Raw genomic sequence first — 72089 nt, forward strand, 5'->3', positions numbered from 1 at the left:
TCTTTTCCAATAATATAAGCTGCCTTACCTGTTGAAGAGCCATCAGTAAACACTAATACAGCCTCCTCCAAAGGTTTTTTTCTATACCATACTGGAAATATAACAGCATTATCTTTAAAAAACTGTAATAAATTATTCTTTGGCAAATGATACAATATTTGTCCTGTATAAGCCATTAAAGCAATTCCCAAATAATCTTCAAACGTTAACAAGGCTTCTAATTGTTCTTTATTATAGGGAACAATAATATTATCCACATCTTTCCCGAACAATTCTCTACTCCTTTTCCTTCCTTTTATGATAATTAAACTTACCATAAATGGGTATGAAGCAACAATTTTTTTAGGATTAGCTGCCAAGTGTATCCATTCTAATGGTCCATCTTGCCATAATAATCCTGTAGGAATAACTGGAGTCCTTAAAATAATTAAATCCCAAGGTTTGGTATAATCTAGTCTTTTAATAAAAACATTTTTTAAAGCTTTTTCTATTTTTTCTATGGCTTGTTTTCCTTCTGCAGTTAACTCTCTAGGGGATAAGGGGTTAGAATCTCCTTGTAATATCAAAAACAAAGGTTTTAATTCCACAGTAGTAATTTTTAATAAAGGCCTTATCCAATTTATATCTCCTAAAAACTTTTGAAAATCATTTAAAGTAACCAAATGATCGGTTCTTAGCTGAAAAGGTATATGCTGAATGGAAAATTCCTGTATTAATCTGCCCAAATAATTATAAGGAGGCTCAGTTTGAATTTTCTCTGGAGCAACTTTTAATCCATACTCCTGTAAAGCTTCCATCATATCCTGCAATACCTGATGTAAATAGGCCTTATCTTTATGGGCCAACAATATATCATCCATATAATGTATTAAATATATTTCTTTATATTTTTGTCTAATTGAACATATAGCTTGGTCAACATATTTCTGACATAAGGTGGGACTATTTTTCATCCCTTGAGGTAAAACCTTCCATTGATAACGTTGGTAATAATAGCAATTATAATATAATTATTATTATAATTATTTTATTATTATATTATATTTAATATATATATATATAATTATATAAACATATACATATTTTATATATATATTTTATTTATTTATTTATTTATTTTATTTATTTTATTATTATTTATTTATTATATATATATATATTACATATAAATACATATAATTATAATTATAATAATCATAATTACCATCATAATATAATAATAGCAATAATAATAGCAATAGCTATTCCTTGCATAAAGGAGGGTATTTATAAGGGTTTTTTTGACCCTCAGGCAGGGGAGCAATACTTTCTTTAATAAGGTTCCATAAAGTAAAAGTATCTATTGGAACCTTCTCAGGTCCAAAATGACTGTAATATACTTGCAAAGTTTGCCCCACCTTTTGCCAGGTTTCTATATTAATTGTTCCCTCTTCTGGAAACCAAGGACATTGTTCCTGTACGAACTGAAAAAACTGAGTTAATTGCTTATTAGTTACCTTAATTCTTCTTCCATTTATCATATGTTTAACTATATCAATAAATAAGAGCCTCTCTCTGGACTCAGCGTGTCCCATCTTGACACCGTCTTACTCACCTTCCTAACCAGTTCTCCTTTAACTGGGGGTCTGCAGCACCCTACGGTGAGACTCCTATCCGTCCGAAAAAAATAATACTTACCCCTTCAGGTCCCTGTTCGGGCGCCACTTGCCGAGGACCAGCCCCAGCTGAACAGGATTCACCCAAAGGGGAAGACGGAGTCGGCGTGGACAGAACTCAAGACACCTCTTCTTGGGTGCAAGGATCTGACAAATTTATTTTCAAGATTCCAAAAGCTTTTATACTATAAAGTGATCTCATTTTCAAATTCAACATCCTCATTCCCACGCCAAAAACTTCCCATATAGGCCACAAAACAAAGGTAATTTACATCAGCAGATTGATTAAAACAGGTTAGGTAATTTTCCCATCGCCCAGAGTCTCTTTCATCTCCTGTGATTAGGTACATGTTGGTCACATCTACGTCAGGAACACAGTCTGCGGTTTCATCGTCTTCCTTAGAAAATTAGATATTCTTGTACCTGTATGTTCTTGTTCAATCAGCCAACTATTCAAAGCACAAACTCAAGCACATTATTCTTTTAACAATTGTAAATATTTATAGACTATTTTCTTCTACCTATATGATCAAAACAAGGCACTAAATTATACAAAAAACAATTCTACTTATAAAAAGCTACCAAGTAGCCTACTCTATCTAATTTGTTATATACCCACTGTAGCATAAAACCTTCCCACCACCATACCCAAAAATTTCCTAACCTACCTCTACCTCCCCAGGAAGGCCATAACTCATTCAACTTGTTTTCTAAAGTAGGCTTTTGCCACATAAATGCTTCTATTGTATTTCCTTGAACCTAACGCCTCAACCTGGGAGTGAAAATTTCAGGCATAATCATTAAGGGAGCCGGAGTAATCACAATCCCGCTTAATTTTACCCTAGGTAGGGGTCTTTCTCTAAATCCTCTATCAAAGCCGGGAATATTTATCACCTTAAACAAAAGCAGGGGGGGGGGGGGCAAGGGGAACCATACAGAGGAGAGTTTTGCTTCTCCATATTTGTACCTGGCAGTACCAGCTTTGCTTGGCACTATGGGTCTCGTCCGTGCTGAAACTCAAAGGCTCGTCCGTGCTGAGACTCAAAGGCACTTCCTATACGGCTCCCGGCACACAGTCATAGAAACAGCATTTCCACATCAGCTCCTTTGATCTCCTAAAAACCAGCTATCGTAATACAAGCAGATGTTTGAATGGGTAGAAATAAATCCAGGTGGCTCCAGCCTACCCCATGGGGCCTCATACGACTCCATTGGCTCATTCAGGTTTGCCATTCTTCTGATCTTAGTGGGCACAGTTATCACATTTCAAGTAGGCCTGAGTTCCAACCACAAAATTAATACAAACAAACAAAAAAACCCTTTCTACTAGAATGGTAAGGGGTCAGTGTTAGAGTTGGGGAAAAAAAAAAGCAAGGAGAATCAGTTTCTTCAACTGAAAAAATCAAGAAGAGCAGTCTCTGTCATGGATTATTAGCAGCTCTGGAGCAAAAGATGTGCTTGACTTTAGTTTAAACCTGGTGCCAGTGTCAAAATACAGATGGCAGCAAATTGTAAATACTTAGCAGGTTACCAAATCTGTTTGAAGCAACTTGGAAGTGGAAATAATTCAGGAGGGAGCCAGAATCAGAAAAGTCTCCACAAAGGAGACATATTCCTGGAGAAAAAGAGCATTTGAGCAGAGGAGAATGCATATGAGAAAAAGAAAACAGACAAAAGCATGACATGTTCTGGAAGTTGTGATAAGAGTGTATGCTAGACCACATATTGTGTGAGGTGGGGGTGGATAAGGAAGGGGTAAAGTAAACCAATAGGGAATGTTTGGAGTCAGATTGAGGAATTGATGAGGAACTTAAATAAAGATGCCAGTAAAGTTGCAAATAACAGGAGTGAAGCCTTTGGTATCTATGTGAAGGGTAGGATCAGTAGAGTTGCAGGTAACTATTAAAACTCTAGTTACTGAGTGAAACATAGGACTAAAAATACAGGAGAAAAATGTGATTGGGTGAAAAGTTAAGGTTTGTGTGTACTGCATCAGTTACGCACATAGGACTTCTATATGGAATACTTAGGCTGGAAATACAGGTCTGAATGTGAGGAGAGAGAGAAGAGATGAAAATCTGATGACAAGAGAAGTATAGGGACTGGAACTTTAAATTTGTATGAAGTTGGGAAGTTTCAAGGAGGAGTGTGATCAGTGTGGTAGGAAATGAGCAATCATAAATGAAGGCGATTGGGTGGTTTGTTTTTTTGATATTGAGCTGCATGAGCTGCCTGTATATTTTGGAGATTAATCCTTTGTCAGTTGCTTCATTTACAAATACGTTTTCCCATTCTGAGGGTTGTCTTTTCGTCTTCAGTACAAAAATGGGCAGAAGACCTAAATAGACATTTCTCCAAAGAAGATATACAGATTGCCAACAAACACATGACAGAATGCTCAGCATCACTAATCATTAGAGAAATGCAAATCAAAACTACAATGAGGTATCACCTCACACCAGTCAGAATGGCCATCATCAAAAAATCTACAAACAATAAATGCTGGAGAGGGTGTGTAGAAAAGGGAACCTTCTTGCACTGTTGGTGGGAATGTAAGTTGATACAGCCACTATAGAGAACAGTAGGGAGGTTTCTTGTAAAACTAAAAATTGAACTACCATACGACCCAGCAATCCCATTACTGGGCATATATCCTGAGAAAACCATAATTCAAAAAGAGTCATGTACCACAATGTTCATTGCAGCTCTATTTACAGTAGCCAGGACAGGGAAGCAACCTAAGTGTCCATCAACAGATGAATGGATAAAGAAGATGTGGCACATATATACAATGGAATATTACTCAGCCATAAAAAGAAACGAAATTGAGTTATTTGTAGTGAGGTGGATGGACCTAGAGTCTGTCATACAGAGTGAAGTAAGTCAGAAAGAGAAAACCAGATACCGTATGCCAACACATATATATAGAATCTAAAAAAAAAAAAATGTTTCTGAAGAACCTAGGGTCAGGACAGGAATAAAGACACAGACATAGAGAATGGACTTGAGGACACGGGGAGGGGGAATGGTAAGCTGGGACGAAGCGAGAGAGTGGTATGGACTTATATACCCTACCTATGTGCCTATAGGCCACATGGGCGAATCAGTCTATTAAGATGTTGGAGTAACTAAAGAAAAAAAAAGGAAAAATTATTAAAAAGTAGTAATTATTCTATACATTAGCTACTTAAAAAAATACTTATTGCCCTGGCATTGGTGAGGGTATTTTGTCCATTTATCATCATGTGGTCCTAATTGGCCTTAGTGGGGAATTCTCATCTGTTTGGTCTTTAGGTAGCATCACTGCCCTTGCTGTGTCCACCATGGCTGTCATATCTCACACCTTCTCTGTGGACTTTAGTACAAACTCTAGGCTTCCAAACTCTTCAGTCTTCCAACTCTGGCTCGTAAAGTCCAGATGTTTGAGAACCAAAATCTTCTTGGTCTCTATAGTCAAAAACCATGGATCTTTATGCAATTTTCTCTACTTGGAGTTAAAATAAGGCTGTTTGGAAGAATTATGCAATATTTTTCTTTTAATATAGGTTCTATTCTCATCTTCCTAAAAGGATCAAGAGCTGTGGGACAACAGAAGTGATCAGGAGGAAACTCATTCAAAATATTGTTATATTACTCAGGAATCCCACATAGAGATGGGCAATTTAGGGAATTTTCAGGGTAATTTTGACTATATAAGCTAGCTATAGATCCTAACTGCGCAATAGAATGCTATCCCTCTGAATGTGTTAGAAACATCCTCCTGTCAATACGTATTATAGTTTCCTGAGGCACTCTTTATTTTCTTTCATAGCACTTACCAAATATATATTTAAGTATATTTTAATGTATGCCATTATTAATGACTTTTCTTCTCTCTAGTTTTTAAACTCTGTGAGGGTAAGGACTATGCTTGTTTTGCTCATCACTGGATTGATTCCGAGTGCCCTGAGTCTAATACTTAGAAATTGCTCATAAAAATTTGTGGAATGAATAAATAAGTGAATGGATTAACCAAGGAATATCAAATAGTGGAGTACTAATAGAAAGGGGCTCTGGTGTTCTTAGGTAAAAGTTGACCAAAGTATGAAGTTATCTTTATTGTTATTGGTACCCATGCAAAAACCTTTGATTTTTTGGAGGTGGGTTGATATCCAGCCAGAATATATCAGCATGGTGTCTCTTGATTGGCTGATTCCTGTGCTATGCCAGCTCATATGTATTTTGTACGTCATCTCTGTTGAAAATTTTTTCATTCTGAAATGATCACACTAATAGTCAATTGTTTAATTAATTAGAGGGAAATGGGCATTTAAGATAAATAAATTATCACTTTATTATTAATTTGTTATCACTGTACTTCATGAAAGGATGAAGGAAGTCAATATATCTTCAAAGATACTTCAGAAGAATAAAATGTACACATATCTTGAAAATGAACGTGGTAAATTATTTTAAAAAGCTTTTAGAGTGACTTAGTTCAATCTGTCAGTACCCCAAAAACTAAGGTGCTAGAATAAATATTCTAAACTAAACACTGTAGATCATTTAAATGCTGTAGATTACTTGAGAAAACCCTCAACAGAAAGACAGGTGAGAAATGTGGGGAAAGGGAAATAAATGAGCACTCACTTTGTGTCAGAAAAAATTGGAGTAGGTTTTAGTCTTAGAAACAACCTATAGCATTCATAATTCCTCATAGTATACATCAATATCTTTAGAGTCATAAAATTTCTGAATGTTTTCTTGACGACTAAACCTGTTTCCTTCTCTGTTTGAGGCATTATTCTGAAAGTACACGGTGTGTTTTATTCTTTGTTTAGCAAGACAAGGACATTCTATGTTAAAGAATGTGTATGTACATAATAATGGATATTTCCGATGAAAGTTTTATATTTTCATTTTCGTTTTAGTGTATATTTGCCTCTAATGTCCCAGTGCAAACACAGAAATAAAGAACATAGAGCTTCAGTCTAGACACCCGATCAAAAAACAGATTTCTTCATTAAATAGTCATTGTCTCCAGCATGGTAAAACTGGTCATTTTGGAGGGTGAGCTAATACGTCCTTTTTCTAGAGGCAAGACCATGTAACACCGTGACACTTGACTGAGCAAGACAGCTGCCTACCTGTACGACTTCAGTGCCTTTTTGCCCCAGATCTTACCTGGGTCCTATTAGTTCCTTTGAAGGCTGAAGTAGGGCTTTATTCTTTTAACTTAAATTCTGATCACTATTAAAATACGTACATTTCTTCTCCTCCCCTTCCCTGGGAACTCTTGAAACTATTTGCAGTCATTTAAAGCTTAATGAACTGTTTCTGAACTCTTCTGAGAAGCAGGCTTGGGTGGGTCATACAGAAGCACCAGGAAAGAGGTTAAGCCCCCTGTAGGGGACAGCAAGTCTGTGCAGAGTAGCAGGTCAGTAAATGCACAGGAGGGCTGAGAATGAGAGGATTAGGGTGATCACTGAGGCCGAAGAGCCCGTTCCATATTTTTGCGAATCTGTATGATTAAACAATTTGCTTTAGTTTACTAAAAAAATGCATGTCTTAGATTGACAATTAAATATTTGAAGAAATGATTTTTGGTTTGAATTTTCTATTTTTCTTCCCAACTAGAAGAGTATCATAGACAGTAGCCCATATGAAGGTAATAAAATTAAAGAAATATGAAATTTTGATGAATTGTTTCTGCAAAAGTTATTTCTCGAAAGTAGGTAAAAGCACTTATGAACAGATTCACTTTTTCTCATGTCACAGGGATGCTGTTTAATAAATTACTTTTCTTGGGTACTAAGAGCCAACTTTATTCATCTGAAAGGTTAATGCATCTGTTCAAAGTGTCCAAGTTATTCCCAGAGAATAATTTATGCACTGAAAATCTGTTTTATTTGGGAAATGCCTAAAGAGAAAAAAAAGAAGTGCGGTACAAATTAAACACAGGTAGATGTGGTAGTTCATAAATGAAGTTGTTTTTCTTCCCCCGAGCTTTATTTATATGGACTGATTTATATCCCTGACCATTTAAAATTTCAAAACTCCCTCTCCTCCGCCCCAGAATTTCCTATCATTCCTTTTACTTTTTCTCCATAGCACTAATTGTAAATATACTCTGTATTCCACTTATAGATTTCATTTTCTTCTGACTTCCTTCACTAGAATGTAAGTTCTATGCAAATAATTCTTTCTGATTGCATTACCTCAGCTCCCCTGGACACTACCAGGCACGTGTAAGCATTCAATAATATTTGATAAATGAATGTAGGAATAAATCAATATTGATTAAATTTACCAAGTAATCACCAAATTTCCATTTGAGGTACTGTTGTAAGGGTCATTTTCTGGAAGGCAATGCCATATAATAGTTGAGGGTAGTTTCTGGAGTCATTGTGCGTTGAATCTTTTTTTAAAATTTTTATTGGCGTATAGTTGCTTTACAATGTTGTGTTAGTTTCTGCTGTACTGCAAAGTGAATCAGCCATATGTATACTTATATGCCCTCTTTTTTGGATTTCCTTCCCATTTAGGTCACCACAAAGCATTGAGTAGAGTTCCCTGTGCTATACAGTAGGTTCTCATTAGTTATTTATTTTATACATAGTATTGTATATATGTCAATTCCACTCTCCCAATTCACCCGCCTTTCCCCCCTTGGTGTCCATACACTTGTTCTCTATGGCTGTGTCTCTACTTCTGCTTTGCAAATAGGTTCATCTGTAGCATTTTTCTAGATTCCACATATATGTATTAATATACAATATTTGTTTTTCTCTTTCTGACTTAATGCTGTATGACAGTCTCTAGGTCCATCCATGTCTCTGCAAATGGCACAATTTTGTTCCTTCTTATGGCTGAGTAATATTCCATTGTATATATGTACCACATCTTCTTTATCCATTCCTCTGTTGATGGACATTTAGGTTGCTTCCATGACCTGGCTATTGTACATGGTGCTGCAATGAACACTGGGGTGCATGTATCTCTTTGAATTATGGTTTTCTCTGGGTATATGCCCAGGAGTGGGATTTCTGGATCATATGGTGTGTACATTGAATCTTGATTCTCATACTGGTCATCTGTTTAACCTTGGGCAAATTCCCTAACATTTCTGTGCCTCAGTTTTTTCATCTCAGAATAAGGAGAATAATTTACCTGTATCGTGGTTAGAAAATATACTTAGAAAATATGGTTAGAAAAGTGCTTAAAAAAACATTCTGGTGCATAATCAGCCCTTAACAGTCACTGGCAGTATCATTAAATCAATTTGTGAAAATAATAATATTTTATGCACTCTGAATAATTGAAATAAAGTCATGACAAGCATGTAGATATTAAAAATATTTTGCCTCAGTCATCTGAAGCACTTAGCTCAAAGCATATTTTAAGAATTCATTATTAATATAATTTACTTTCTGAAAATTAACAAGACATTAATTTGATTTATTTGACAAACTCCAATTAAGTCGAACAGAGTATTACAATAATTCCAAAGATCAAGCTTAGTTTTGAATTCTTCCCTGTCATTTACTAGGTCTGTGACCCTGGGCAAGTCAATTAAAAACCTTGACTTCAGTTTCCACATTAGTAACATGGGTGAAAATTAAATCTATGTTAGTAGTTGAATATTAAATGTAGCACAGAATCTGGCACTTAACAGATCTTAATAAAAGGAGGGTCAAAAAAAGATTATTAAATGTATAAAATCTAGAGAACAGTGTGACAGAACTATCTCAATTTATATAACACTGAGTGAGAATTAAAAGTGAAATTATGTTTTTCTGACTCCAAGTTCAATCTTAAGCAAATAAATTAGAAATTCATATTTTAGAAGAAGTTATTTTAAAATGAGAACTTAATATGAGAAATATTGACATTTGATAGCAAGTCACTCAGCATATGACTTCCTTTGTATTGCTAAGTATAAAACACAGAGCCTCAATACCAGTTTAAGAGATGCAAGTGTCTCTTTAAAATCAACACTTCTGAATTCCTTAAAATTCAATGTTATACGTACAATCCTCTCCCTCCCCTATCGCAATCAATTTAAATTTATGGAGGTACTGAGTTAAGAAAGATGTACAAAAACCTTGTGATACATGTCTTCAAGGTCATTGTTATCTAAGAATGTGTTACTAATGTTTTGTAATATTGACCACGTCAGACAGTCTTGTACAACACTGTTAAGCACCGAAGTAGGGTCATTGGATGCTGCACTTAGTGATGGTGGAGAAGATGGGAAATGCTTCGGCTCAGGTTCTCTAATCAGAGTTTGCTGGAGCCACAATGGGACAGCAAGCATTTCAGGTCATCCCAGGGTAAACCACAGACACTGGGTTCTACCTTGTGACATGAAGCTCAACTAAGATTTTTAAGCCAGATCGAGACTGGAGTACACATGTCTAGAATTGCACATGCCCAGGAGCTGGGGAGTCTGAGCAAACAAGACATTATGCTTTAATGAGTGTAAAGAATCTCAACACAGTCTCCAAACCCCAAGCACTCCCATTTCAGAAAAAAATTCTAGAAACTGTGGCAAGTAACATCTCCAAGCTTGCTACTACTGTGAGTTGATAGTCAAGTTTTCTATGTACAGAGCAAATGATGGAGATAGGATTGAGGATGGGGAGTGTACAAGAAAATAGTTCATTAACTCCCAAAGTCTTGAAAATGCCATGAGCACTGCCAATGTTATAGGGATCAGAATGTGGATACTGCCTATACAAAAGTTGTGGTGTCCTTCAAAATTCCCCTGCTTAATGTACCATAATATTAAAACACAGACCAATACAAATAACATTATAAATATAATAATGTGATGCAACTAATCAGGGCTGTTACTAGCCCATGGGACACCTTTGTATTGTGCAGTCTAGCTCCAGAGCATGTGGCTTAGTCAAAGGAGCACAGACCCTGTCACCATCCCTCTCCATGGGATTGAGAGTGCCTTATGTCCAGACTGTGCTATGTTCTTTACGTGTTTGTAGTTTATAAAGTCTTATGATCATCATCTTGGTTTTCAAATGCTAAATCTAGAGAACGCCTGAGGGGGAATTTGAATCTGTATCTGCTGATATCAAAATCAGTGGATTTTCTGTTAAAGCAAGCTGCCTTCTACCTCTACCTTCTTCTTGTCAAAAAATATTTATTAAGAGTTTTAATCTCTATGACAGAGCTCTAAGTCTTATTCAAAGTGTAGAGATATGTCTTTTGGACAACCTCAGATCTGATCTAATGTTGTAAAGCAAAGACTTTACTACTGCTATTAGTGGTCCATTTCAAGTAGCACGTGTTTCTTAACCATTTTTGCTAAACATAGATGTGTCCAGTTTAGTCTGTAGTAATAATTCTCACTGTTTCCACAATCAGGACCTCCTTTCCCTTTTTAAAAAATAATTTTCTTCCTCACAATGCCCATATTATTCAATACATCTATTAAACAAATTGCATTCACTATGTAAGAATTTGTTTATTTTTATATGAAAAGATCTAATAAAGGGTACACGATTTTAAAAGGTAAAGAAAACAACTGATGATAAATGGCAACCAAAATAACATGAAATTTATTTAATAACAGATGATATTTAGGTAGCTTGTGCAGCAAGCTCTTATCAGAAAGTTCTGGAGTTGAATTCTAGTCCCTCCACTTATTTTCCATGTCACTTTAGCATCCTGTGACTTATTTTTCCTTTTCTATACATGGAGTGGTGATTCCAGCATCATCCAGTGTTTATAAGGATTTGAATGAGAGACTATAGGTAAATGATCTGGCAACACACTGCCTTCTTTGTATACAGCATCCACTCAATAAGCATTATTTTTCTCCTGTGAGACAATATAAAAGCTAGAAAGCCTTTTTGAATAATAAAAATAACTCACTCTTGAAAATTCCTGACTCTGAATCCGTAGGGATGGGAGACTTCTTTAGATTGAGAGACAACAGTGTGAGTCTAGAGTCTCCAGTGCCTTCTAGGAGTTAATGGGACCCATCATGAGAAGGAAGCGGCGGGGCATTGCATTGCTGTGTGTGTGATGGGATGTACCGTTCAGACACAAGCTGCTGTCTTTCCTAAAAGTCTTCCAAAGACTCCAAAAGAGCAAGGCTGTCTTCGTCTATTTGGAGTGTCCTGAGGAGCTAGACTGAAGTCATAGGCATGGCCAAGAGACCCCAGGGTCTGGGTCAGCCATTTGTGTGAGTCTTCTGTTTCTGGAGTGTCCTAGCGGATCAGAACTAACCAGACATGTGGCTGTTCTTCCTAAAGTGACTAGGTTTGTGCCTCAGTGGTATGTTATAGTGCGTAAGGAAGGAAGCTCCTGTTTAATTAATAGTTTTTGTGTCTATTTTGGGGAGTAAACTCATGCTTTCCTTTCCCACATCCTCACCAAAGTGACTTTGTTCACCATAAACATGTTCTACTAAAATGACGATTCAAAAGCAAGATGTATTTCCTTCCTTTTGCTAAAGACTTGATTGATCATCTAAGGGCAGATCTTTAAGGACAGCTAAAACATCTTTTTTTTCCCCAAGCCCAAAGCTTTAAAAATGCAATAAATTATTTGAATAAGCCATTTGCAGTTTTATTTTCTTTTTGTTTTTTATACATAGACCAAAACCACCAACCCAAAAAATTTTTTTCCAGTGCACAAACTATGCTCTGAGAATAAGTTGGGCACTTCTGGAAGATATTTTAACTTTATCAGGACAATAAAAGGCCATAAAGGAAAAAAAATTAAATACCAGACTGACTGGAGTTTAAGTATTAAAGTCAATTTATATTTATTTGTTCAACACACATTGACAATTTCCATTACACTCTCCTAAGAATTCAAGGTTTTCATACTTCTGTATCAATTATCAACCACCAATGAGCAGCCATTGGAGAAACCAGGATGTCATTCTACACGTAGTATTTTTCTGTTCTCCCTTTCGCTTTATTCCTGTGTTTCCTAGGAAAATGATATACAAACCATTGATTTTGAGAAGTAGTAGTACCCTGGAATTCCTTTGTTGAGAGGAAATTTTTCTTGACATTATTTGGTCATTGAGAGAATTGAGAATTCTCTGAAAATCAACTCTTGAATGTTAAATCCCTCTGACTATGGATATTGGTACTTTAAAGGGTAGCGTTGCCTCCAAATCAGTCAGTCTGCCTAGCTAGGCTGTTCTAATCTGCTAAATACTTGGTTTGAGTTCTTCCTATTTATAATAAAAATCTTTCTTTTGCAAATGTTATGATTTATATCTTAGTTCTTCTACTACAAAAGCCTAGCTTTGTCACGCTTGCAAACTGGAGTCAAAGAATAAAAATAATTTTGAAATATTGTAGCCAAAATCTCTGCCTCATTGTTGATAATTATTTCTGATAATCCTTAGGTCTTTAATGAGCTTTGCCTGCATGGATGTAGACAGCCTGCCTATCCAACAGTGAGTTGAGATCAGCCTCAGTCTACCCAGCAAGTGAGAGTGAAGGCTGGTGATGTCCACATGAAAAGTAACTCTTTTCTAGGTTTTGCAATGGAACAGATATGGTTGCTCTTGCTTCTAACAATTAGAGTGCTTCCAGGGTCTGCTCAGTTCAATGGCTACAACTGTGACACCAACCTCCACAGTAGATTTCCTGGTAAGTCTGAACCCAATCTTTTCTCTAATTGTATCTGGAAAGAGCGATTATGTTTGAATAGTAAATCATTTAAATACATATGGAAAATGAGGGGGATATCTGTCTATATTAAGTGGATGTTAACAAATGGCAAATGACAAAAGACATTTTTCTGAAGTTGTAACTTATAACCACATTAACATACAAAGTGTTCATTGTAGTTTATATTATTATAATCACTGCTCACAGATGTGAAAAATATTGGCTAATGGTTGATAAAATTGGGAGAGGCTAATGTCATTCAAAATTTGTCTAATTGAGGGATGTTTTTCTCATAAATTAATTCAGACTTTAAAAATTGCCCTTATATGCTGATAAATTTATTTAGGAAGAATACTCAGAAAATGACTGTGAAATATTATGCAATACTCAAAAAAATACTATTTCAATGAAATGTTGGTCACCACCAAAGTACGCACACCAGCTTCAGAATGCATTTCATAGCAACCCATCAATATTATGACAGACATGAGATTTTGACCATATTGATGGACGTGTCCCACAGGTTCCTAAAATCTGCACTTTTTAGAGGTAATTTAAGGTTTCACTTAAGTAGTCATCTTTTTATATCAGCTAAAGTTATAGAACCACAGTTCAATAGTTACAAAATAAGAACTAGATGATCTGAAACTACTTTTCTACTTATGTATTGCAAACTGAAATACCTTCTGCAATGTTTTACATGCTCCTGTGTTTGGAGCATGCCAGAGTAACAACACACCTGCATAGAGCAATCAGTAGGTAGTTAGGTAGTTGATGTGAAGTTTCTAATTTATTTGAGGAGAGGTAATCTGGCTTGCTCCCAAATAAAGACAAGAGTATGTAGGAATGGCTTCATGAGCCCAGACCTAGTATGAAAGTACTTGACAGGTTTAGTAAAATAAGGAGGTCAGGATGGGGAATGTCCAAAGACAAGTTTACGAAGATCAGTTAAGGCATGGTTCTTAATGATTTTGAATACCACAAATGATAGGATTTTTCTTTTTTTACTATGGAAAATTGCAAACATATGCAAAAGTAGAGATTAGTAAAAAAGCACTCATAGTAATCATACAGCTTCATCAGTTGTCAACATTTATAAATTTTGTTTATCTCTCCATCTCACTACCTCCATCTCTGAAATATTTAAAAATAAATTCATTATTCATGTTTCATTATATATATAAGTGAAAAGAACTTAAAAAAGTCATTACACTTGTATATCTAATAAACTTAACAATAATTACTCAATATCATCTTATACTCAGCCAATTTGCCTCTAAATCCACATGGTGCATTTGTTGACGTGTTTCTTAAGTCTGTCTTAATTTATAGAAGTCCCTTGCTTTTCTAAAATGCCATTTATCTCTTTAAATAATTTGGTGATTTGTTTCTTGGAATTCCAACACTCTGGATCTGGTTGACTGTAACTCTTATGTGTCATTTAACATGCTTCTCTTTTCCTGTATAACCTGTCAACTAATGAGAGCTAGAGGTTTGAATAAATTCAGGTTCAGTTGTTTTGGCAAGGATACTTTTTGTATTATTTGTGTAATAAAAGTGTTTTGTCTTCATTTTGTAAGCAATGAAGAGCCATTGCATCTTTTTAAACATACCTTTTTAAGAATTTGATGTGGTCACATTTTGTTTCAGAAAGCAGACGTTGGGGAAAGTATGAAGGACAGAATCAAGTTAGAAGAGACTAGAGGCAGAGAGAAATGTCACAAAGGCAGTGACAATGGAAGCAGTAGAAGGAGACAGTTATTAAGAGATGCAGTATTTTGTGGTGGACTCCCCAGAACTTGAGAACTGATTTGACTTGGGAAGTGAGAGAAAGAGAAGGCTAGAGGCTGTTTTGAACTTAGATAACTGGATGTCGATACTGTTAACTGAAGCCAAAAGTATAGGGCATTTGCATGTTTTAGAAAGGAAGTTTGGGTTCGAAAATAATGACTTTGAAGTGCTCTTAGAGAGTAGAGTGGCAGCGTCTACTCAGAAGTAGGAAATATGGACCTGGGTCCGAGGAGAGAGGTTGAAACCAAAAATAGCTGTGTGAGAGTTGAATCCCTGTGCAGTGAGTGAGCAATGAATGAGGGGTAGGAAAAGGAAAGTTGTGGAAATAGACTACTATTTAAATAACCTGGTGGTGAAAGAAAGGGAGGAGTAAACTGAGCCAGCAGTTTAAATGAGAAAGGAGATTTTTGGATTAGAGGACTAGAGACACCTGAGTCTACATGAGCAAAGGGAAAGTATTCAGAGACTAGGAATACTAACAAAGAAATAATTGATGTAATGAGGAAAGAAAATATGGAAGAGATCAAAGGTACAGGTGGAGGAGTTAACCTTGGAAAAGTGGCAGCTGTTTGTTTGATTTAGGAGAGAAGAGAAATAAAAGAGGCAGAGAAGTTGAGAGATGCTAATTATGTTCATCTTCGTGGTTGAAGTGGAAGGCAGAGGCCCTCAGAGAGTGAGGGGCAGAGGCCTGGCTGGGACCTGGGAAGGGTAGTCAAGTCTTACCCTGTTATGGATAAAAGAGAAGGCCAGAATGTGAGAAGATTGCTCGGCAGAGAGGAACTAGCTGATGATGTATTATACTTGTAAAGGTAAATAAAACCTGTAAATAAGCCAAGGAGTGACTAGGACAGCAAAAGGAAGTATTTTTCATATGGTAAAATTTAAAAATTATGTTAAAACTTCCATTTACAATGGTGCGCACTGACCATCAGCGTCAAAATCACCTGAGATAGTCGTTCAGTGTGGACTTCACTGCTTTCCCCCAGATATGTAGTATCAGAATCTCTGAATATGGTGCTGGGAATTTGTATTTTAAATCCTGCAGATGACTCTCATATGCATTATGATTGAGAACAGCTGACGGTATTCTATTACTTTCTTGAATCCATTATTCCAGTTAAAAGCACAGTCATGTTTGGGGAAATATAACTAAAAACAAAATCTTCTCCCAACCCAAAAATTCTTTCCACAAAGATAGTAGAAATGAGAACACATTTATCATTGAATAAGCATTAAACCAGAATGTGATGCTCAACACAGGCAATTCATTAAAAGTTTGCAAAGACAGAAAGGAATCTCACTCTTTTACATAGTCAAGCAGAGGCAACCCATTGCATACATGTTTTCAAAATAAATAATAATTAGTTCTCAAGTAAGAGGACTTGACAGCACCATTTGTCATGTATAGTTCGTCCTGAATTTATCTGGTAATTGAGGTGACCATCTGTGTTAGTGTAGTAGCTTTCTCCAGAGGGAAGATAAAATTCTCATATCTTTATGAAAGGAGGTACTTTTGTGATTTGGAGCAAGGCTCCCGGAAGTGAGGCTCCCACCGTCCCCAGACTGTGAGATAAGGATACTATTTTCCTTGATGTTTACATTTCTAAGAGATGGTTCCCAAGTCCTTGAGAAAGACGTCCCTGCATCATAAAGCTGACAAAAGTCCTATCTAATTTTCAAAAGGATTTATATACATTTCAAGGAGAAGAGAAAGTACTTACAAGTTTTCTGATATAAATGGTCTCTTCCTTTATTTTCAACAGGGAGAATTAAACCTCTTATTTTTAATTTGTATTTGTCCTTACACATGTTAGCACTTTTAGTACTTTTGGGCTTAGACAAAAAATATCCAAACTTTCCAAATTTATACACACACACATACATTGTTGCAATTTAAAATTTATATTAAAAAAACCCCTAAAATTCAGATAAATCAAAAGTTCCATGAGAGGCTTTAAGTTTATATGGGTAGTCTTTTCAAGTAAGCCCATTTTTGCAGGTTGTGTGCAAAAGACCAGAGTGAGCAAATAAAGCCTGAAGGTTAATTGCTCACTCCCCTCTTGACCTGTGGCTTCTCTTCCACATCAGGATCACCCTTGATGTCATTAGGAGCTCCACAAGCTGCTCAGATACTAAGCAATGGGCTAGAATGAGAATGAGTCTGGCAAAGGAGAGGAGCTATCTAAATGCAAAGTAATGTTAATCATGATGAGAGTAATCATCTCACCCTATCTGACCTTTGCTGTTTCATGACATTAGAACTATTTTCTTTAATTTCCATGCCATTTATCCTTAAGCCAAGGGAACCACCATGGCCTAATTCATTTTAAATTTAAAGGGATACCATTTAATTTTAAAGGTAGTTAACTCTTGCCTATCTAAGCTAGTAGCAGGGAATAGACTCATGCCCAACTGACATTATAATTATGCTCTTCCAAGAATAAAATGCAATCCATAGTTGACTTTTAGAGTACCAAAGAATTATTTGGTCAAAGTGAAACATACAGATAAATGCATTTGGCCTCTGCAACTAATGGATACCTTATGGAACCAGCCCCTCTCTTAGAAGACGGTATATGTAAGGGTCGGCCTAAACTTTCAAGCCTCTAAAGAAGTCTTTAATGATAAAGGCACAATCAAGGAGAGATTAGGTTAATGACACCAGAAACTTTGTGGCCTGACATTGTTTTATGGTGAACTAACCAGTCATGGGAAACTGAACGTAAGTCAATGTTTTATGACTTGTCATTTTGTATTCTATTTGAAATAGTGCTAAGAAGGAATAAATTCCATGTATAGAATGCTAGGCACATTATGTAATTCTCTTTTATTTCTTACAATAAACCTACAAAACTTTTTAATTTTTACTTTATGATATGGAGATTGAGGATTAGAATTTTTCTAATACTGCAAAGCTAGCAATTGTCAGAGATATAACACTAGAGCTCTTTCCATCAAACCATGATGCCTTAAAGTGAATCTTGAATACTAAGTTTAAAAAATGATTTATACCAAAAACCAAATAATCCAATTACAAGTGGGCAAATGAGTAGACATTTTTCCAAAGAAGACATACAGATGGACAGTAGGCACATGAAAATGTGCTCACTAATCCTCAAGGAAATACAAATTAAAACCACAATGAGATATCACCTTACACCTGTCAGAATAGCTATCATCAAAAAGACAACAGATAAATGCTGGTGAGAATGTGGGAAAAGGGAACCCTTGTGCACTGCTGGTAGAAATGTAAATTGGTGCAGCAATTATGGAAAACAGTTTAAAGATTTCTCAAAAAATAAAAATGAACTACCGTATGATCCAGCAATTCCATTTCTGGGTATATATCTAAACGAAACAAAATCATTATGTCAAAGAGACATCTGTACCCTATGTTCACTGCAGCATTATTTACAGTAGCTGAGACATGGAAACAACCAAAGTGTTTATCAACAGATGAATGGATAAAGTTGTGAGATACACACACACACACACACACACACACACACAAACACACACACACAATGGAATACTATTCAACTATAAAAAAGAAGGAAATCCTGCCATTTGTGACAACGTGGATGGACTGCAAATGTTATTATGCTAAGTGAAATGTCATACAGAGAAAGACAAATACTATACGATCTCATTTATATGTGGAATCTAAAAAACAAAAGCAAAACTCATAGAAAATGAGAAGAGATTTGTGCTTACCAGATGGCAGGGGTGGGGGCATGGGAGAATGGATCAAAGTGGTCAAAAGGGACAAACTTCACACTATAAGATAAATAAATACTGGGGATGTAATGTACAACATGATGATTATAGTTAACACTGATGTATGCTATGTTTAAAATATATTAAAAGTTGCTAAGAGAGTAAATCCTCAAAGTTCTCATGACAAGGAAAAAAGCATTTTTTTCCTTTTTTTTGTATCTATATGAATGATGGATATTAATTAAACTTATTTGGTAATCATTTCACAATAAGTGTAAGTCAAGTCATTATGCTGTCACCTTAAACTTATATAATGCCGTATGTCAATTGTATCTCAATAAAACTAAAATTTTAAAACTATGTGTAAATGGAGAATCACAATGGAAACTGCTACATTAAAGAATTTGAAAAATCATATGGTAGGAAAATTTGTTTAGCTTTTTCAGGACCAGCTTGACTAAGGAAATTTTTTCTCTGATAATATTTATTAATATTTCAATGAGTACCAGTGTTCCCCAGGAAATAAAATAGAGAATCACCTATTTCAGTGATAGACTTCATGGGCAGGTCAAGTGAAATGAGCTGCCTGATTTTGTGTTAGGCTTTGCTTAACCATTGCACTGTTCTGTGCCCAAAGACAAAGTAAGAGTGGATTATGGAATAATTATCCCAGGGAATACGTTCTGTCTCTCTGTGTAGGTAAGAAAGGCCAATTCTGCTGCCTTCCTACATAGTAGCAGTGTTTTGGTCTCCAAGCTGTGAAGAGGATACCTGCTTTCGCTTTGCAGCTGTGACTGCAATTACTACACCAGATGAGGCAGAAGAACTGATCGAGACAGCGATTGCAGATCACATCCTGATTATCACATTCAGTGATAAAGTGCAGTGGAGAGAAGAGGAATTAGTCAGCAAGTTCAGTGACTGAACAATTCAGAGTTCTGAATTGTTCTTCTTTATTTTAATAACAAAGTTCTTTATTGCATGGATTTTTCATTTCCTCTACTTGTATAAGTAAAACCTATATGCTTTTTTCTGCTTGAAAAAGATGACCAAACTCTTCTAGTTCTAGCAAGTGTGAATAGAAGCCTGCAAAGTTTATCGAGGACTGCGTATGCATTTCTTTCAGCCCTGCAGACAACAGCTTGCATTTGCTAATGAGAAACAGAAGGGGAAAACTGAGGTGGTGAGGAACCTGTTCAATACAGAGGGGAAACCTGAATTCCTAATCCACTTTAAATTCTTCATCAGCTGCTGGTATTTTGGGTAGATGAAATATCAATACCCCTTTTAAACTTCTTGCTCAATATTGTATAAAAACTTGAGGAGAATTAACTTTAAAAATTGTGTTAAAACAACAAATATAACATCTGTTTTCTAAGCAAGTTTAAGTTTATGTAGTGCCAAATATTGCTACTCTCATTTTATAGAGATAGAAGTAAAAATGATATATAAATTACTTTTATAATCTGCTAAGATTATATAGTCTTGGAATATCTCTTGGAGTCCAGGAAATAAATTAGAGTTGACCTTCCATATCCATGGGTTCCACATCTGTGGATTCAACCAACCTCAATGAAAATATTCAGAAAAAAAATTCCAGAAAGTTCCAAAAAGCACAACTTGAATTTGCTGCATGCCAGCAAACATTTATATAGCATTTACATTGTATTTACAGCTATTTACATAACATTTACATCATATTAGGTATTATAAGTAATCTAAAGATGATTTAAAATATATAGGAACAACGGGAGAGGCCACAACAGTGAGAGGCCCACGTACTGCAAAAAAAAAAAAAAATATATATATATATAGGAAGATGTGCATAGGTTATATGCAAATACTGCATATGCCATTTTATGTAAGGGATTTCAGCATCCATGTATTTCTTTTAAATTTTCGTATCCAAGGGTGGTCCTGGAATCAATCCCCCATGGATAATGAGGGATGAGTGTCCTTTATTTCCAGGTGAGATTTCTGTGGTACTACAAAGCAGCGCAGTCTTCAGCATACAGGAAAGACTCCTCCTATTATACTGAATAGGTTTTGGTTCATACAATCAGTTTTAAACCAATGCTACCTTTAAGTATGTATAAACCAGCCCATGGATCCAGGTGCAATCATATTCATGGGAATACCTGCATCTGAACTGCACAGAGCCGTCAGTTGCTCACAATAGACTCACGCAGCCTCACACTTCTCTTTCAGTTGTTTCGAGGAGTGCCCAGGGCCTAGTTGCCATTTGAGGTAACTGTCCTGCTCCTCTGGTTATTAAACTGCTATGGTTTGTAGCATGGGGTAGAGGTGGGGAAGGAGAAGACTGACCCTCTTCCCAATTTTATTTCACACATTGCCACCTGAGCACTAAAGTAGACTCATTTGGGTTCAGTCTCACAAAGCCTTTCACAACCCTCTTTCATTGTAATTCAAACCAGTTAGTTCCTCAAAAAGGAAGGAACTCAGACACACACCCATGCCCTTTACAATTTGTTTCTCTCTCTTTCCTGTCCCTTTTTCATCCAAACCTCTCCCTCTTGTAAGCCTATAAATCATACAGTTTGGTGGGAGTGCTTAATCCCACCTGATAGAACCCACCTAAGGATTACTTCCTGCCCAATCAAAATGTATAGTTATGACTAAGTAACTCAGTTGGTTAAGAGACTTGTGTAGGGGAGGAAAGATAATTTTCCCTCTACCCTTCTAGGTTCTTAGCTGAAGCCCCCTATAATAAAAGACAGATTAATAGAAAAAAACAAATAGAAGTTTAATAACATGTAAACCTCCTATATTCATGGGTGATACCCAGGAAAACGGAGTAACTCCCTGAAATGGCCCAAGCCACTACCTTAAATACCATCTCAAGCTAAAGACAAAAGAGATGGTGGTGGTGGGGAAGCCAGTTATGGGAGGTCATCAGGTAAATCACAGTAAACAGGAGTATGGTTGTTATGCAGATTTAGGTCTGTAGCCTCCTTTGTAAGAGTTTCTGGAGGTTTAGTTCCCCTCTTCCTTCCTGGTACAGAGAAGGAGATGCACTTACAAATGGAGATTTCCCTTATAAATGTAAATGTCTCTTTCAGAAGAGTAACTTCCATTTGTTTTCAGGGATTCTCCTATGTCTGCCATTTCTGTTTTCTTTTTTTAAAAAAATATTTATTTATTTATTTAGTTGCACTGGGTCTTAGTTGTGGCACGTGGGCTGCTTAATTGTGACATGCAAACTCTTAGTTGCAGAATGCATGTGGGATCTATTTCCCTGACTAGGGATTGAACCTGGGCCCCCTGCATTGGGAGTGCAGCCTTAACCTCTGCGCCACCAGGGAAATCTCTGCTGTTTCTTAAAAATAATCAATTTAAGGTAATCCTTATGCCAAAGAGGCATATTTTGGGGTGGCATATTCTGCTCTCCTTCACTTGCAACATTGGCATCACCTGGGAGCTTGTGAGAAATGTAAAGACACGCCCCATCCCAGATCTACTGAATCAGAATCTGCATTTTAATAAGATTCTGTATAATGCATATTCATATGAAGTGCTGATTGGAGTGTGGTACTCATGATGTCTTGCCAGCTTTATGTTGTTACATACCAGAGTGTTTATGCCAACCCCAACTGGCTGTCACGCACTTGCTTGCTGTTAATGACAGTAGGGATTAGCAAATCCCTTGCTGTTAAGGGGAAATGATTTAAAAAATTTATTATTAATAATAAAGCAAGATAATTAATTGCCAGACTAATGCACTTAAAAAAGCTAAATACCTAAACAAATAGCAAAAATCTATTAATTTCATATTATTTAGTGTGTTGAATTAGAAAATATCTGACATAGAGAATTTTGATGTTCCTCTAAAAGTCTGAAAACGGGAATCATCTCAGGCAGTTGGCAGAGTACAGATAGGAAATATGAGTTCTGGATGAACAGTCAAGATGAACCTGTATCATTGAGCACATATTTTCTTTGTGAATCTTGAAAGTTGATATTAAAAAGTTAGGGGCTTCCTAACTTTTTAGGAAGTGGTTGGCGCGGTGGTTGGGAGTCCGCCTGCCAATGCAGGGGACGCGGGTTCGTGCCCCGGTCCGGGAGGATCCCACGTGCCCGCGGAGCGGCTGGGCCCGTGAGCCGTGACCGCTGGGCCTGCGCGTCCGGAGCCTGTGCTCTGCAATGGGAGAGGCCACGGCAGTGAGAGGCCCGCGTACCGGAAAAAAAAAAAAAAAAAGTTAGAAATCATACATGCTGTTTGTGAAAGAGTTTAATTAAACATTTTAATAAACACTTGCTGAATGTTTGTTAGGCACGCTGGGAAAACCCAGAGCTTTCAATGAGTTCATAATCTAGTGGGAAAGCAAATATCCACTCCCAGGTATAATGTAGGTGATATTGTAGACTCATAGTTAACGTGATGTGGGGTAGAGCGGAAGAGAATGACTATATATCATTGGAAAAATGAAGTCTTACAAAAGGAAGCCTTAGAAATTGTTTTTCTTTTCTCAGCCCATTTCTATTACCTGAGTGCTCTCAATGGGTATTTCATCTATTATTATTGATGTACTGAGTATTGGTGATTATCAAATTTATACTTCTTACTCTTTTCTATCCTCTAAATATTAGACTCTTATTTCCAACTACCTGCTGTATATTTCTGCTTGAATGTCCCATATGTACCTCAGCCTCTCAAAAACTGAGCTCATCATCTTTTTCCTTCCTGTATTCCTTATCTCAGGGAATAATCCACCCAGTCACTAATGCTAGAAACTTGACCATAAGTTTGACATCCCCTTCTCTTCATGCCATCATCTAATCAATTTCTTATAAAATTTAGCCAGTTGGAACTGTTTCATTTCTTCCCAACAATCCCTTCACAACAGCTGTGCCCTACCAAGACATGGTTGTATATAACGTGGTATTCAAACCTCTATCATATCATTATCAACTGCATTGCAATTGTCTGTTTTTTTCTCTGTGTCCTTTACCCAACCATGAGTTCCTTGAAGTGAAGGAGTCCTGTTAATATCTTTATCCTCAGAGTTTAGCACAGAGACTAACTACTGTATATAAACAAATGCTTTTTTTGGATACTTTGTTAACATGAAGTGGCATGTAGTTTAGATCTTGAAAATAAATAGGACCAAATAGCCTCTAGCTTGTGTAAAACTGATGGCACTGATTTTGTGTGTTCAACTCCTGTGCACCCCACCCTTTTTTTACAATCTACACTGACACCCAGAATTGCTTTTCATACAGATTTTTACATTTTCAGGTCAATAGGGAAGGAACATTTTGAGACACTGCACTTCAGTGCCGAGTTCAGTTCAATTCTGGAGTGTTTGTGTTGCAGAATATATGTGTGCAAATTATTTGAATACTTGCATTGATCTGTGCCCTTATTAATCCAGGTAATAATTAGAACATGTTAAATATTCTGACACTACTGAAAGAAAATGTAGGTCTCAAACTTAATAGTATTGAGATGAGATAAAAATCATTCCATGTATCAAAAACTAGGAATCATTAGCCTCATCTGGATGCAATTGGATGTAAGCCAGTTGAGTATGGAATTGTTGAGAAAAAGAAAATAGATATATTTGTTAAATATGTGAATCATATGCTGAGAATATATTGTCATTAATTATGTCTAAAGAGAAAAGTATATTAGGTGTTCTAGGAATGGAACTTTCTTGGAGATAAATAGGTAGAGTGATGTTTTTATTCACATATACAGAATTGGATCCATTTCCTTTTTACTCCATTTATATGGTAACCATATTCTATGAACCCCATATCAGGCTATGTTTTTTTTTTTTGTTTATTTATGGCTGTGTTGGGTCTTCATTTCTGTGTGTGGGCTTTCTCTAGTTGCGGCAAGTGGGGGCCACTCTTCATCGCGGTGCGCGGGCCTCTCACTGTCGCGGCCTCTCTTGTTGTGGAGCACAGGCTCCGGACGCGCAGGCTCAGCGGCCACGGCTCACGGGCCTAGTTGCTCCGCGGCATGTGGGATCTTCCCAGACCAGGGCTCGAACCCGTGTCCCCTGAATTGGCAGGCAGATTCTCAACCACTGTGCCACCAGGGAAGCCCCAGGCTATGTTTTTGTACATGGTGAGATAGATGGTGACAGGATATTTAGTGTGACAGGATATTTAAATTTGCATAATTTTAGAAAATCTGAGACAAACTCATTGCCTGATTGGTAGGTAAGAGGAGTGCAGAACATCTCTTTATTTTTATCTGAATTCAATTGAATACTGCATTTTTAAATTTTCTATGAATAACTTAGCTTGGTTAAATATCAGGGGAAAAATCACCCTTTGGCAGCATAACGGCACATAAACTCTGTATGCAGGCCTACCATTTTAGACATACTTAGTATCTTTAGACAGAAAACACTAGAAACCAAACATCTAAAGATGTTTATTCCTTGATTATTTTTTGTCATTAGCTTGTATTCACTGGATTGTTTAATACTGCAGTGTTGTTCAAAGGGATATTACAATTCAGGCCAGGGATTGGACAATAAAAAGCCTAAAAAAAATTAGTTGTTGAGAGCAACTGTTATTCAGTAACTGAAAAAAATTTCTCTACTTTTGGCAGAAATTGCTCTTTGGCAACTTGAAGTAGCATTTTTGTTTCCCTCAAAGCCTCACAAATGGAAAAGTTGTGCTGAATAGATGTCTTTAGTATCTACAACCAGGGAAAAATGTGTTCCTTGGAAGGGACAGTGAAAAGTCTTTAGAAAGCTAGGTTAGGATGGATTTGAACAGATCCTTTCTTATACTGTAAAGTCTTTAGTTTGTTATCATTTCTCCAAGTGGGATCAGCTTGTAGCAAATTCAGTTCCACTGCAGGGGTTACAAGTCTCCAGTTATAAAGCAGAAAACGGAAGAGAGCACTATGTCTGGACAAAGCAATCACTGCCATTGTTAAGCTAGCATAGGCATCAATTAATTCTCAAACAAAGGTGAGGAAGCTAAAATCTTCAGTTGGTTTAAGTTAAGGGAGTGATACCTCTTTTGTAACATATTTAATGATATGTATTAACTTCCATACATTTAGGGTATGCCAAGTAATGCAATGATACTCATTCTCTATTTCCCCAAGCATAAAGCGTTCTTAGTGCACGGTCTAGTTGAGAATTTGATTTCACATTTAAGTAGACATTTTGCTACCTTACGGAGACCATTTTGTATGTGAAGGTTTCCTGTGATCTTGCCTATGTGCTTGCTACTTGGCCTCATGCCTACCATTTCCTCCTTGCTTTTTAAATTCAAATGAACTGTCTAGCTCCTAACCAGCCTGAGCATATTTATTTCACACTTCTGTCATCATTCATGCTGTCCCCTTTGTGCTGTAAGTTTCCCACTCCTTTTTGTAGCTAACTCCTACCGATACTTCAAAACTCAGTTCAATGCCATCTTCTCCAGGAAGCTGTTCCTAATTAACTGGTCTGGGTAAGGTTCTCTTTCAATGCCACCCCATGGTTCTCTGTCCAATCTTTCTTAAATGTGGGCCACATCTACCTCCTCTTATGGACTGTGATCTACCTAAGAAAAAGGACCACTACTTTGTACATCCTTAGTGCAGTCTATTGCCCCATACTTTATGTGAGTAATTAATTAATTACTCACTGGAGTACATCAATGAATATCATAGCTTCCTGCTTTCTGGGACTTTCAATTTATTGAGAAGACAATTATACAAATACATATATGATTCCAGGTCAATACGACAACATAAGACAGAGTAGCATAATTTAGATTTGGGATCAGGAAAGTCTTTGGGAAAAAGACAATGAAATTCGAGACCTGAGGGATGAGTAGGAGTTCCTCAGACAAAGATTGGGAATTGGAGAAGCATCCTACAGAGGGGAAAAAACTGATTGAAGGTCATGTGTAACCTATATTAGGCTTTTTAAAATACAGTATTTTATTGAGGAATAACATATAAAATAAGATGCAGCAATTTTAAGTGTGTGGCTTGAAATTTTAACATATGTATACACTCATGTTATCACCACCCAGATTGATAGAGAACAATTTTATCACCCTCCAAATTTTCCTTGTTTCCCCTATTCTAGACAGTTTTCCTTCAGAGGTAACCACTATTCTGGTCTCTATGATTCAGTGTGATACATTTAAAGAACTGAACAGAGTTCAGTGAAACAGATGTAGGGAGTAAGGGTGATAGTAGAGAGGAGATGAGAATGCAGAGGTAGGCAGGTGGTGGATCACAGAGAGTCTTGAGGACCTGGTTCAAGATTTGGACTTTTGGCCTGAGTGAAATGAATAGCTGTTGAAGATCTTTGCAAAGAGGTAACATGATTGGATTCACGTTTTAACAGCTGTACTAATCAGAGGGCATTAAGAGTTGAAATAAAGGAACCAGTTAGGAGGTGAATGTAATATTCTAGGGAAAATATAATTATGGCATAGACCAAGGAATAGCATAAAGATGGAGAAAAATCACCAGATTTAAGATGTAATTTGAAGTTTGAATGTTTGAAACATTCAAACGTTTGTTAAAATGAACTCATTATTTTAATAAGAGCATCATTTAAAAATTATAGTTGCATTTGAACAGCTAATGTTGTTGAAAGCTAATAGAGATATTCTCCCAATTTTAAGTCATATTTATTATTTTCTGTGTTGGCAAAGTATGCTTCATCTGTGGGTTATCATTTTATTTTCCACCTACAAGGGGAATATTGCTTGGGGTTTTCTGTACCAAGCAGCCTAATATTTGCCTTTTGGCCATGAAAAAGATTTTCCATCTTTCTATCTTTTGCTATGAAAAAAATTTTTCTTTTTTGTATTGAGTTTAAAATCATAATCAAATATAGGAATTTCCACTTTGATTGATTCATATCCTCAAAATATGACTCACTTTACCAACAAAAAGCCAGTATGCAGAATAAACACTCCAAAGAAATATGCTGTTGAACACTTTTACCCATAGATTAGAACTGATATATTTAGCAAATTAACTTTATGCCAAAAAGTCATGAATGACATTTACATATTACTTAGATCATTTACCAAAAAAATATTTTATTATGCTTGTTTTTCCTTTTTTGAACAATCAAGGTGATTTCTCCAAACAGCCATTTTTATTTGTTTGTTTTCACACTTTGAAAACCAGATGTATGTTTCAGATTCTTTATCTCAGTGGTAAAAAATAAGAGTGGTAAAAAGTAGTAAGCTTACTGTATTAATTTCCTAAGTCTGCTGTAACAATGTGGCATAAACAGAGTGACTTCAAACAACAGAAATTTATTTTCTCGCAATTCCGGAGGCTGGAAGTTAAAAATCAAGGTATCAGTAGGACTAAACTCCATCTGAGACTCTGGACAGAATCCTTCTTGGCCTCTTCCCAGCTTCTGGTGGTTTGCTGGCAGTCTTTGCTATTCCTTGGCTTGTAGGTGTGTCACCCCAATTCTCTGTCTTCACATGGCATTCTTCCTGTGTCTCTGTCTCTTCACATGATACTTCTTTTAGAAGAACACCAGTAATATTGGAGTAGAGACCCACCCTACTCCAGTATGACCTCATCTAAACTAATTACCACATTCTGAGGTACTGGGGGTTAAGATTCAATGTATCTTTTTTTTTTTTCTGGAGGGAGGGAAACAATTCAATCTGTAACAGTTACCAAAACCAATAAAACTGAAAGCTTCTGACACTGGGGAATTGCCTAGCAACAGCCAAATTCTCCATTTTCTACATATATTTTCCTCATTACATGCAGAAAAATAACTAAATAGAGACATGAAAATCTTGTGTGTGGAGTGTGTGTGTGTGTGTGTTTGTGTGTGTGTGCCTGCTCACCTCTATAGACCTGGAATGGATCCCATCACTGATAACTCATGGAATCATGGAAAACTGCAAATTGTGTATTTACATTTTCATGCCTAGTTAATTGCTTTTATTCAGGCATAGTTATTGGCAAATTTTTCTTAGGGTAGACTGCATGTCTGACTGTAATATCAACAGATAAGTTTTCATTCTCTTCCTCTCTAGCATAATTTAATAAAATAAAATGGAATCTGGATAGACGGCTTTTGTTTATACATCCTGGATAAGATGGGTTACAAAACACCAAAGTGCTCAACAATTTGGCTTAGGATGGATTTTAACTGCTTCTTCCTTACACTTGAGAAAATGCATCATTTGTAGTGAGGCTCACTGCTCTAGACAGGTGATCTAAATAATTCAGTTCCTCTCTTCTGAATTTCCTCCGTGGCCTGATTTTTTCCACTCAATTCTCCAATCATATTACACTACCCAATAAACATTTAATGCACATCCACTGTGTACCGGGCACAAGGAAACAGAGATACACTATAATCTCTACACTCAAAGATCTCTCCTGAAATAACTAAATCAAAGACTATTTTTCCTAATACTTTCACGTTGGATTATGGTGTATTCAAGTATAGGAATGAGTTAAACAGACCATGGGGATGAAAATACCTCAGGGGATGGTAAAGTTATTCTTGGACCCCATGCTGTGCTTTCCTGATTTGTTTGTTTTTTTATATTTTTTATTTCAGCTGAAAGAGACATCAATGTCTACTGTGGGGTCCAGGCCATTACAATGAAGATTAATTTTTGCACAGTACTTTTCTCCGGTTATTCTGAAACAGACCTGGCACTGAACGGAAGGCATGGGGATTCCCACTGCAGGGGGTTCATCAATAACAACACCTTTCCTGCAGTGGTCATTTTCATCATCAATCTCAGCACCTTGGAGGGCTGTGGAAACAATTTAGTGGTAAGATTAGTGTGAAATTGTGTGCTAGGTTTGGGGATCATAACTAAAAAATCTCCCAATTTCATGAAATAATCAGAAGCCCAATCTGTCTTTCGAGAAAAAATTCCAATAAAACTGAACAAATAGCTTTCCTTTGCCTGTTTGAGGCTTCTGCTCCCAATCATACAATTTTATTTTCCAATAGTGGTTCTGTTTATTGTAGCTGGTGGTTGAGGGGGCTGAGATTAACTGTGCTACTCTAACCAACATTATTTTGTGTGAGTGATGCTAAGGAATATGTCTCTACAGTTATTATCTAATTATCTAATGATAATTAGCTATGTTCCTCATGCGTTTCATGGAAGTATCTTTTATATTCCAGTGAGTTTGGCGATGGATCACTTGGCCTATTGCTTCTTAGTGACCTCATTCAGGAAGAAAGATGAAATATAGAATGAGAAACTTAGAATCTTCTAGGTTATCATGTTTACCACTGAATGATCCATACCACTGTTTTGTAAAAGAGGGCTGTTAGCATTTCCAGTGTGAAATTCTTCATCCTGTGGGACTGTCCTTTGAATTTCAAAATGTTATCATACACAGTCTTACCCATGAAATCCCAGGAGCACGCTCTCTCCAGTCATTGTGAAAATCAAAACACCACTTCAAATATTTCCACCTTGAGTGAGAACCACTAGTCTACACTATTCATTTATTTATGCATGCATTGAACACCAAAAATAGAATTGAAAGAGGCATTCACTCTCCTGGGAATTAAAATTAATTGAAGTAAAAATATTGTGATTTGGGGGGTGTTACACTAAAATTCATTTAGCACTATTTTTTCTTTTGCTTGTTTAAATATAGTCTTATTGGTTAATCCTAGCAAAGACAAAAAGAAGATTCAATGAGCGTGACCACTTAGCCCAGTGAAGAAGGAGAGATCAGTTTTTCCTCTTGATAAATTATTGTTTGGGATTAAGGGGAAAAGCTTGATTATTCTAAGGGCAGGGCTTTTAAGACGTGGTGGGAGATAGGAGACAGGAAAAAGAGATTTCTTTGAATCTCCTTTATCTTTTCCCGGAGGGCAGTTAGAATATTGTGCCCATGACCATTTCCAAGTCTACAGCTTGAGTATTGTTGACTCTTTTTATTGAAAACGTTTATTCATCTCTCTGGGTTGTGTGCAGAGAGGTTATGAAGTGGGCCTAAGGGAGAGTGAGGGAGAGGGATTCAGGTTGATTATTACACATCCAAGGTTCCCTGTGGAGGGAGGGGGCCCCTGTGGAGAGCAGCAGCCCTGCCCCTCCTCCCACGGTCGCCCAAGGCCTCTCCTTCAAGGAGCTCTCTACTCTTGACTTCAGTCTTACCCTGCTGCTGGAAAAACAATTTGGGAGAAATGCCAGACAAAGCCTGTGTGTGTGTGTGTGTGTGTGTGTGTGTGTGTGTGTGCGTGTGTGTGTGTGTGTGTACGTGTTCGTATGTGTACCTTCATTTTTTTTTTTAGAGCTGAATTACTCTGGTATAAAAATTGAGATATATATCATGTGTATATATATGAATATATGTATATAATTTTTTTTCGCAGACAGAATTTGCACGTTTAGCTAGCCAGTCAGGCAAGCGATGTGTAGAGAGGAAGAATCACTTAGTTTTTTATTTTTGTCTTAGATGTCACCACCTTTGGAGTTTGCTCCAAGGATAGTCCTGTATGGGAAAAATTAAGTAGACTACTAAATCATCTGGATTAGAATCAAAATGTTTTCATTCATAATGATTTTGGTTCTCTTCATGAGTCAGCTAGATAATTGCTTCAGCTTTGCCCATGTGCTCCTAGGTTCATGTATAAAGGGTATTCTATTGTTGAAAATTAAATGTTACCGGTCTCCATAATATCTGCTAAAAATATTAATTGAGCATCATATTGTATTTGACATGGTGGGAGAAGCTCGATTGTATTATGAAGGTCAAGAACATTATTGATTATTCCTGAAATGCTGGTTCTTAAATTTTAGTGGGATTGGAGAAATGAAAGCTAATCAGTCCCAGGAAAATATACACATGGACAATATTTTTATATAAATTCTAGGAGTTCATGATCCCTCCACAACCCAACTAAGAACTATTGTCCTGGAAGGGGATGAGAATCTCCATGTACCACAGAGGAAGACCCTGAGAAGATCGACCCTAAGAAAATTTGTGACCTTAATTCATTTGTTCAGAATTTATCTTGAGGACCCCAAGATGCTGGTGTCACTGAGCTATGCTGAAGGGACAAAGGCAAACAAGACCAGGAGGGTCTCCTGCCCACGAAGAGCTCTGATTATGGATGGGGGTGTGCTGAGTCAGACTGCTCATGCACTGTGACTGCATGAATAGAAGCTGTGGGGTGTATCAGGAGAAGTTTCCAGGGAAGATGAGATCCAGGGGAGGAATGGGATATGTCATGGTGAGGAGGGGAGAGTGGAGGCAGGAGGAGTATGCCCAAAGGCCAGAGCAACAAGGGCCTTGGGGCTGGGACATTATTAACCAAGAGTGGGAGCCTGGAGATGTGAAGCTAACATGGAAAACAAGATCAGATTAACAGGGGTCTTTTAGGCCATGCCACGGAATTTGGACTTTACCCATGAGTGTTTTCAAATTACTTGCTGTAGCACAACGAGTGACATATAGTCTCTCTACTTTCTTATTTATGAAATATGAGTATAGTGTCTTTGGTTATATGAAGTTTTATTTAGTTAAAAGACACATATGAGTCAGACAGAGAAAGACAAATATCATATGATATCGCTTATATGTGGAATCTAAAAAAATGCTACAAATGAGCTTATTTACAAAATAGAGTCACAGATGTAGAAAACAAACTTATGGTTACCAGGGGAGAACGGGGGAGATAAATTGGGAGATTGGGGTTGACATATACACACTGCTATATATGAAATAGATAACTAATAAAAACCTACTGTATAGCACAGGGAACTCTACTCAATACTCTGTAATGACCTACATGGGAATAGAATCTAAAAAAGAGTGGATATATGTATATGTATAACTGATTCACTTTGCTGTACACCTGAAACTAACACAACATTGTAAATCAGCTCTACTCCAATAAAAACTAATTAAAAAAGAATAAAATCACCCTCTTTATGAGAGGAAGAAGAAAAAGACGTATGATCACTTATAAGTAGCATTATATGTGTATAATTTCAAAACCATGCCATGTTATAGTTGCAACAGACCCTAGAAATGATTTGTCTAATGTTTTATTTTGCATATGAAATGCCTAGATTTACATGTAACTATTTAATAACTGAGCTTGATCTACCATTCTAACAGGTATCCACAATTCCTGGAGTCAGTGCTTATGGAAATGCAACTTCAGTACAAATAGGAAATATTTCAGGATATATTGATACTCCAGACCCACCAACAATCATCAGTTACCTACCTGGACTTCTTTACAAATTTAGTTGTAGTTATCCATTGGAATACCTGGTTAATAATACCCAGCTTGCTTCGTAAGTCTCATTTTATTCTTGCTTTCTCATATTGTCTTTTGGTTTGAGTCATTTTTACCCTTGAGGGACTTATAAAGATGGTAGGATTTGTTGAGAATAGCTAAACTCAATGTCATGGAAACCACATAAGGTCTTATCTATCTACTTACCTACCTATCTACCTCTCTATCCATCTGTAAGTGTTATTGTTATGATGCATATCAACAGCTCAGTTTTAATCCCCCCCCAATTAAAATTGGCTCAAACTAATCAGATGTCTGCCTGGGGTTCTCCTAGCTCCCCTTAGAACTGCCCAAGAACCCAAGAACCCTGGGTGCTTATGCACCAGAAGGGCCTGTCCTGTTTCCAGTGTGTGGAACATTCGGTCACTGCATTTTTGGGTCCTGTTTAGCTTCATTCTCTGCCGTATCTCTCACTGGTGGACTCTGCTGCCCAGAATCTGAGGTCTCCATGCCTCCTGCTGAGGTGTCACCTGCACAGTTGCTGATGCTTCCCAGGAAAGGTGGTGTCACCCAGAACCAAAGAGCTTCAGACATGGACTGCGGTCATTGCCTTTTGTTTATAGTCATGTATTCATTCATTACTCCCAAAGCACATACTCCAAGACAGTTATACATCCACGTTACAATATAACCATATGGATTTGTGAAATATTTTTGACAAGATGGGGTGATTGAATAAGAACTTTCCCTCTCCAGTTCTAGGGTTTTCTATCACAAAAGTAGTTATTGTTTAATCTCAGTCACAGGGAATGTGGAGGCCACATTTTGCTTCAGGTAAAATATATTCATAGATGATTTAATGGCACAATGATGACAAACAACTTGGTCAAAAGCAAGATTTTGATGTGGAAAACAAGAAAAGAAAGGCCTTGAGTCAAAAGGATACAGGTGCAGAGGGAAGGAGGTCAGAGTCTTTCACTCTGCTCCCCTCAACTTTCGCACTGAATACATTCCTGAACTTCAATGCACATGGAAACATATTCATTTATTCAATAAATATTATACACGTACTACGTGCCATGCAATGTTCCAGCAGTAAACAAAGTAAAACAAAGTCCCTGATCTCATGAAACTTCTATTGAAGTGGAATTGATGAAAATGTATTTGCATCAGATTCAATTTTCTTTGGAATGAGGTTTTTCTGCAAAAGTTTCATGTAAGTAATAAAAAATGTAAAAAGGGTTCCTTTATAAATAAAAAGATCATAAAGAACAGTTTGTCTTTACTTAGTCCCTCTTGCTGTTTGATTATTTATCTGTTCAGTAATTTAAACAGTATGCACACTACAGACCTAGTTAAAAGTATGTCAGGATTACTCAAGAGTTTTTTGCCTTAAATCTAACATTAAGGTATAACTGAAACTTTTAAAATCTCATTAATGCCTTCCTTTTCCTCAATCTGTTTTAGGTCCTCAGCTGCTATTTCTGTGAGGGAGAACAATGGTACATTTGTCAGCACTTTGAACCTGCTCCTTTATAACGTAAGTTGATGGGCGAAGGATGTTATCTTCTCTTTCACTGTTCTGAGGAGCCATTTATGAGAATGGCTTTTATATAAAAATCTACCAAAAGCCACATTAACCTTGTTATACTTTGGTAACATTTATTCATCTTTACCACCATTTTCATATATCTTAGTGATAAAAGTATACTAAAAACTCCATTATTTTCTAGAAGTTAGTGTATGATTTAAACTTTATTTTATAAATGTGATTCTGCATAGTTATTCCAAGTGTCTATCTACATTTATACATATATATTTATTTATGTGTGTATGTGTGTGTGTGTAGCCATAGTCAGGGTCAAGATTTTGGAAATAATATATTTGTGATAAAAAGATAGGAAAAGTCCAAATGATACTTGACTTGAAGGCACGATGCTTGGTGATGAATGTGTTAATATTTTCAATGTGGGTTTTGGCTGTTGTCAGTTCTGTCACATCTGAAATAATTTGGGTTGACTGCACAGTATTGTATAAACTTTTGTCATTTAAATATCGACAGTGGCAGCAAAAATGTGAAAAATACATGAATTTCTATTTATAACTCTAACATTAATCTCACAATGGTATTTTCATGTTGATTAAAAATTTTTACTCATACATGTTAAATGCCTGATTTAAATATCAATTTTCAATCTATCAACCAACATTTTTGTAAATTATGAATCTGATTTTTACATTATTATTCATGTCATCATGGCACTGAGTTATAATTCATGCAACTGATTTAAAAGTCATTGCATTATACTTTGAATATAATGTGCTATAAATATTGTAGTAGGACATTTTCCAAAGGCATTTAAAAAAATCATGTTTATAAGTTTGTAGTCTGACACCACAGAGTTCTAAACAACAAATTAAAATGTGTTGGAATGGAGATTGCCTTTCTGTCATTTCTGAACTTTCTTCTGCAAGGAGAAGCTGCCAAGATACTTGGTTTTACGATACTCAGCAAATATGGGCCAGTATTCATTCCCAGTATGGCCAGATATTTATTATTGTTGTGAGCAATACTTTTAAATTGGAACCTTTCTGTTAATTTATACGTGTAAGGTCCCTCAGGTGGAATTGCGATGAATGGTTTGGATCCAATCTTATTTGTTATAATTGAGTGAAACAAAGATGGGAATTCCTGATCCTAAAAAAGTGAAAAACATACATGACATTTAAGGATACCACTGTTTTCTGTGAAATTAAACTATTCTCTCAGCAGAAAAGCAGAAAATCAAAATTTAGAAGTGTGGATTTGAGGAGAGCTTTGCTATTAAGCTCTTTCCTTTATCATTAGAGATAGTATTATAGTCCTGTTGCTAACTAGACCTAATCCTTCAAAGAGTTTCTAGAATCTTAATGCCAAATAAAAGTCTGTAATTTGATGATAACCTTAAGGTTTTAATTCTATGGTACAAAGGTAATTGATATCAGAATATAAATGAAATACATAGTGCCAAAATCCTGTTTTTTTTGTTTTTTTTTTTTGCGGTACGTGGGCCTCTCACTGTTGTGGCCTCTCCCGTTGCAGAGCACAGGCTCCGGACGCGCAGGCTCAGTGGCCATGGCTCATGGACCCAGCTGCTCCGCGGCATGTGGGATCCTCCCGGACTAGGGCACAAACCCGTGACCCCTGCATCGGCAGGCGGACTCTCAACCACTGTGCCACCAGGGAAGCCCAATCCTTCTCATTTTTAACCAATTTGCAATGAAAGTATTACTAACGGTTGAATTAATACATTAAAATTTAAAAGTTATTTACTAACCAGTTATTTAATAAAATTCAACCACTTCCCTACAAATCAGTGTTTTAAAAATTAACAGACTTAATTTTTTTAGAGCAGTTTTAGATTTACAGAAAAGTTGACCTAAAATGTACAGAGAGAGGTTCCCTGGTGGCGCAGTGGTTGAGAGTCTACCTGCCAATGCAGGGAACACGGGTTCGGGCCCTGGTCTGGGAGGATCCCACATGCCGCGGAGCAGCTGGGCCCGTGAGCCACAATTACTGAGCCTGCGCGTCTGGAGCTTGTGCTGCGCAACAAGACAGGCCACGACAATGAGAGCCCCGCGCACTGCGATGAAGAGTGGCCCCTGCTTGCCACAACTAGAGAAAACCCTCGCACAGAAATGAAGACCCAACACAGCCAAAAAAAAAAAAGTACAGAGAGTTCCTATAGACCTCCAGTGCCTGCATACAACTTCCTCTGTTATCTGCACCTTGTATTATGGGTCATAGGGCATATTTCTTACAATTGATGAACCAATACTGACATATTATTAAGTAAGGTCCATAGTTTACATTTAGGTTAATACTTCACATTATATATTCTATGGGTTTTGACAAATGTATATGACATGCATCCATTATTACTGTATCATACAGGAGAGCTTCACTGCCCCAAACTAGTTTCTTAACATGGCACCATTGTAGTATTTTGCCATCTTACAGGACATTAAAAAACTAGTAATTTATACTGAAAAAAATTTTGTATACTTTGACGAATTGATCCCAAACCATATTTATTATTTGTTTGGAACACTAACATTTAGCTACCCAAATGTAATTTTATTGCAGCATTTCAAACTAAGTATTATTTTACAACCATTAGGGGCCATATTTTCCTGTTTTACCTGCAAAGTTTGTGATTTCTAACCCTTAGGAATGATGAAAATTATATTACATACCTACTGCTCTTATTCTATAGTTAGTTACTTGGGTAGGAAAAAGTGCAGTTGTTTATTTCTATGTGTTCTGGGATTCAGTGAATGTACTTAGGAAAATTTTACTTATAATAAATAATGACATTTATTTACTGTGTGATTTTAATATATGGAGTTTACTTCAAGTTGAACTATGACCTTATTTTTACATGGTATAAATAGATCAGTTTTCTCCTCTGTGGAAACTGAAAGTGAAGATGACCTTGTGAATTTGAATTGTACCTAATTAATAATGTCTTCTGAGCAGGTAAAGAAACAGAGTAAATCTAAAACTGGGTTATGGTAATTATGAATTATTTTTAAAGTTGAGGAAAAAATGTAAAATAAATATAATTGATTTTAGGGACAATATTGTACTAACAGGAGTAAAGGCAACTAAACAAAATAAAATCAAAAGATTACCTTTTAGAAGAATAAATTTGATGTCATGATTAAACCACAGCTGAGTCATATCACTTGCAAATGACTTTGTAGTATAATACTTGTAAAAAAAAAGTAAGCATTCTTCTGGGCAATATTGATGCAAATACAAGATGAAAGAGCTGTATAGTTAATGAAATGTGGATAACTTGGAGAAGTTAGAAAAGGGAGCCAGAAAGATAATGAAATAAAAATACTACCTATCAGAAATGGTTAGAGGAGCTATTATCATTTATCACAGAAATATAGAAAATAAGTACAGCATATAATCCCTCATTTATCAGGCTTTATTTGAGAATGAAATATTCCACATGAATGCAACTTTTTCAAAAGTGAAGCATCCAAATTATTATTGTTTTAATTTTAAAAATTCAATGAAATAGCATTATCTTCAGAGTTACTGAATTTGGGGAAAACAATTTGCCTCCATGCTAAATGATTTGACAGCTTAGATTTTGAGAAGTTTTTTCTTTATTCCACATTTTTTTTCTGTTTTTCTTTACTATCAAATTAAAGCTGTCACTTCTCAATTTCTAATTTGCTGCTTTCATCTACTGTAGATTGGGAAGTGATATAAATAAACTCTCCAGAATTGGTCTAAACTAAGGGTAAAAGGTAGAAATGAAGTCCTAAGACACCCTTCTATAAGTCCTTACCATGTAATCTAGTACAGGAATTCCAGGCCATGCATTTTGGCAACTCAGAGACCATACTGGTCTCTTTTTACGTTTTTTTATTAAATTTTGGTAATTTCAAATTGCCAGGTAAGTGACTTTCGGTAAACGAGACACATTATTTAAAGTGTAAAGACTTACATCTCCAATGGCAAAGGGCTTAAACTGAAGCAGATATAATTTAAATAAACTGAATATTAGCCACTAATATAATTTAAATAACTGGAATATGAATTTAAGTAAACTGAATATTGATAGCTGAATATTAGACAAACTAAATACTAACCTCTGACTAGTAACCATTGCTTATAATTTAAATACACTGAACATTAATCATCATAAATGGTAAACTATGGACACAAAAAGATTTATGCATGAATTTGTTACTTGGATATGGTTTAAGAACAGTTCTGCCAAAAACTAGAGGATTAACTAGGTCCTTTTTGGAGTTGGTTCTGTAAATTGATGTTGATTTGCCCCCTTTTCTTTTATAGGACATTATTGTCTTAAGTAAGTGTGCTGTTGGGAAGGCAATGATGGATTAATTGCTTATTTTTTTCATCATTAGGATTCAACCTACAGTCAGCAGTTAATTATCCCGAGTATAGGATTACCTTTGAAAACCAAAGTATTTGCAGCTGTACAAGCCACTAATCTGGACGGCAGGTATTTTCAAACCCTTATCTTTTGTTGGTTAAAACATTTTGGCTGCCTAAAGCCTCATGAATCATAAAGTTAGCTCATTCACTTTAAAAAAAATATTGCCATTGCCATTCCATTTAGAAATGCTAAACAATGGCTCTTAAAGAAGTAGTTAGGGGGGACTTCCCTGGTGGTGCAGTGGTTGGGAATCCGCCTGCCAGTGCAGGGGACACAGGTTCGAGCCCTAATCCGGGAAGATCCCATGTGCCACGGAGCAACTAAGCCCGTGCGCCACAACTACAGAGCCTGTGCTCTAGAGCCCGTGAGCCACAACTACTGAAGCCCACACGCCTAGAGCCCGTGCTCTGCAACAAGAGAAGCCACCACAGTGAGAAGCCCGCGCACAGCAAGGAAGAGTAGCCCCCGCTCGCCGCAAATAGAGAAAGCCCGTGCGCAGCAATGAAGACCCAACGCAGCTAAAATAAATAAATAAATTAAAAGAAAAACAATGTAGTTAGGGGCATAGGCCTGAGGCCACTCCCCTAGGGATTTTAATACGTCTCCTGCCCTAACCAGGTACAGACATTTCACTCTCGCCATCCATGGCTACGCATTTTTGCCAAACATAGCAAAGCTTATGCCATTGCCTCTGACCAGACTGTCTCTCCACCACCACCCTCTTGCCTCACACACACCCTTCCATTTTATTTCTGCCAGCTCAAACCCTACCCAGTGTTCCTGGCCCTGATCTAGTGCCATCTCTGTCTGATAGCTATCCTTATCACTCCAAACAAGAGAGCAGTCAGAATGGGGTGAGATTAATCAAGGGAAAAGACACGTATTTAAAGGAAAAGAAGAATAACAGTGGAACCACTGTTCTCCCAGTTTCCAAAATGGGAAACTCGACCCTATATTAAGGTGACATAACCTCACCTTAAATGTCCAAAAAACTTCTCAGGAATCCACCCCATTTTATTCTTCAGTTTTCCTTCCCAAGTACCTCGCCTATTATGTCTATTATTCTTCCACCAATGCAGCCACCCTCTGGTCCAGCTGTCAGCATCTCAAACCACCTCCTGCACTCTCTAGCACATTCACCCCAAAACATCCCAGCCAGACTGGGGATTGTGACCTTCCTTCATCCTGCTGCTCCTCCCTCAAAAATGTCAGCACCTAAGGCTCCTGTCCAGATTTTCCAGTGTCTCCGTGCTGCTCGCATCTCAGCCCTCCCACCTGACGCTCCGCATGAACCCAGGACCTTCCTAGTCCCTTCTGGTCTTTCACACCTTTGTTCACATTACTCTTCCCACCCGAATGCCCACCCACCCACAATCGCCACACCTTCTGAAGCCATAGACCTCAGATTCTCCAAGAGAGGGATGATTTCAAATATTCTGCCTCCTGTCAAACTGTATATCAAATCATGTATTCCAATTTTTTGTTTAGAAGGTAATGCCTATATTTTTTGGTTTGCCTATATGTAAAAATACATATATTTTACATATTTGCCTAAATTAAAAAAAAAAGAAATGCTAATAAGTAGAAATAACATATTACAAGGGTGCTTCCCTGGTGGAGCAGTGGTTAAGAATCCACCTGCCGGGGCAGGGGTCGCGGGTTCGAGCCTTGGTCCAGGAAGATCCCACATGCCGTGAAGCAAATGGGCCCGTGCTCCACAACTACTGATCCTGAGCTGTGGAGCCCGTGTGCCACAACTACTGAAGCCCGTGTACCACAACTACTGAAGCCCGTGCGCCTAGATCCCGTGCTCCTCAGCAAGAGAAGCCACCACAATAAGAAGCCCGCACACTGCAACAAAGAGGAGCCCCCAATCCCCGGAATTAAAGAAAGCCCGTGTGCAGCAATGAAGACCCAACACAGCCAAAAATAAATAAATAAATACATAAATTTATCTAAAAAAACCCCAAATTACAAGGATTAAAGGGTGACACCCACTTTATGTCATTAATTGGAAAATAGCGATTCTTCCCATAAAGAAGGAGGGGTAGTGACTGGACGAGGGCATGGGGAGAGCTTTTGGGATACCAGAATGTTCTATGTTTTTCATCTGAAAGATGATTAATCAGATGCAGTCATTTTGTGAACACTTATGATTCATGTATTTTCTATGTGTGTTACTATTCAATAAAAGTTTATTAAAAAACAAAAGAACTCTCCCCATAAGAATCTGGGCCAAAATTATATAAAACGATCTTCAGAAACATCTCTGCAAAATAACAAAATCAATCAAGTTTCATTTGACACTTAGAGGATTCAGAATGATCAAAATTGAAAGGAAATTCAAAAGTAAAGATCCATTTCTGCCCTAATAAAAAAATTGTAGCATGTAAATAGTTTATTTTGGGTTTCTCATATATTATTATTTAAACATTGCATCCTGAAGAGATTAGTACACTCTAGAAATCTGGTTCTACTTTACCTTCTCCCTTTTTGTCTTCTTGGCATTTTTATTCTTGGTTGTATGTGATTCTTGATGTGTGACAGCAATTTGTTGCAGACTTTTAAATACTTTGAGTTTAGGAGAAAATTTTAATAAACAAGAAGTCTCTGCAAATAATATAAAACTATGTTCCCTGGGATAAGATGTTTGTCAATATCTACTTCTCTTGGATTAGTAACTAATATCCAAAAGGAGATTCTGACTCTAGATTATTCTTACCTCTTCCTGCAGATGGAATGTCTTAATGGATTATTGCTACACGACCCCATCAGGGAACCCAAATGATGATATTCGATATGATCTCTTCCTTAGGTAAGTGTCTAAGTCTTGTATTGATAGCAATAACCCTACTATAGATAATTAAAAGAGAAAAGCTAAGTCAGATAAACAAATTATAGGGTACTTTTATAGCTTTTAAATTTAAAGTTTTACATTTTGAACTTTTAGTCCTTATATAGTTGGAACTATAAAAGTGGAGAACAATTTTCAACATGAAATGCTGATAAGGCTGTTGTTGAATGACAGTTACAAGTAAGTTTACTCCATCAAAGATGTTTTATTAATGTTTAGGTCATGTGGGAATATTTCACTGTCTTAGGAAAAGCATGGCTAGGGTACTATTGACAATATGAGAAAGGCGGTGAGAGGGTACTATTTTTCCAAAACTAGACTGTCTCATGGTATGTCAAAAGGAGAATAAAATTAAAGTAATGGGCTAGATAATTTAGACCCCAAACTGCTTTTCTTAATTTATCAGTATTTAATATGAAAGTGTAATACAGCCTACCACTCCTTTTTTATCAGAGCCAATAACTTCAACTTCATTCCCCAATAGACAGTGATAGAGTGAATGTAATCTACATTTGGGGAAAGGGGACATTGATCATAAAAACATTCAATCATCTCAGTTCCTTTTCAGCATTTTTATCTGACAGGGGAACAGACTTGAAAGCCAAGCAATGGCTTCTCATCATGCTTATAAAATGCAGTTGGCTCTGATCACTGCCACTTATTGACACATGATGGGAGTAATATGATGGGAAACCAGAAGAATAAGTTTTACTGGCTAATCAACGTTAAGATGATACTCAGAGGGTATGATCAAACTGACACTCATATTCTATTGCTGGAAGTGTTAATTTGGTTAACATTTTTGGGAAAAAATATCAGTATGTATCAAAAAACCTTAAAAGATTTCATATCCTTTGATTCTACTTTTGTGAAATGGGAAGCATATTCTAAAATATTTATGACTTTCTTGTCTATCAGTGCTATTTAAAATAGTAAAACATGAGAATCGACTGCATGTTCAGCAGTAGGGAAATGGGTAGGTGAATTATGGAGAACCAGTAAGTTGAAAGCTCACACAAACATAATAATCATATAAAATTATTTATAAAATTGAAAAAAATAGTTGGTTCTATTTTATCTCTTCCCCTTCTGTCTTCTTGATAGTTCTATCTTTAGAAATATGTGGTTCTTTAAAATTTAAATGTATTAAAATACGAAATGAAAGAATTAGCATACACGATTGTACAGTTGACTTCATTTATGTAATACATGATAGAAAAGACTATAAGGAAATACATCAAAAGGTTCACCTTTGTTATTTATGCACAGTGAGATTGTGGATCATTTTGTTTTGACATTTTTCTTATTTTCCAAAATTTCTATAATGATTACGTATTGATAATCTAGAATAAGATCATCAGACTTCTGGTATGACTATGGCTTCAGCTTAATTCTTTCAGTTTTCTTCTTGGAAACTATAGAGACTGAAATGGATAACTAAAAAAAGTCCCCTAAGTGCCATTTTCAGTGAGATAAGGAGGAAAAGAAAACCTAGAAATTCCAAAATATGTGTTAGTGTTGATAAAAGCAGTTAAGATCAAGACAAAACAGAGCAGGAAAAGGCTGGCAGGAAGCAGAGTGGGAAGAAGTGGCAGGAGAAGCAAGGAAGAAAAGTGATTGCTGAGGGGTCCCACTGCCATAGATCCCAGAAAAGTCAGGAGAAATGCATACCCACAAGAACAGAGAATCACAAGCTAACTGAATCAAGAAAAAAGGGATAAACAAAAAATCCATAAAATGCCAAAGAAAGGGGGAAATCAACATCGAAATGAGGAGGGTATGGCTCTACCAGATATTACAGTTAATAGAAGCTCTAAAGTTATTAAAGGGGTATGATATTATGTGAGGCTAGACACATAGACAAAAATTTAGAATAGTAAGTTGAAAAATAGATCCAAAACATGGGAATTTACTATATGACAGAGCTTGGTAACATGCAAATCAGTGGGATTGACAGAGATTTTTAAAAATAGTGCTGGATAGTAGATAATCATAAGGAAAAAAATAGCATAGGATCTGTACTTCGCTCACCATGATAAACTTTAAATAGATTAATTTAAATGTAAAAACTACAGCTTTAAAAGTGATGGAAGAAAGCATGCAGAATATCTTTAGAAATTTGGAGTAAGGAAAATCCTGTTTAGCCCACATACTAGAAGCCATAAAATAAAATATTTTAAATTATGTAAAAATAAAATTTCTGTGTGCAAACACACACACATACACACACCCACACCCACCCACCCACCCACCCACCCACCCACACACACACACACACACACACACACACACTGGGAGGAATGTCCAAAGCCAAACAACAAAGTTAAGACAATTTACAACTTATGTAACAAAGAAGGAACCACTCTTCCTAAAAACCAAGAATTTATAGGAATCTTAAGGAAAAGGCCAACAGTACAATAAAAATTTGAGCAAAGAACATAAACAATTTTCAGATAAAGAAACACAAATGGCTCTAATATATATGAAAAATTCACACATCCATTCACACTAAGAAAAAAGGTGAATTGATATTATATGGTGATAGTTTATTGTTCCTACCAAACAGGGAATAATCCAGAATTTCATACATATAGTTTGTTGATGTAGCTCTGAGGGAAATAAGTATTTTTTATACATTACTGGGGCAGTACAAAATGCAATAATATTTATAGAGGGCGATGTGGCAAAATCTGCTGAATGATCCTACAGATATATAGATAACCCAGCACATGTTCAAAATGATGTGTTAAGACTATTCATTATTACTTTGTAAAAATGCAAAAGATTCAGAAATAATGCAAGAGTACGTAAATAGGACACAGGTTAAATAAACTCTGACATGTGCATGATGAAATAGTGTACAACTGTGGAAAAAGATGAAGGAGGCTCTCTAAATATTGATATGGAAAGATCTCTAAGATTCATTGTTAAATTTAAAAAAGGCAAGGTACAAAATAATATAGAGAGTGTGCTATCATTTGTTTAAGAAGGGGGGAACATTGAGAATATATTGCTTCTGCTTCTATTTGCATATGCCCTGTGAGGCTGCAGTAACATGTGAGGTCACCACGGGCAGATTTGTGTGTGGACATGGGAGAGCATGGACAAGGGCAGAGATGTGGGGAGAGACTTTTTACTATATATATTTTATAGTGTTTGGATTTTTGAACTATATGAAATTCCTCTAAAGTATAATTCCTCTAAAATTTGATAATAATATTATAATCAGAAACTGGTCTGCTTAAATATTGTGATCTAGGTCACTTACATATCTGTTGAGTTAGTTTATTCTCCTATTAAGTATCGATAACATGGCATAATTTTGTTAGCTCTTAATGTAATAGGGTACTCTTAATACTGCAGAAATTAATTTACAAGTCACGGTAGGTTGGTACTTTCCAATAATATCGTTTTCACATTCTCTAACGTGTAGCTGTGACAAAGATCCTCAAACCACCGTCATTGAAAACGGCAGGAGCCAGCAGGGCCGCTTTTCCTTTGAAGTGTTCCGATTCGTGAAACACAAGAATCAGAAAATGTCCACTGTCTTCCTGCACTGTGTTACCAAGCTCTGCAGAGCTGATGACTGCCCCTTCCTTATGCCAGTATGTTTTTAGCAACTTTATTCTGAACTGTTGAATTGATCTAAGCTGAAGTTATCAAGTGTTAGGAACTAATTTCTACATAGAAAGTAGATATGCATCAGGTCAAATAGTTTGAAGTATAATTTTTTCATTCATCCAGGAAAGATCTATTGAATGCCGCCTTGTGCCAAGCATTATGCTGGTAATACAGAGATGCATGAATGAGTTCTGAATCAGTTAGCTTATCCTTTAGGATCATGAGATAATCATGGCATAAAATATGACAAAATGTTATGGTGCAAAGGTAGGCATATATATGGGCTGTAGTAAAAGGCATTATTCATCATTGTGAGAGAGATGAAACAGGAGAGGCTGGGAGGCTCAGTGGAAGAGATATGACTTTGAAGACAGATGAACCCCAAAGAGGCAAAATCAAGAGTGTAAGAGACATTCCATGCCAAAGGATGGTCAAAGTCACAGACTCATGAAACAGAGTAACTAGGGAACTTCCAGTCCTTCAGTAGGGCTATGGAGTAGAGTAGAATATCTAGACAGTAGGCCCCCTAGTGTTACAGCAATATTGACCTGAGAAAAATGCAGTCATGTTTTTTGATTTGAGATAGCTTTAATGTGTTTATATGTGTGCTCTAATTCATGCATTTCTTCACAATCATTAGTTGCTTTAGTCCTAAGTAGCTGTATCAGTTGGGGTTAAATGGAGATTCCACATTTCCTTGGCTCTGTGCTGACCAGAATTTCAGGGAAAGATTTATTAAAGCCTTGAGAGAAATAAAAGTAGAAAAGTTTGATAAACACAGCTCTTTTTCAGGGGAGCCATTGAGCTATGTAAATTAATGAGGCAATGCACGATTACAATGGGAGGAAATAAGAAATGCAGCCCAGGCCAGGATAAGAAATACTGTAGCAGTTATATGCAAAGTAATTAAATAAATGCACAGAAGTAAATGAATAAAATTAAACATGTGGTATCTCTTCTAAGAGAATCTGCTTTCCAAATGGCCATAAAGAAACAATTTTGTGCTGGTGTGGAATTTCATTTGTTTTCTTAACTCCTTAGGTTTGCGACCACAGAGAAAGGCGAGATGCGGGGAGGAGGACCACCTGGAGCCCCCAGAGCACTTCTGGAAATGCTGTCCTTTCTGCAGGGCCCATCATTACTCGGAGTGGTAAGAGTGCTCCTCCTTTTGTGTGTAGTAATAGACGGTTCCAAAATGGCTTGTTCCTTGGCTTCTAAGGAGAACTCAAAGTGATTCTTAAAGAGCACTAATTAACTGTGAGACAAGATAAACTGCTAGACAACTTTAATTTCATGGTAGTTTCCTGTTTATTCAACTTACTAAGGGAAATATTCTTTACCACATTTCCCTTCACACACACACACACACACACACACACACACACACACACACACACACACACACACAAGTATATGGTGCTGGACATGTTTCATTTGCCCATCCGGATCCACCCTGCCCTTCCCAGCCTCTCTCTGACCTTGAATACTGGTCTCTGTGAACTGCATCCCCTAGCTGCCTTGCCAAGGAGTTTCTGGTTGGACTTGGCCAATAGGTGGCACTGTCAGAGGTTGGGTGTGAAGTCCACACAGCTCCCACCAGACAACTCTCTCCATTCAACTACTCTCAAGAGTTCTGGAAACTCTCCCTTTAACCTATAGCCTAGGTAACTTGACTTTCTCTTGTCAATTCCCTCCATCTTTATAAATAGTCCTATTAGATCTCCTTAAATTGCTAGTTTGAATACCATTTGCTCCCTCCCAGGATCCTGAATTGTAGTAGTATGTAAATACACCCACCAAGTGCACTCATTTGTGCTCATGACGCTAATGGACACAATTGTTTATACAATACATTTTCATGTATACAAATATTTGTACATGCATGTCCGTACACATACATATACACATACACACACACTCTCCAAAGGGATACTGCTTTACAAGCGTGAACCTGGAGATATCCAGAATCAGTTGGATAAAACAGACATGCATTGTAAACAACACACACTGAAGTCTGAAAAACTGGTTCTAGTTCCAGCTTTTGTCCTAATAAACTGTGGAACTTGGGATTTTCCTCCACTTCTCTGGGCAAACATTTCTTTCTTTATTTTTAAAATAAAGGGTTTGAAAAAGTAGCCTTTCAGATTCTTTCTAACTCTATGGTTCTAAATTTGTCTAAAAAGGGAAAGCAGAATTCTGATTTGGACTATATGCTAATAATTTTTCTCTATTTTATAATAGCCGTAGGCTATTATTATGTTTCAATTAGATTATCTTTACCTTTTCTCCCACACCTCCTGTCCCACAATGAAAAGAAAGTTTTGTCTGAAAGAGGTGATTAAGCAAAAGTCATTTTGACCTAAAAAATACAGACAATTGCTTTAATTATTCACTCCTTTGTGTTTGTGTACACATATTAGAATTTTTTAAAAAAGCCTAAGAGGCCCTTTAAATAATACAGAAATTTATTAAATATAAAATTTCAAACTTAGTCTGTACTCCCTGAGGGTTTGGTATGTTTTGAATGGTTTGAAAATGACTACTTTGTGGTTTGTCAGAGGCCCAATCCTTATCTCTATCTAGCTGTTGGAAATAGCTCATAGAATTACACTGCATGGAAACTCAGCTCTTGCTGCCAATAATTAGGAATGCTTTGGGGTAGGCACAATAAAAAATATTCTTATTTCTATGGAGCGTATCTGGAGTCAGTTTGCCATAAGAAAAGAACCTTGAAAGTGACATTTCTCTGTCCACGTTGAGTAGATGACTTTTCCTCCTTTTTAACTTCTTTGCTTCCTTCTTACCTGGATGAAATCAAATTTAAATATTACAAATTTTAAATAATTTACTAGTGTAATATAATTTTAAAACAGACCAAAATTATTAAGATCTCCAAATCCCAGTAAAGATTACCAAGGAGCAGTTTCTAATCCTACTGTAGCTTACCAGCTATCCAGGTTTATAGGTTTCTTTCACATCACATCTAGGCATCCGAAATATATATGTTAAAACCTCAAAGAGCTAATGCCTTTGATAACAATACCTCTGATGTCATGCCTGGATTTCTTCCTTTCCAATTTCGACTTGTTGTCCACCTCAAAGATGACATTTATTTCCCAATGCACTAAGGTTCTCTCCTAGTCACCTTGGTCTCTCCACCAGTAAAGCCCCCAAAGGATAATGGTTAACCTTCCTTCATTTCTCTCACTCTCTGTGGATTTTTGTTTTGTAACTTTGATAAATAGCAGTAGAATGGTCCTTATTTTTGGATATCATGGTGGCCTCACTGCCTAGAGGACCATGTATTACAATGATTTCATAATACTACTATAATATCCTTAAAAATTTTAAATTTTAAATTCCATACAAATACAACTCAGAAATCAAGATATAGTCATTCACAGGCAAATTCTATGTAAATTTAATGTCCAGCTTAATGACCAGGGCTACCTTCTTCTCTTAGTTTTACTTTATTTTTTACCTTAATTCAGCTAGAATTTATCTCTGCAGATCCTATGGCTGATTTTCACAGACAAGTCCAGTTTCAGGCTTGATTTGCTCTCTTCAAAGCTCTCTGATACTTGGAATTTTTGCTCTGTTTACTCACTGAACCACGCCTTCCCCTAGACATCTGGCTTGGATCAAGTTTAATAAGTTGTTAAACCTCAGAACTTCTGTCTTGTTTTGTTTTACTTTAATGAAGTCAAACCCGTTGTGGTTATTTTTACCCAACATTGTTAATCCTTTTTTTAGTTGACTTAGGAAAATATTCATATCCTCAGAATTCAAAATCCTCAAAATTCATGAAATGTTCTTATTTTAAGCTATGAAATGCTAAAACTATTCCGTAGGGAAATGCTTATCATGGGGTACAATCCTGGAAATTTAAAGGTATAATCACTAGAAAATAGTAGTACCTAATTTTTTTTTTTTTTTTTTACAAAAATTCATATGGAGAAGTTCAAGCCAAACTCTTGTCCAACTAGTGTCATTGAGTTTCATTGAATAATTCATTCTAGCATATTTATTTAGCTCCTATAGGGACAGCCACTCTGCTAGGAACTGGGAATAAAATAGAGAACAGGCCACAGTCTTTGCCCTTGGGGAATCTTAGAATTCAACTGTAGAGATAGACTATTAAAGAACATGACCCAGTGGAGAGTAAAAAGTTTTGAGATTCTCAACCTGAAATATGTGGTTCATTTTACCACATAGGTAAATTGAAGACTTAAAAAAATAGTTTGTGCTTAGAAAGCAAAAATATTCATTCTGCATATATCTTTGCACTTATGTTCACCTTTTCCATTTATTTCAGCTACTTATCTGAGAGAAAAGCAGAGAATGACAATTTATCTTCCACTTCTGGCTTTTAAACAGCTGTGGTATTGCTACTGTCACTTTCCTCCTGTGGGTCCTCAGCTAGCTATATGTTTTTTGAAGAGCTCACCAAGTTTAGAATTCCAATCTGTTCGAATTCCATAAGGTTTCTTTTAGTGTACATGTGTATAAGACCAAGTCGGTGTGAGAGAAAAACAGAAGTGTGTGGTGACAAAAAGCTCCTGAAAAATCACTACCTCCTTTTCTAGACAGTTCTTTGATTTTCTTTTAATTGCAATGATCCTAACTGCAGGATACCAGAAACAGAAGATAACAGATAAATTTATTCTGTTTATTCAGTATCGAGTACAATTCCAAACAATATTCAAATATTACACACTCTGATTTCAGCCATCTACCAAAGGTAGGATGCTTTCAGTTTTTCAGAGTCCTGGAGCCTGCAGCTGATGTGGCTCATTTGGCATCTTTGTCCCCACACAGAGATTTTGTCCACAGCCAAGTCCTTGTAGATGACAGCTGGGATGTTGTTCTTACAATAGTGCTTTGGTAATGTAAGAGAGGAGTGGATATTCTGACTTCTTTTGTTAACCTGAAATTGCAGAAAATAGTGGGGGCGTACAATCATAGAACTTTTGCTTAATTGGGATACATAGGAGGAAACTTTCTATTCTTTAATAGAAACCTTTTTTTTAAGAGCAAATAAATGTAATTCCTAAGCAAAGAATAACTTTTAAAAAGGAATTTTATAGCATTATATATTCTCTTCCATGTTCCAGTGAGGCAGCTTGTTTTGGGAAAGGGGCACACAGATCTTTTGGTTGAATTAGTCACAGTGCATACATCCCGTCTATTTCCATGAGAAGCTATTGTCCTTGTAGGATCATATTAGTTGGAGGTTAGGATTTTCCTAAGGATGTCTTATAATGAAAATTTGTATTTTTTTTTTTCTTTTTGTCCTATAGCAAGGCACTGCACCATTCTAAAGAATCCTATGAATGAGTGCTCTATTTATTTTGGACATTATACTTCAGGATCAAACAGCAGAACCATCATTTCTGCCAAGACCCATATGTCTGAAAAGAAATGGCATCAGATGTTTTATAAATATCTCACCAGGTTCTCCCATCAATTATTTCAAATACTAATCCTGGGGTTTTATAGTTTGAGATATTTATCTCTTTTACTAAAAATATTTCCACACTTGCTAGTTTATATTATTTTAGAAAAGGGACTCTGAAACTGAGCTTTTATTTAAGCCTGTGTTTACTTTATCATGGAGGCTGTGACAGATGGAAGTTTCTTCATCTGTAAAATGGGAGTAGCAATAATATCTAAACCATATGGCAATTATGAGAATTAAATGTGATAACATATGAGACAGCACTTTGTAAACTGTATGAAATTACACACATATTAATTGTAATAGTATTTATACTCCAGAATCAAACAGCCAACTGCACACATTTTATGGTTCAAATAACAAACACTCACAGGAACATATACACCCATGTATTTAAACACAAATATCCACTCATTGTGTATGCTCAAGGGTTAATTGCTATATGATTACAAAATGGGTAACAAAAACTGGGAAACCAAGTGAATGTGTTCATTGCATCTATTATGTTTGTCAGGGAAAAGTGAAAAATCAATGGCTTCAGTCTTTTACTTAACAGATGCAAATAAAACTGCAACTCAAGTTCAGGAGTGATTTTTCTTTTCATTTAGTTATTAAGTACGAATTTATTTTCTTGGAACTTGATGTTTTTTGCAGATTATAATGGGCAAATTGGCATCACTTAAAATAGAGTGGCACTAAATAATGAATGTTTCTCTATAACAGAATAATAAGTGGCAGGTTGTAGGGCTCTAAAAAATGTAATAGCTGTTAACAATTACTGCCCCCACTAACCTGACTGGAGAGATAATGATGAAGCAAAGTCAGCAGGAAAGAATACAGCACAGTATGTTTTACGACTTTATTTGTATGCCCAGGGCAGTAGCAGGGTGTGGGCTTGGAGGAATAGATAGATGATGAAATCTTGGACACTGGAACAGGAAATGAGAAAGCAGACGGTTTAGCGGGACTTTCGTTATTGCCTTTCCGAGGGAGCTTGTGGGTGAAGGTGAGGGGATATATAGGTAAAAAGTAATTATAGAATTATAACAGACATAGATAAATATTTGGAGACACAATATTGCTTTTCTTTTTCTTTTCTTCCCCCCAGATGAGACTCCAACCAACAATTCACAGCTTGGTAAGATAATTAACATATATTGAAAATTAAAGTATAATTTTTTTAAATGTTAAGTATTTTTTGGTGATCAGTTACAAAACTGTAATCAGCTAAAAATAATGAGCTCTGGTTTAACAAGCTTGTTATATTTTAAATAACAGTTCACTGAGGATTTCTGAACTCATATGCAACCTGTTGGTCAATTTTTAGAGCATTTTATAGATGACTTTTTTTGACTGCCTGGGGGATACCAGGCCTCTAAACCATACAATCCTTTGGGTATTGAATTGAATTATAGTCAACTAAATTGTAGCATAATTGTCTCATGCCATTATTCTATAAGATACTGATGACAGATGCTTTGCAGGTTTAAATTGGGATAAGGTGAGTTAAATCTGATACTGGACCTTCCCATTGTGTTTATTACTTGCAGGTTCTCCAAACGAACCTCATTTCCAGCTGAACGCCATCACCAGTGCACTGATATCAGGAATGGTCATTCTGGGAGTCATGAGCTTTTCCCTCCTCCTGTGCTTACTGGCCCTTCTACACAGGAAGGCACCCACCAGTTTGGTATTGAACGGCATACGAAACCCAGTCTTTGACTGACTGTCACAGTCCCCTGCTCTCGGGAGAAGGCTTCACTGGCTCTACAGTGACTGCAGTCAGTGTTCTATCTGAATTGAATGCCAGCCAGCATTTGATATTTGTAGGTTTGATAGACTTCAGTGTAGCTTGTTAGCATGACAATAGTGAGAGAATTTTGATAATATTGCTCTTGTCACTTACGTTTGTGGTCAGGCCTGTTTGTATGGCACCCGTGGGTATACTGAAAATAAGCAAACAACATTCAGGACTTAGATCTTACAGGATCCGTCATTATTTCATTTCATTTCAACTTTCTTTTGATTATAGGTTTTATAGATAAAAGGTGACCATAGGAAAAAAAATAAATTTGTTGCAATTTTATCCCCTAAGCATTAAAATCCACTGTGATGGCAATTAGATTTGCATATGTGGTCCTGAAATGAAAGTTGCTTTTTGTTTTATTCCAGATAATTGCAGCTTGGGGATAGGTTTTAATTGGACCAGCCAATTTGGACACCTGAGATTTAATTTCTCATTCTATGACCTCCTATGTTTTTGGCTGATTTCCGTGTCTGAAAACATTCATTTGAAAAACAAAAATACAACTCTTGGGTATTGTATCCTAACCTGGAGGGAGCATCCATTTGTGTAGCAAACACTAAAATTAGTCGTTAACCTCTAAAGGATACTGACACTAGGTCGTTATTCATTTGATAGAAGAATCTGTGATCCGTTTTCTCCTGGTTCAAGTGAGAACATCAACACGTGTTCCCTCTGCTCCCAAGTAAACCACTCAGCTGCTACTGCAGCTGTGCTTCCAGACTGCAAAGATTATTCTTAATTCAGGAACCATTACATGGGAAAACAAACAGTAGTTGTGGGAGAGGACATCGTCCCCACACACAAGCATAGCGTTCCTATGTGGGTTTTTAAAAACCTAAGTTCCATTTTTTTCCCCTAGAACAAAGAGGAAACAGGTTAAATGTTTTTGCAGAATTTTGTTGGAGTCTCCATGAAAAAAATGTCGCTTTTCTTACAAATTTCTGATGTAGACAAAACATGTAGTCTGGAGGAGGCCTACTTTTGCAGGTGTCTCCTTTAAGGCATCATGATTGCCATGGAAGAAACAGTATTTCCCTCTAATAGTAAACTGCAAGAAGCATTTTATTTTTTATCAGTTTTGCAAAAAATTTTAAAAAGCCAAGTTTTAAGCTTATATTCTTACCAAAAAATCAAGCTTCCCTTTGTTCAATCTATCTACACAATGGAACAAATAAAACAATTCAATGACAAACACCAGTACCTAGCATGTGCAGCTACTAGAAGTGCTGTTTATAACTGTAGAAATTGCTGTAGAGACTAATTGTTATTCAACATTTGTGACCTATTATTCAGGACTTAATTTTACTATACTACATGCAAATCACTATGCAAGCTTAGATTTGTTTCAAATGAAGTGTCTATGCTCTGATGTTAATAATTAAATCAATCATCAAATCAAAAAAATACCTTTTCTCCAATTTGCCTGAATAGTTCAGAAGAAAGTATTTATATTACTCTAATTAGCTATATAATTGCCTCAACTTTCTCTTTCAAGGTATAGACACAGTCAGAGGGAAATAGGTTTTGAAAAGTCTCCTGATAACTTCTTCAATATAACAGAGTCACAAACGCTTAAAAAGCCAATCTCCTCTTCCTCATGTTACTTCAAAATAACTTTGAAGTGACCATTCTGAACTTTATCAGTGTTAGCAATTTATTTACAGATTTAAAGCGGGAAATCTTACAGAAAAAAATATGGACCATGCTACTTATGTGACCCTCCATGTACAGGGATAGTATTGAAATATTCTGGTAAATCTATTTCAGATACTTTAAGTGAATTGCCATTGATCCAAGGATTAAATCCTGTGAATAATACATTATATCATTGAAACTGGTTTGTCAGTTTGATTTTTGTGCTTTGGGGATAGTTACTGTTTCAGCTATTAACCCGTTAAATTCTATACACCATTTTCTAAAACTGAATAATGCACATACCAGTTTGCAAGTAACTTAAATCTCATATTATTTTTCGCCACCTTTATAACATAAGTGGGATGTCCAAAGCTATAATGAGACAAACCAGGTTTGCTTTAAATAGCTTTGTTCTTATAAACCTGCAGTTATATGTAGTATTTAGTTATACTGAATATTCCAGTTACTATAGCGTGAAAACCTTACAAAATATGTGCAAATATTCCTTCAGTTTTAATACCTCAAACTGTTTTTTGCATTTCAGGGGTAAGGTCTGATGACATGTAAAAGATGATTGTTCAATAAAATAATTGTAAGTGATATCTTTAAAACTGATTTTTTTTAATTTATTTTGTTTTTAAGATATATCTCCATCCTACTCTCACCATTCTATTCCACTTTCACAAACATTAAGAAAGGTTAAACTTAAAATAAGCTGCCTAATGCAGGGAAGGGCAGTAGCTCTAGGCTAGATGAAGCCTGCCCTCTCCACACAGAACTTCCGCAGCCCTGTGTTGGGAGCATATTCATGAGACCAGTTGAGGGTAAAGAAGTACTTTACCTTGTGTCTGAGCTCTGACTAAAACTGAGCCTACGATTTTTAAAACTTTGAGGGGAAAGTAAAAACTGGAAAGACAGGAGCTCAGCTTCTGCCCAGAGTTGCATAGTCTCTCATGACAGTTCCGTCAGGGTCTGGCTGCCACCCCTTGTTTTGGAATATGACAAAGAGTTGAGGAGAAATCCTTTTCCTCACTCAGGGAGAATCCAGTCTTACAGACCTGAGTACTAGTCTGGGTCCTCAAGTATTGGCACTTAGCTTTGGGAGCATCACAGACATGATGGTCCATGAAGGGGCATTGTTAGCTGTGGAAAATGTAAGGCAGTGAACTTCTAGAAGTGAGAAAAGAGCAGGAGAAGAAGTATATGGGAGACATTTGTGAACACACACAAGGTGTAGTTTGAAGGATTCTCAGAGCACTTGGCAGGAGAGAACTGTAACAGGATGGAGAGCCTTCTGTCAAGATGATAGAGGCTATTAGGCTAGCACACATTTGCTTTCATTTTATATTTATAAGGAAAACAGGAAGCTGACCATAGATCAATTGCTTTTGAAAATGAAAAATCAACCTGACTGGGCCACAGGTTGCCCACACATTTGGTCAAACATTATTCTGGGTGTGTCTGTAGGATGTTTCTGGATGAGACCTAACATTTGAATACATGAGTAAAGCAGGTTGCCCTCTCTAATGTGAGTGGACCCTATTTATTCAGTTGAAAATCAGAATAGAACAAAAAGTCTAACTCTCCCATGACTACAAGTAATTCCTCCTGCCTGACTGCCTTTCCAACTGGGACACTGGTTTAGTCCTTCCTTTGGACTAGAACTGAAATAAGAGCTCTACTGGGGCTTGCGCCTGCTGGCTTTCAGTCTGGAAACACATCACCAGCTCTCCTGTGTCTCCAGCTTGCCCACTGCAGATCTTGGGATTTGTCAGCCTCCCTAATAATGATAGCTAATTCCTTAAAATAAATCTCTTTATATGCATACATCCTATTAGTTCTTTTTCTCTGGGGAACCCTAATACACCAGCCAGTCCTGGTACTTATTTTGTTTACTACCCAAGTATATACTTTTCTAAATTACAAATTTGGATTGTTTTGTATTAAATGTCTCCCCACTCGTAAATAATTGAGGAATAGAGGCAAAGGACATACACACATCGTCAATAGTTTAAGGAAATTTCCTGGAAGCTGCCACAGGAAACTTTCTCTCATTATTTAACTTGCCAGACTTAGTCACTACCAGCACAGGTGTCTCAGAAATGTACTGTGGGTGTCCATGTGCCCAGCTATCATCAGAGGATCTGACTTAAACCTATGTTACTCAAGTCATGTCATCATTTACTCACAGCTTTAAAACATGAGATACATTGATTTATGTACAAGGATGTTTATCACTATTATTTTTAATAAAAAATATTAGATGCCACTTAAATGTTTCCAAATACAGAATTCTTAGATGTATTATGGTCCTTTGCTGTGCTATAATGATATGTAAACACTAAAATCAGTTATAAAAAGACTTTACACAAATGGAAAATGCTTATGCTATAACATGAAAAGAAAAAGCAGAATACAGAACTGTATATATAATATGAGCTCACACAGAAAAAAGACACGAAGGAAACTGATAGAAAAGTTTACTATGGTCAGTTAGGAAAAATAATTGGTTTTGATATTAATCTTCTTATACTACTAATCTCTAGAATGTTTTTTTTCTTTTCCTTTTTTTTTTTTTTTTTGAGAAAGTATCCAGATAATTTAAATGAGAAAGTAATTTTAGTGGTCTGGTAATTTGGAAGTTGAGGAAAGTGTTTTGTCTGTATTATTGACATAATTGCATCAATTCTCAACTTTACTTCATCTACTGAAAAAAAATTCTTTGCACTTAATCTAATGAGCATGTAGGAAGAAAACAAAAATCTAAACCTTTCTGAGAGACAGTGGAATGCAACTGCTTTATTTATTCCAAAGCAATTCTAACATTTTATTCAACATGCAAATGGTGTGCAATGCACTTAAGATTATACAATGGCAGACACTAAGCAGATTTGGGGAATTCTGGATTCTATTGACAGAAATGAATGAGCTATCTGACTCACTGTTTTTCATCTGTGCATTTGTTTTTCCCATATCACTAGCATTCGTTATGGTCACACAGCCAGGCTCACATTCAAACCGAGTTTATGCTCTGGGAAATGCTGAAAAGCATTATCATCTTCATTATTGTCATCAGTGAAAATTATGTTCGTCCATGCTCTCTGGAGTTGATGGCTGGGGTGTTTGAAAACAACATCCAGGCATTTTCCCTCTCACCCTGAGTAAAAAAAATACATACCAGTGTTATTTTTTTTTTATTTTACTAATAATCTGTTTTTCCTTTGCCTTTTAGAGTTGACAAAAGCTGCACGTAATGAATGCTATTTGTACATAACAAGTACAATGTCACTGCCTGGCATATGAAACAGATACAGAAATTCTCCAGATTAGCCCCCTTAGTTGAACACTACTCATATTTTGAAGTAAACAAATAACCATTTCCTGTGCATTTTCGCCTCACCCCATCACCACATCAGAACAGTGATAATTGCTTTGGAGACTTTTGGTATTCCCTCCATGCCCTACTCAGTATCCCTTGGAAAGGGTGGCCAGGACTCCACTGTAAATACAGCTATAAGGTCCGAATTCCTGCAGGTTTGAGGAGAAAGGTTGTAGCAGCTTTCCCGCGCTAATTTATGAACTCTTTTGAGTTAAATTTTTTCCTCAAAAAGGGATCTTTCCTCAAAATGGCAACCAGGGTAAGTAACTTTGTACATACCCAGAGGGTTTGAAATAATGCCTTGAAGACTGTGTGGTTTTTCCTAAATTGTCAGCTGTAGAGTTCAAAAGGATCACATTTTGCCTCAGTTTAAAACCAACACTTTTCTTTCTTTAAATGGGATTAAGAGAATCACGGAGCCCTGGGGGCGTGGGGTGGGGCCGCCCTGGCGCGGGTCATGCTGGGTCCAGCGCCCGGGTTGCTGGGAAGGGGGCGGAGCACGGCTGCTCTGGAGGGAGAGCAGGGGGGCGGAGCACGGCTGCTCCTTCGTCTAGAGGGAGAAGTAGCCGCTGCGGTGGCTGCGTTCCTCGCAAGACCGACATGTTCATGGACGCCAAGGAGTCAAGCACCGTGTTCGAGCTGAAGCGCATCGTCGAGGACATCCTCAGGCGGCCGCTGGACTAGCAGCGAGCGGCTGTACAAGGACGACAAGCTTCCGGACGACGGTAAGACATTGGGCGAGTGTGGCTTCACCAGCCAGACATCGGGGCCTCAGGCCCCAGCTACTGTGGGACTAGCCTTCTGAGCAGATGAAGCATTTGAGGCCCTACGCGTCGAGCCCTTCTCCAACCCACCCGAGCTGCCGCATGTGATGAAGCCGCAGGACTCAGGAAGCAGCCCCAATGAACAAGATGTGCAGTGAGAGACTCTCTCCCCACTGCCCCTCCCCCCCTTAAAAGATATTTGGGTGTCCAAAAAAGAAAAAAAAGAGAGGTGATTCTCTTAATCCCATCTGAAGAAAGAAAAATGTGTTATCTTTCGCTCTTCAGTTTAAATGACTTCCCCCAATATCTGAACTCTGTGCTAACTCTAAATGGAAGCCAAGAAGCAAAGAATAATGTGCTGTTTTAAATGTAAATGGAAGATAAGATGTTGAGGCTAAATTTTAAAACCACACCAAGATATATGCATTCTCCTCTCACATTTAAATAATGCTCACATTAAATAATTGTTACAAAGGAACTGTCAAATGAAACAGTTACAGCTTTCCCTAACTGAGCTCTGACAACTAGAAGTCTAAGGCTCACAGTGAAGTTATGAAAATAATTTTTTAAAAAACTCATTTGTAAAACATGAGCAAAACCTTATTTCTATCTGATATTGGCAGAAAAATGATCAAGTTCTACAGTATTGATTAGGTGACGCTTTCTAGATTATCTTGATTATGCAGGGCTAGCCCGGGGAATCTAAACCATGTAGGACGAAATTGAGTTTTGAGGACCTGTGCATAAATTGCAAAGGTATAGGCATTATTGTTTTTAACTTTTATCTTAGATATCATCTTTATTTGTGCTTTCTATGCTCTGGGAAAATGTGGAACTGACTATGAAATGCAGAAGCTCTGCAAATCAGTACATAGAGCTTCCTGGGGGCCTTGAAGTCAAGGAATTGAGCACATTGTTTGTAAAACAGATTGCTCATTCCTGAGAGCTGATATATTATGGCCGCCATTGGTTTGGAGTAAGGAGAAATAAATTGGAAACTTACAATAACTCTAGAACACTAGTCCTGGATGTATGATCCCCTGACCCTCACCATCAGTCTTACCCAGTAACTTGTTAGAAATGCAATTTCTCAGAACCCAGTCCAGATCTAGTCAATCAGAAACTCTGGGGGTGGCGCCCCCTATTTTCTGTTTAGCAAGCCCTCCAGTTGATTCTGCTGCATGCTAAAGTTTGAGAACCACTGCTCTGGAATAAGACTGAAGGCAATTCCAGAAAGCTGAAAAGAGATCACCACAGATATATGGAAGTATCTGTATATCCCCAAACAGAAAGAAGGAGCCATACTACCTAGTGTCTAGAGCTGGAAATACACCTCTATTATGAAATCCTCTATTATGTATAGCACTTTGACCCAAATGGTTACACTTATCCATCATGTATGATCACCAGGGATGATTCAGCTGACCTGGCTGGGCAGTGGTGTACTTTCTCCCTCATTTCTCCTTGTTTACTATCTATGTTTAGTATTTTATATGCTTAGTGAAGGGATGAACGTTCCAGATCGAGAAAGATGGTTCTTTGGTCAAAGACATGAACGTCCCTGAATTCCTCTGTACCATATTCCTTAAGGACAGAGAATGCTCCAGGACATGGAAGATTTCTGTGGTCTAGATTGTGTAGATTTGGTCTCTAGAAATATTCTATATAGAAAAAAACCCTGTGCTTTGGAATCAAAAAGACTTGATTTGAATCAGTTGTCACTTGTCAGCTGTATGACCTTGAGGAAGTCATTTAGCTTCTTTGAACTTCAGCTTCCTTATCTATGAAGTGAAGATTCTCATACAAACTTTTCGGGTTAATTTGAGGACTAGGGATAATCTATGGAAAGGCCTGGCACTTGGTAGATATTAGAGCTTCCACTTATCCTCATTTCCTCACTGTTGCACCTGTTCTTGGCCGTTATTGTGATTTCTGACTTAATTTTGTTTCTACATAGTGTGGTGGGAGGTTAAGAGCATGGACTGTGGGTCACCATACCTGGGTTTGAATCCCAGATCTGAAATATATTTTGTGTTTTCCTCATGTGTTCAATGTGAAAAATACTACTACTTACCTTCACAAGTTGTTCTAAGGAATAAATGAGTATAAGGTGCTTCTCAAATGACTGACAGAGAGTAAGCATGCCATTAATGTTAGCTATTACTGTTAACCTCATTCCTCAGCCCTGTTGTAACTTCACTTTTCTTCCTTATCCTACTTGTGCCCTAAAAATAGTACTTTAGTGGAAAAAAATCATCTATTCACCCATTCATTCAGAAAATATGTTTGAAGATCTACTATGTGAAAGGACTTGAGCACGGGTAGATCTCTGCCTCAGGTTTTTGAAGACAGATTTCATTTACCACTTCTACTCCAAGTTAGTTTCCTAATCTGTAAAACAGGGATAATAATAATTCTTTCTGTATCCATGTTAGAGTGTTGTAAATAAAATGAGATAGTAAATGAGATTCCAAAAAGTGAAATGAGAAGCCTCAAGACCTTACACATATAATCAAACCATAAACACCTCCTCAAATAGCATAGAGTTAAGGTAGAGGAGTACGACTACTGCTCCTCCTTTCCAAACACATCCCCCAGCTTCCTATATGTATTTTCTTTAGCAGCCTTCATGCTCTTAGTACGATGAGATGAGTGAGAAGAACAAACTATTTAACAAGTATGAAATAAGTAAGTAGAAGGACCAAGTTCAGAAGGTTTTCCTCTTTTTCAAAAACTTAAAGCTCTAGACACTACTGTAAATGTGTTGTATATTACCAAATTTATTTGGGAAAAAATGTTTATCTACCACCAAGATTACACTCTGAAAACAAGAACTCGATTTTTGAGCACTGAATGACATTAGAGGTTCAGGCTGCTGAACTGCAGGTTACTACCGATCCATTTTGGAGCCAAGGAACCTGGCAGTAATAGGGACCCCTTCTCCATCAGGGTCATGATGATAGGGTCTTAAGTTTGTCTTGCTACTTCTCAGGCTCATTGCCTCTGGATCTCTGGGAACTCACTGGACATCTGTGTGTCCATCAGGCTGCACTCTTTCCTGTTATTTGTCACCTCTCATGACTGGACTTCAGTTCTAATCCCTGACTTGTTCTTCACTTTGCTGACAGCCTGCACAGCGCTTTTCTCTGCCTCTACTCCTATCAGTTGCTACCAGGTCCTGTCCTGCTATAAACTAGAATTATGAGCTGCAGTGCTCCTGACCAAAGGTGTCACCAGTATTGGAAGATTCCTCTTTGGGGTCTCTTCTCCCCATGGAATTTTACACCAGCCCAGATCACGTCTAAGTCTGACCCAGGTTTGATTTTTAATTTTAGTTGGTTGACCTCCTTCAGGGGAGCCAGTGCATGTGGATTCTTAACCATGCTTCCTTCTCTTACGCTATAGTCTGCTGAGCAGTCTCAGAATCTTACAGCTGGGATCATGTGGGTCAAGACGGGGAATCTATTGAGGAGAAAAAGAGTCATTTCAAACTTCCCTAGACAGCAATTTAAGTGACCCAGTCCACTCAAATCATAAAATTTCTAAGAAGGCAAGCAAAAATATTGTTAATTAAATGATTAAACTTTATTATAACTAGCATATTAATTTTAAGTAGTTTTGATTTATAGTATAGCACAATTTTATTTATGTACAGCATGTAGCCTTTATAGAGTGCCCTCTTGTATAATCAGTGTGTATAGGATATTTATGCTTATTTTATTGGACTCTGAGCAGAATTTTAGTATTAAATATATGGAAGAATTTTATGCTTTTTTTAAAATGATATCATTGGCCTAAGCTAGCCTTACTTTTATGCCAAGTCTCTCTCCAAGAACACAGCTCTCAATTTCAACATTATTTTTCTATGGGAAAAATACATAAATACACTGTCTTTCATGAACATTTGCTTGTCTGTAATTTCAGTAAACCTAATGCACAGAGACCTAGGTTTTCTTCTTTCTGTTGGAACTTTTTTTTCTTTGGTATAATGATTTCCTTTCAAGTCATGTGATTATGCTATGTGGTGGTTGAGCCTTTTACTATGAGAGAAGCATTCATTTCCTTGAGTCACAAAATTCTCAGGAAACTAAGGTTCTTAAAAATGCATGTAAGTGTGTGGGGGTAGGAGTGGGGGGGCTGTACATATAAATGTAATACAACCAATAAAAGAATCCTTAATTAGAAAACAATTTCAATTTAAAAGAAATCTATTGAAATAGAAAATAAAAGTTGATTTAACCCATATCTGTCTTTTATTGTTAGTACTTATTCTCTCAGTGTATTTTACTTCACAGCCTTGTTCAGAGATCTAGATTTTATATGGCCAGTGAGGCCTGAAAACCCTCTCCCTGGTCATCTGGAACAAGATGGAATCTGACAGATGCAGCTGCAGTGCATAATATCCTCAACAACACTGGACATCTGGTGGTCAATAACAAAGTAAGTTGTACCCAGGGTCTCAGGTAATATGCAAAGCAGTAAAAATTGGTTTTATGTTAGAAAGAATGTTGAACAAGAAGCTGGGAGACTGACATTCACTTTGGCAAATCATAATCTCTCTAAACTTCCATTAGATTCCGTATTGTTGTGCTTTATTAATTTCCTATAAGAAATGTAACTGGCATTTTTTCTGCTTCATGCATCAAACTAATATATTATTAACATTTTAATAAAAATAGTATAATTACATGTGGAAACATATGCATTGCAACTTTAAGTTGTCTGTGCTTGGAGAGAGTAACTGTTAAGCCTAACCGTGAAGACTTAGGTTAAGCCAGCAATAAATATAATTTGATATTTTAAAACTCCCATCTTCAGACTTTATGGAATAAAATATACATGCTAGAATAATAAGATCTCATAAACAGAAAATACCTAATCATCTTTTGTTTGTAATTGAAAGCTTTTAATTTTATGCCAGTTGTCGTCATTGTATACTGTAAGATGCAAATCCTCACAACCATCTTTTTCTACTATTGAAAAGTCATATATCGGGCTTCCCTGGTGGCGCAGTGGTTCAGAGTCCGCCTGCCGATGCAGGGGACGCGGGTTCGTGCCCCCGGTCCGGGAAGATCCCACATGCCGCGGAGCGGCTGGGCCCGTGAGTCATGGCCGCTGAGCCGGCGCGTCCGGAGCCTGTGCTCCGCAACGGGAGAGGCCACAACAGTGAGAGGCCCGTGTACCGCAAAAAAAAAAAAAAAAGTCATATAAATTTAGAAACTATTTCATTTCATCCATGCTATGTTCATTTCAATCCGGAGTAAGCAAACATTTCACATGCACACAGTGAATCTCTTATAGTCCCATTTTAAGGTTGTCAAGTATTCTGATTTCAATCCTATTTGATCAATTTAAATTGCAATTTAGATGGTTAGATTCTACCATTAGATTTTAATTACCTTCAGTGCTATCAGAGTGAGTTCCAACCCTTTGTGGCAGATTCATTTCCTGCTCAACCAAAATGACAATACTCTTTAAATAGGCTTTTCCCTGCTGCTAGTGCTTGCTTTCTGTGGAAAGAAAGCGTTTTAACGCATACTGTTGTTTATTTCCTCTCTTACTCCAGGACAAATTTATGTATAAAATAAGTAACACAACATACAAAGGAAAGACAAGATGAGAAACATGATAATATTTACTTTGTGAAAAAAGATGCTCATCATTTCTTTAATATATGTAACTGAGTGGATTTGTCATTTTAACTAGGAACTGTAAACGCTCATAATAATATGACTCTCCACCTTTAAACCTTCCTTTGCCTAGGTCATTTCAAATACAGCCTCTCTCTAGAGAATGTAATTGTGTAATTAGATGAAATACATAGAGAAGAATAAATCCTCACTGGCCTGTGATTTCAAGCACAGCATAGAATAAAATCATAGAGAATCCATCTGAAGTGTACACATATACACTTATATAAAAATCACATTGTAAAAGATGTAGCAGTAGAAAGTTTCATTCTTATTCTTGATGCTATCACCAGGTACTTCTGGACAAGTTATTAATTGCTTCATGCCATCAAGGTCCACATAGTGGATTAAAGCAGTAACCTTCTAAGTTGTCCCACTGGCCAGAAAGATTTAGGTTAGGCTCCAGAAGAAACCCCCACAATAGTTTATACAGGAGTGCTGAAAGTCGGGCATGTTGGAAATTACTTTGTGACTGTGTATAATAACTTTGGGAATACAGATACTGTCATATGTGAATAGGTGGTTAAAGGAAAATGGTTTTCTTTCCTTGACACTTGAGGATTTTCCATGTGACAATGTCCAGGAGTGAAGGTGACTTTATTATGATGCTACAGCATTTGGCAGAAAGCTTCCCATTTTTTGTACACCCTTTTAATTAAAATCTAGTGTGGCAAGAGATTGCCAGTTTCTTTAAATGGGATCTGTTGCCATTATAATCAATTCTGACAAGGCTCCCAGCTCATTTTTAAAAGAAAGTACTGTTTATTCTTGAATCAAATAATGAATAGCCTAAAAAAAGTCAAATTAAGTTCTTTATAAGATCTGCATATCTTACATAGGACATGCGGATATAAACAAAGAGTTTGCTTCTATGCCTGTCACTGACCAGTATTATGGAAGTTACTACAAGCTAAAGTGGTTGACAGCTTTGGATTCAGACAAATCTTGGCTCTGCCACTTGCCAGCTATGTGATGGACAAACTTCTTAATATTCCCTAAACCTCAGCTTTCTCATCTGTGAAATGGGGTGACCACGTATAGCTGTGAGAATTAAATGAGATCATCTAATATAAATTTTTAGCACAGGATCCAAGACTTAGGATGTCCTCAATACGTTGTTGGTGGTGATGGTGGTGATGGTGGTGAATAGCTCTCAACTCAGACCGAAGTCCTTTGATAGTTTTCCCATTGTCCGTATTCGGGCTGTAGTCAGATCTTTCAGTTCAACCTCTATCTCGTATCTGTGCTTTATTTTTAGTCCTACCTTTCTGCCCTATATCAGGCTGTATTCAAACGAGAATGTATGCGAGAGTGAAAGAACTTTGTAAATTCTAACACACTAAAGAATTATTGGTTATTTTTAATATTTTACTGAAACTTACCAGAACTATAGTGATTTATTAACTGGTATAATAATTCACTACACATACTAATCCATTCTTAACAGTACTGCTGTAGGTACATTTTAAGGCATTTCTTTTTAGATCACTCCATTCCTCAAATACTTTCTATACCCATAGGCGGTGATGGACGACAGTCTACCAAAGTGGGTCATTGTCTCTCTTTATAACCTTGTCTTCAGACATTTCCCCTAAAATGCTACTAATACTCTGCTCTCCAGCACTTCAGAAGATGTCCTCCTCTAAATTTGTTCTAACATTGCCTTATGTGAATAGTTAACTTTTATTAAGTTATTTTTAAAGATTTACATTTATTGAGGTATAATTGAGATATAACATTATATTCGTTGATGAATACTTAGGTTGTTTCCATATCTTGGCTATTGTAAATAATGCTTCAGTGAACATGGGGGTGCATATATCTTTTTGAGTTAGTGTTTTCATTTTCTTTCAATAAATACCCAGAAGTGGAATAGCTGGATCATATGGTAATTACATTTAAAATTTTTTAAGGAACCTCCATGCTGTTTTCCATAGTGGCTGCACCAATTTACATTCCATTATATACATACTAGTTAATTCTTTAATTGGATAAATATTGGTTAAAAAATGTTTGCATGCTTTCTCTCTGTACTGAATGGTCTGTTACTCTTTTGAGTACTTAAATTCCTATCCTCCGAGGCTCTACTTAAAATTTGTTTTTTTTTTTTATTTAGCTTTCTTGGATCTCCCAGGTGGGAATCAACCTCTCCCTAACCTGTTCTCCATTTTCTAGACTGTATTCATGTTCACCCTTTTATCTTAGTTTGCCATTTACAACTTAGTCTGAGAAGTCTGGAGGGCAAGGACTGGGTTGCTCTTTTCCCTCAACACTCCACAATGCATTGTGGAGCATCTTTCACAAGGAAGGTGCTAAATCAGGAGAAAAAGTATTGTCTTTTTCTCTATGGATGTATTTGCTAATACTAAGTTGTAGTAAAGGAATAGAGGAACAAAAGATAGAGCAGCAGCCGAATTTAAAAAAAATCCCCCAGCCCCCCCAGCAGGGAGAGAGATTGGCTTTGATGTTTCCTTCTCTTTTTCCATGTACTCCTCTTAGGCTGTACATTCTTTTGATATTTATTTTAACTGGAATTCGCTAGGATAAAAATGGTGGGTAAAGGTCATGGATGAAAGATGGAGGGAGAACAAAGTTTCTCCCAAAACCAAAGTTCCACTGTGGACTGAATCTTTGTTCTGAAGTGTTTTACTAAGACCTTTGACCATCCTCACCATCATATAGCAACAACAAAAAGCACCTCTATAACTCTGAATTTTTTTTGCCATTTGATGATGACTTGTATTAGCCTGACCTGGTCAGTTTGGTATTCAGAGTAAGGTGAAAATTCATCACAGAACAACACAGCATTTTATCAATGGCCATTCTCCTCATTTTGTGCATCCTGTCTCTACCCCAATATTTTGTGGTTCTCTTTAGCCCCAAATTGCGTTTTTGTGTGAGACGTTTGTGAGAAGATTGAAAAATGCAGTTAGAAAATAACTTTATTGGCCTCCAACACCACCAACGTGCAGGATCATCAGTGTTTACCACATCTACCAATTAGGCAACATTGAGAGGATCGCTTCAGGCTTCTCAAATCTTCTTTGATCCTTCATGTAAATCACTGTGAACTCTGCAGAAGATGTAATGGGAAGGGTCATTTGGGGGCCACAGTATTGATAGCTGTGGGCAAGATACTGTTATAAGTTTTCATTGTACCTTTCATAGAGTAATTATCTGGATAAATAGCATTGTGCCTTTAAGGATTTTAAAACCCAGCCAGAGCCATTCATCTTTCTAAATACGTGAATGAAGTTGGTCATCAGCTACAGTTGCATCTCACCTTATGGACAATAAAAACTAGTCATCTTTTATTGTGAGGAATGTATGATCTTAATCACACCGGTTTTAAATCCCAGCTTAAATATAAGACTAGATGGACTGAAGGAAAAGGAAAATACATTCATCCTCAAATTAGCAATTATGCTGGGCAAAACAAGTAAGTTTGTTGTTGGCAGACTGCCTGACTGACAAACTAAATCAGAGTGGAGAAGGCATTGCCTTTTTTTTCCCATTTGTCAAAATGTTGTTCTGAGTTCCGTGGTTCCTGAGATGGCCCTATGATGATGACTTTCATTCTCCTGATATCACATGAGTCTTGCTTTGCATCAGATTGGGGACAGAGATGTACTGAGTGCTTTTGTTTCTGTGACCAACTCCTCTCCTTTCATTTAAAGGTGCATTAAACACAGTTTACAGGGATATTCACATCACACAGGTTTTCCTTTTAAAGTTTTCCACTTGATAAAACAGAGCAACCATATCATAGCTACATTGCTATTTGTACTGAATCCACTGTTTCAGAAAGATATTGCCTGCAAAATTGCTGCTAGCTATAAAATGAATGAAATTTATCAATCCTGCACTACAAGGTACATGCCAGATGTAGCCATGCTTTTCTGGAAACTATGCCCACCAACAGGAGCTACATGAGAAGTTGGCTCTGAGCTCTTTCAGCCTCATAAACAGGACTCTAATTAGAATGCTGATAAATGCTTCAGCAACTAGCATACAGAGTAAGCATTCTGCGGTTTAGTTTATACAGTTCTTCTAACATTCTCTGGTAGGGAGTGATAAACCATACTGCTGATACCAGGCTTTCATGAAAGCAATAATAACATTAGCCAAACTCCATTTACAAAATAATCTCATTAAACCTCAATCGTGAATATCCCTGAAAATGCTGAACAGGAATAGCATGGATAAATGCAATTTATAGATACTCATCTCGTATAAACTTTTAGTTTTCAGTTTTAGATTACTTAACCTCTTATACCTTTACTAAAATGCTTTCTATAACCTGAAATATGGACTGATGTTGGCTTTACCGTCACTCCCTTCTGCCTGTTGTTGCTGAGTTACACCAGGCTTTTGCATATTCAGGAATAAGCCCATTTTGGACCAGATACAACAGGTTCATTTTATTTATTTATTTGCATTATATATATATATATTATTGAAGTATAGTTGATGTACAATATTATATTTGCATTATATATATATATTATTTATATATAATATATAAATATATAAATATATTTTATATATAAATAATATATATATATTATATATAATATATATATTATTTATATATATAAATAATATATATAAATATATATATTATATATATATTTATATATATATAAATAATATATATAATATATAAATATATATATATTTGCATTATATATATATATTATTGAAGTATAGTTGATGTACAATATTATATGTTACAGGTGTACAATATAGTGAGTCAGTTTTTAAAGGTTATACTCCATTCATAGTTGGTATAAAATATTGGCTAAATCCCCTGTGTTGTACAGTATATCCTTGTAGCTTATTTTATACCTAATAGTTTGTACCTCTTAATAGCCTACCCCCTCTTAACTGCCCTTGCCCCGTTCCCTCTCCCCTCTGGTAACCACTAGTTTGTTCTCTATATCTGTGAGTCTGCTTCTTTTGAGTTGTATTCACTAGTTTGCTGTATTTTTTTAGATTCCACATATAAGTGATACCATACAGTATTTGTCTTTCTCTGACTTATTTCACTTATTGAAACTTACTTGTGTTATGCTCTTTCAGGTTGCAAGGAACAGAAAGATATGAAGTTTTCTTTTCATGATACGAGTTTTTGGTCTGGATTCACATAGAGGAGTCAAGGAAGTGTTGAACAGCCTCAGAAGATACATAATCAGGCCTCATGGAGAACTGGAACTCAGTAAGAATTCAAGCTGCTCTAGTGGTCCAACAATAATTCTAGTAATGAATTATGCCCATCTCAGTTTTATACTTTCTGCAATTCTTTCTCTACTTCTGTGACTGCTATCAATTGGCATCAGGGTACCTTCTTCCATTTACTGACGGTTCCTCCTGTCTCATGGCTCCTGTTTATTGCAAACTCTCCATGTGTCTTTCCTTCTGTGCTACTATACCTTCTGTGTCTCTCTTATTTTTATTCAAGTTTCTCAGGAGAAGGGATCTAATGAGGACAGATAATTATGGTTCAGCATGGAGTACGTACAATGAATAGATGTTTAACTCTAGGACACATCACAGGCTGTGTAAGTCATTGTAAGGTTGAGTGCCTTTGGTTTAGGGGTCCTTCAACTATAACAAAGATGTTGGGGTGACATGGTCCAAAGCATGGTGACGTATATGCATTGGAATTGAGCATCTTTGGTTATGGAGAAGACACTTGAGCTCTTTTTTAGCTTTTGAAAAAACTTAGGTAATTAATAAAGAAATTGGCAACCAAATTGTTCACCAAAAATACAGCATATAATTGTTAAATTTAGAACTTCGTTTGCATGAGATTGAGAATAACTTCAAAAATAAAAAAAGCTAATTCAGCTGTCCTGCCACTCTACAGGAAGTCAGGTATAAGTACCCTAGAATTTTATAACTTAATAATTATAAGGGAATATAAGATGGTCTTACCCAAACCTCTTATTTTGCAGTTGAAGAATAGGCTAAGTGAATGGTCCAAGATCACACAGCTGATTAGTGTCTAGCTGCTGCATTATGAGGGACAGAAAACATTTCTCCTCTAGATTCTGTGTTTTAGAACACTGTGAGCAACACTTCTGCATGCTTACAGGAGAATCCTATTAGTTTCGAGTGATTACTTCACCACTTAAAACCCTTAAACAAGGGCCACAGAATTCATTTGAGTTACTGACAGATTGCTGAAATAGCTATTTTTCTCCAGATTAAAAATGCTTAAATTCACATATTCCTCCATGTTGTTTATACACACTAAAGAAACTTTAAATTATAATGCCATTTTACATTTTTCAAAGGATGTGATCTTACTGTGAATCACAGCATCAATACAATTTATAATTACTCTTTCTTTTTGGTTTATTTCACGGGACATATTGAAGCTTTGCAAAGATACATGCAAGGCCTTAGGCCAGGAATCAGTAGCATTGGAGGATTTCACATACTCTGATTACCCTTTGTTATAGACATTGTTGTTTATGTGCTCCCAATTACCATTCTGTAATTTTACCTTCCATGGAAAATATATCACATTAAGCCGGCCTTTTAAAGCACAAGAAATTAAATCAAGCTGAGAAATCCTGGGGTATAAATTATGTTCATTTAGGCACTTTCAGGTGCCCAGCTTAAGTGATAGATGTCTTCTTCTCTCAGGTTCACGCTTTTCTCATCCCTATGACAGGCAGCTCGGCTTTCTATTAAATTCCTGGTCCTTGAGAAAACAAAGCCAGCCTTTCTGCTTCGTTTGGAGGGTGCAGTCCTAGACTGAAAATAAAATCATTTTCCATATCACTAACACCCCAAGCTGAGCAGAGTATGGCTTTGAGGGTAGAAAAGCAAAAGTGGAATCTCATTGTGAAGGAAAGAAAACAAATACACCTGCTGGAAAATAAAACAAAAACTCTCACCCATCAAATGACCATTTTAGCCAGCAACAGAGTTTAAAGTGCTTCATAGAGCCATCCTAAGCTGGCAATAGTGAATTACTGGATTCAAATATATTGTTGGTACACAGTCTCAGAACAATCCTCAGGTCTCAGCTTTGCTCCACTTATGCTCATAGTTTCAATAAGTTATGGCCAACAATCACCTAATATGTTTTGACTGTCAAACTTTTATGCAGTTGGTAATGATCCTTCCAGAATGTTTTCTGTAGCCAGTGAAGCTTTCACCCATAAACCATAGACTTAGGAAGGAAACAGGGAGTGACCAAGGCATTTTGTGTTTGCATTTGTGTTCATTTGTATACAGACCCATAATTCCTAATGGTGCATCCTTTCATTCTCTAAATGCCACTCTTAAATAATAAGGTAATGGTTCTGAATAACACCAAGGATTTAAAAATAAAACTCTTGTCCTTGTTAAATCTTGGGCTATGATTATATCAACTGTAGCCAGTTAAGACAAAGACATGGGGTTGGTAAGTCCCAAACCTAGGGACTCCTCCTACTTAACCTTATAATAAAAAAGATTGTAATATTCAGCAGGTGTAGCACAGTTCATCAGTGGGTAATTCAGTAAAGCTGTTCTTATCAGGGAAGTTAAGAATGTGATCATTGTTAGTGGACCCCAACTATGGGGAATCTGGAACCAGGATTTATGAACAAGAATCCAGCCTCAGGAAGATGGAGCGTAACTGGCAGGATTGTTCAAAGTGAAAGGGGCAGAGGAGTGGATTGGGGTAGTGGTTGCAATAATAATAACACCAGCAGCAATGACAGCAGGCATAGTTAAAGCTCTTACTATATACCAGGTGCTTTGCTAAACACTCTTCTGTGAACTAGCTCATTTATTTATTACAGTAATTCTGTAGGTATTGTTATTTTCCTTCTAAAAGTAAGGAAACTGATGTCTAGAGAAGGAACTTGACCAAAGTCCCACTGCTTATTTGTGTTTTTATCTACCATTTCAG

At 36.7% G+C, this 72089-nt stretch overlaps 1 protein-coding gene across 1 annotated transcript; it reads left to right on the top strand.

Annotated features, from left to right (window-relative positions):
* The first annotated feature begins 13134 nt into the window (after positions 1-13134).
* On the top strand, positions 13135-52628 carry ZPLD1 (zona pellucida like domain containing 1). The gene is made up of 10 exons (XM_060009863.1): positions 13135-13270; positions 29341-29561; positions 32880-33061; positions 34471-34543; positions 38938-39035; positions 41704-41784; positions 45257-45428; positions 46486-46594; positions 52011-52040; positions 52453-52628. The coding sequence occupies exons 1-10, from the start codon at positions 13135-13137 to the stop codon at positions 52626-52628; spliced, it is 1278 nt and encodes a 425-aa protein (XP_059865846.1).
* Positions 52629-72089: the final 19461 nt, after the last annotated feature.

This window comes from Delphinus delphis, chromosome 4 (genome assembly GCF_949987515.2).
Source record: "Delphinus delphis chromosome 4, mDelDel1.2, whole genome shotgun sequence".
Classification (NCBI taxonomy): Eukaryota; Metazoa; Chordata; class Mammalia; order Artiodactyla; family Delphinidae; genus Delphinus; species Delphinus delphis.

What these genes read in the sequence shown, in the direction of transcription:
- ZPLD1 (XM_060009863.1), top strand. Translation starts at nt 13,135, where the DNA reads ATGAAAAGTAACTCTTTTCTAGGTTTTGCAATGGAACAGATATGGTTG. An exon ending in GCCCATCATTACTCGGAGTG is followed by an intron (nt 46,595 to 52,010) that starts GTAAGAGTGCTC and finishes TCTTCCCCCCAG; the next exon opens with ATGAGACTCCAACCAACAAT. An exon ending in AACCAACAATTCACAGCTTG is followed by an intron (nt 52,041 to 52,452) that starts GTAAGATAATTA and finishes TATTACTTGCAG; the next exon opens with GTTCTCCAAACGAACCTCAT.